Source organism: Coptis chinensis, chromosome 8 (genome assembly GCF_015680905.1).
Source record: "Coptis chinensis isolate HL-2020 chromosome 8, ASM1568090v1, whole genome shotgun sequence".
Taxonomy (NCBI): Eukaryota; Viridiplantae; Streptophyta; class Magnoliopsida; order Ranunculales; family Ranunculaceae; genus Coptis; species Coptis chinensis.
Genome location: NC_141463.1, coordinates 1,650,801 through 1,708,917, shown reverse-complemented (window position 1 = coordinate 1,708,917; position 58,117 = coordinate 1,650,801). Strand labels below are relative to the sequence as shown.

General features: G+C 36.5%; 5 protein-coding genes and 2 pseudogenes across 9 annotated transcripts; 5 read left to right on the top strand and 2 right to left on the bottom strand.

Annotated features, from left to right (window-relative positions):
• Positions 1–11,035: 11,035 nt before the first annotated feature.
• LOC147479252 (protein FAR1-RELATED SEQUENCE 5-like) lies at positions 11,036–11,491 on the top strand. Its single transcript, XM_086576458.1, has one exon. It carries the CDS (start codon positions 11,036–11,038, stop codon positions 11,489–11,491), a length of 456 nt encoding a protein of 151 aa, XP_086432584.1.
• A 48-nt stretch (positions 11,492–11,539) lies between these two features.
• Positions 11,540–11,926, top strand: LOC147479251 (protein FAR-RED IMPAIRED RESPONSE 1-like). The gene has a single exon (XM_086576456.1). It carries the CDS (start codon positions 11,540–11,542, stop codon positions 11,924–11,926), a length of 387 nt encoding a protein of 128 aa, XP_086432582.1.
• A 6,051-nt stretch (positions 11,927–17,977) lies between these two features.
• On the bottom strand, positions 17,978–18,586 carry LOC147479250 (uncharacterized). Its single transcript, XM_086576455.1, has 2 exons — positions 18,461–18,586; positions 17,978–18,352 (listed from the first exon to the last, which is right to left on the bottom strand). Exons 1-2 carry the CDS (start codon positions 18,584–18,586, stop codon positions 17,978–17,980), a joined length of 501 nt encoding a protein of 166 aa, XP_086432581.1.
• A 657-nt stretch (positions 18,587–19,243) lies between these two features.
• LOC147479249 (uncharacterized) lies at positions 19,244–22,027 on the top strand. Its single transcript, XM_086580789.1, has 6 exons — positions 19,244–19,491; positions 19,717–19,773; positions 20,063–20,262; positions 21,266–21,394; positions 21,480–21,545; positions 21,626–22,027. Exons 1-6 carry the CDS (start codon positions 19,308–19,310, stop codon positions 21,707–21,709), a joined length of 720 nt encoding a protein of 239 aa, XP_086436915.1. The 5' UTR covers positions 19,244–19,307; the 3' UTR covers positions 21,710–22,027.
• A 3,453-nt stretch (positions 22,028–25,480) lies between these two features.
• On the bottom strand, positions 25,481–36,964 carry LOC147479248 (Prefoldin chaperone subunit family protein). 3 transcript variants are annotated; one of them, XR_015205857.1, is made up of 11 exons: positions 36,524–36,742; positions 35,982–36,210; positions 35,838–35,897; positions 35,565–35,732; positions 34,649–34,721; positions 30,169–30,359; positions 29,810–29,843; positions 27,427–27,509; positions 26,255–26,485; positions 26,104–26,178; positions 25,481–25,724 (listed from the first exon to the last, which is right to left on the bottom strand). XR_015205857.1 is itself a non-coding variant. In XM_086580300.1 (11 exons), the coding sequence occupies exons 2-11, from the start codon at positions 36,183–36,185 to the stop codon at positions 26,116–26,118; spliced, it is 1,011 nt and encodes a 336-aa protein (XP_086436426.1). In that variant the 5' UTR covers positions 36,186–36,210; positions 36,832–36,964; the 3' UTR covers positions 25,901–26,115. The 3 variants fall into 3 exon arrangements, 2 of the variants coding, with proteins under 2 accessions (XP_086436426.1, XP_086436425.1); XM_086580300.1 differs by lacking the exons at positions 25,481–25,724; positions 36,524–36,742 and adding an exon at positions 36,832–36,964 and having other exon boundaries at positions 25,901–26,178; positions 26,255–26,332; positions 26,429–26,485; XM_086580299.1 differs by lacking the exon at positions 25,481–25,724 and having other exon boundaries at positions 25,901–26,178; positions 26,255–26,332; positions 26,429–26,485; positions 36,524–36,925.
• A 2,883-nt stretch (positions 36,965–39,847) lies between these two features.
• On the top strand, positions 39,848–42,143 carry LOC147479247 (uncharacterized; annotated as a pseudogene). Its single transcript, XR_015203996.1, has 4 exons — positions 39,848–40,158; positions 40,439–40,495; positions 40,897–41,025; positions 42,096–42,143. The product of XR_015203996.1 is annotated as an uncharacterized LOC147479247 (transcript).
• A 17-nt stretch (positions 42,144–42,160) lies between these two features.
• Positions 42,161–50,331, top strand: LOC147479246 (uncharacterized; annotated as a pseudogene). The gene is made up of 9 exons (XR_015203988.1): positions 42,161–42,226; positions 42,316–42,381; positions 46,995–47,243; positions 48,243–48,313; positions 48,823–48,890; positions 48,979–49,128; positions 49,442–49,522; positions 49,598–49,687; positions 49,782–50,331. The product of XR_015203988.1 is annotated as an uncharacterized LOC147479246 (transcript).
• The last annotated feature ends 7,786 nt before the right edge of the window (positions 50,332–58,117 follow it).

The following is a 58,117-nucleotide window of genomic DNA, read 5'->3' as shown; positions in this document are numbered from 1 at the left end:
GAAAAGTATTACAAGAGATCAGTTATTGCCTGTTCAATTTTAGAGAACTTCACAGAAGAGTCCTCAGGAATCGACCAATAAAAGCAGTAAAGATTCTCCATCATCCATGCCTCTTAGGCAGCACACTGTTACCCATTTGGAGTCCCCAACTAAGAGCAATTTGTACAGGAGTCTTCAACAATTTATCTGACACCATACTTAATCTTAGATGCTTACGCACAATACTTTTTAGGCATGCTGAACTAGGGGAACCTAATGGTTAATATCCCTGCAAAGTGAAGGCCACGAGATATGGAAAAAAGCTATGCAAAGAGGGGTATAATATTAAAGTTCGAAGCTTAAGTTCTTTAAAACTTATAACTCACAGATAGATGTACTTTGTTCAATTGGCAAAAGGCACGCAACTGAGGCTGTTGCCAAGATGGGTGGCATTCCACCTGATTGACAACAACAAGGACACTTGAAACTTCCAAAAGCTCTCTGATCCCAACTTTTTTGACAAAAAAATTCTAATACCAATAGCACGAGACTTGCCAAAGTCATAAAGACCCTCCACTGCTTTAGGTTGGAAATTCATGTTAATCTATTATAGTTTTCACACATGGGCAAATTGTATGTGGCGGTTTTAAGAACAACATCTAGATAGGGATTGAGATATATATCTAAATTATTTGGACAATGTAGTTGAATCATTAAAATATGATAATAAGATCTCATTAATGATTTGACCTTATTTTAGATGTAGAAACTGGAGCATGTATACTGATTACTCAAAGCAACATACATGCAAATATACTATGATATACATTAATGTCGTGATACACGTACAATTACACATGACCAAGTATAATAAATATTGGAGAACAAAATTTTCTTTCTTTAGAACAGAAACAACTTATCTAGCCTATTTGTTTAAAAATATCAACAAAAAAAGAATGATGGGCTTCTCAGAACATCCCATAGCAACAGTGTTACTTAAACAATTCAACAACCGAACCGTTACCTATATCACATTACTGTGAACTAAAATACTAGACAGGTTAAAGAGGTGCTGGGGTGGGATGGTCAACGAAGTAGTATATTTCCAAAGAAATAATAAACAATGCAACAATATACTATACATTACTACAGATTTAATCAATTACCAATTCTCTAGAACGAATTTACTCATTGCACTAAAAAATTATTTAAAAATAAATATATCAAATAAATACTTGCAATAACACTGTCAAGAACGAAAAAGAACTGTTGAAGGAGACGAATGCAATTGATGAAGAGCATAAAAGGAATTTAAAAATCCAAAAAGAATATAATAACTTCAAATTAATACATGCCAAAGAGAAATGAAGTAATAACTTCATTCTCAATTTCAAGTTTCAACTAAAAAATTGGACACGGGTTTCACGAAAAAAGGTCGAAATAGGAGACACCATGACACATGCTCTAACTCAAAAGGCACGTACTCTTCACTCTAATAACAACTAAGTTTGGACCAATTATAATAGCCAAGCCTAAAACCCATTAAAGTACTAGCTATTAAATTCAATTTATATGTAAGTCGAATCCGGTATGACTCTCAATAGTCTCAATTTAAACATATGAAACAAGTTGGCAGAACTAAAAAACTGCAATTGGAACAATATATACATGCAATGTTTTTGGGGTTTGGAGGGATGACATATCTAGCTGCAGACTATCTTTAATTTCCAAGCAATGCAAGTCACAAGAATAAGCATAATGGTTTTGAAAGTTTTTTTTTTGTAAACTCTACTTCAACTTGGAAACTTCAAGTGATGATAGTAAAATTAGTAGTTGGTCACTGCCTCATGCCTCATTGGTTGGGTTAGTTGCTTATACTCTTAGGAGTCTTACGCGAAAAAACCATACACATTTTGTGCTTGAATTAGACCATAAATTTTTTAAATATGAAAATTATCATAATAAAGTATTTCTTTTACATCATGAAAGATACCTAAAAGATCACGGGCCTATGCCTGGGTTCAAAATCTAGTCTGCTTCTAAAACAATGCTAATAAACTCTTTTAACTCCACCACCCCTACCAATGACCAATTCAAAATACCAAGAAGTCTTTGAAGGCTTGAAGCATATAGATCTGTTTGGAGCGAGTATTGCAGGTTCCTCTGCCTCTTTCGAGTCACCATACAGAAGTTCTCAATCACATTCTATGAAGGTAGTTTTGCATGCTAATTTTGTTTAAATCTATACTTTATGCTTTAAGAAACAAAATAATTTAACACCGGCAATAGGCAACATGCATTCAAATGGGAATTAACACATAAAATTTGGACGAACTACTAAGGAAGAAGGCTCCACTCTGAATATTTGTCATTTTAGTCTTTTTTTTATTAGCAGTTTCTCTTAATGTGCATTTTCAATAAAGTTTCACTGTACACATACATATCGTTTGATCCACCAACATATTGTTAAGTTTGTGTATTTTCCCATAACTTTTATCGAAAAAAATAATAAAAAAAATACTAATATTTATAATAACTCTCATCATAATTTTATATATTGCATAAACCATCATATCATACATCACACCCAAATAAGTTATTGGAAGAGGAACTATTGTTTAAAGGGAGCTTCAGTTGTAGTTCTTTAATTTTGTACTTTAGACCTTATACATTAGTGATACATTAGTAAGTTCCTGTTAATTAAGGCATGCATGTATGTATTTATGGGCAATAACCACCGTAGTGCATGCAATAGGCTTAATGGATTACATAAACTGTGAAGTTGTCAAAGAGTAAGTATACAGTAAAGCCCAGGGACCATGAGGTATAAAGTAGATCTATATATGCATTGGAATTGTAACCTTAAAAATGCATTGTTCTTAAAAAGGAACATATATTTTAGCCCTTTGAGATTGAATTTCGTTATACAATTTGTAGGGGATTTTTTGAGTATCCCCTTATCTTCCTCTGTGCCTTGTGATTCAGAACCTTTTTCTTGACAGAGAAGGGATGAGATAATTTAGAGTTTAGGGTTAAACCGCCTAGCGGCTGCCTACGTATCTCCTTGTTTATTTAGAAGAATCAAACCCTATTTTAGTGTAGTTCCTAAGAGCGAATTCCTATGGTTTATATAGGAAGAGCTTTGAAAGTCCTAGGGTTAGGGTTAACCTCACCACTTGTGAGTTCCCTTCCATCTTTGGACTCTACCTTCCTATTAGGAACCCTCTTCTTATGGAAGTCTGAATCTAAACCATATCTTATTAGAGGTATGTTTCCTTGTTGATCATAATATCCCATCGTATATGGGAAGATTATATCTAAAAGGTAACTCTTAAAGATATATATGTCATTATGATTCCTTCCTTATCATCAAAGATTGCCCTTTTCAGTTTCCTTCTATTCAGGAACTGTCCATATCAGTTCCTAACGACTTGGAGAACTGTTATGCTTAGAGGCGGTTAGTCACGTGTCTGGCACATTCTTACAGATTCCCCCTCTCGTGCCATCTAGCACGTGGGCGCTTGAAGTGACACTGCTTTTAGCACGAGAATCTTTTTTTTAAATAGTTTTTGGAACTACTTATGGGCTCAACTAATTAAGACTTCTGAAAAGATGGCTCGAATAGACACACCATTTCCCAAAAAAGGTAATGATGGCAGTTCTATCCCGAAAAGACGCAATGCTTGGGCTAATCATAACCATCCATATTATCTGTATATAGAGGATCTGGTGAGAGAGCCCTCATTATCTTTTACGCTATCTTTTCCCTGTATACTGAACCCCTTGATCTCCCGTTAGGGTTTAACCAAAACTCCAAACTTTCTCTCTTTTCTGATCATGAATCTCAACTAGTCACTTATAAACTTCAGGGATCTCTCTTCCCTAAAACTGATCCGAGAGAAATTTCACATCCCTGCTGATATTGGTCTTGAGTGGGGGAGATTGTCCGATGAGTTGGCCTACAAGGAAGTAACACTCATCACAATCGGTCAACTTAGGGCCGAACTCACCCTTCCCCTCCACCCACTGTTGAGAGAATGTCTAATCCACTTCAATCTTGCTCATGGTCAAGCAGCACCCCTGTTCTATAGAACTGTCATGCACTCTGTCATACTGGCAAAGAAACATGGATTCGTTCTAAATCATTGGGTGTTTGGGTATTTTTATAGGGCCACCGTATTTGGGACCAATCTTACTACTACCTCATGACCAGAGACAAGAATTCTTCGATCATCTTTTTCGAGGGGAAGCAGAGTGACGAGGGTTGGGCTGATCACCACCTTTGAGTATTGGGTAATGCGTGGGACATTCGTCCTCCAGATGCTGATGGTGAGCCAGTAGGGATTCCTGTTCCTGAAAAACAAACTCATGCTCCGACCAATAAGTATATTTTCTTATGAATTTTACAATCATCATAAGAGTCTTTCGACTGAGCTCCTTTGCTATTATTCCTTAGATGACTCTTCCCCTTAAACCAATTAACTACAACTGATGCTGCTACGGTAGACTTCATCAAGAAGATCCCCAAGGATCAAATGATGCCTTGGGTGATAATTCTTGACCCCACCTGTCCCTTTAAATATTTCAACATGTCTGCTGAAGAACTGCTGGCACTTGCCCCCGACTTTTCCCCTTTTGGGACAAATACTGTGAATTTCAAGTGCACAGTACTTCCTCCTCCTGTGGATCAGGATGCTGGTATTCTTCCTCCTCCAGTTCAGGATGAATCCACTTTGATTACTAGAAGAAGAGGAAGCCGCAAAGAGAAGAGTTCTGTGGCAACTTCCAGTGATGCTGCGACATCGGGTTCAGTTCAGAGCCTGATGTCAGTGATGATTGTATAATCACTGGTGGGAGGTGCCCTGAATTGCTACCTGAACGTCTGATAGCTAGCAATTTTAAGAGGAAAGTACGCGTGTCCAACCGCTCAAAGTTAAAGAGAATTGATTCTACTCTTGCTCCTGGTGCTGCACCCTAGCTAAAGTAAGATAACCAAATTTTGACTTCTATCTGTGGATGAAGAGATATCTTTTAAGGTTCCTGTGAATGTTCCAAGTATGTTTTCTGAAAAAGTTACTGTACCACTACTAGTTCCAAACCCTATCCTAGGTTTTGAACAAGCTGGTGACCATGTACCGTTGACTGTTAATCTTTCCCTCCCCGATGACCGAAAGGGGAAAGGTGTCATTGAGAAGGCTGCCGCAATTGTTGTTCTCCTTCCTCCTTGAGCTAATAGGAGGAGGAAGGTAGATGATATGCCCTTCTCGCCAGAATCCCCAGACTCTCCTAAAAGGGAGATGATCATGGAGATGAGGTGTTAGGGTCGACTTGATGAGATTCATGTTACCAATAAGCACTCCGTTAATGATGTTGACATCGCGCTTGGAGTTCTAGAAGCTGTGCAACTTCCTGTTGATAGAGCTGAAGCTAGTATGGTTGGTAGTTTGGATTTGTCATTTCACAGATCTGTCGTTTATCTTGCCAAGGTAAAACTTCCTTCTCTGTACAACATTCTATTTTTCTCATTGTGTTACTTACACACCTTGTATTATTTTTCAATTAGTGAATAACTTCTTGGCCATGAAAGAACTAATCTTTGTGACCTCCATCGCATCTGTTGCCATGACATGACCATCGGGCGAAATGACCGGGCAAGAGAGGCTACTGAGAAAAGGGATGAGGAACTGCAAACCCAAGTAGACCAACTTTTGGCCAGAGAGAAAAAGTCAGATGCTGGTTTCAGGAACATGAGAGAGACAGTTGCCAACCTCCAAAACTCTCTAGATAAGGCCCAAAAGGGAGATGCCGAGGCTGCTTCTTGGAAAGTGAAATTCTTGGAACTGCGCTCCCAATTCACCACCCTGCAAGCAAAGCATGACTAGGTCCAGGAGGAGCTTCACCATAGGAATACCGAGATGAGAACCCTTGGCTAAGTCATTGCTCATGCAAATGAAGTCATGACAGGCTATAAGAGGGCTCTCAAAGAGAAGCGTCTATGTTCTGAAAAGAAGGCTGGTGATCTCTTAGAGGAGACCTCTGAGTTCTATTCCAAGGTGGTGTAGGAGGTAAAGAAGAGGTCAGCTGAGAATGCTATTCGTTTTTCTCTGAGAGTACTTGATGTTTCTGAAGACTCCTTCAATGCAACCAGACAAGTTAAGTTTGAGGAGGCAATTGAGGCTACTGGGTATGTTTCTCAGGTGGATGATCAGGGGTGGATAACCAACCCTTTCATCTTATTTCCTGACCTGAATACCAGTATCTCAGCAATTCAGAATGAACTTATGCCCGATGCCTCCTTATATTCTAAAAAAGACACCGATGATGGCATGCCTCCTATTCAGCTTCCTTTTTTGCCTGTGCCCATTTCAGGTGAATGTTCTGTTTAGCCTTCAATCATCCCAGTCAGTCCAACCACACAGTCAGTTCCTGAGAGTGGTCTAGGAGTTCTTGATACTGGTGCAGCAGTAAGTACTGATGTTGAACCGAAGTTCGATTCTACCCCTGCTCAACAGGCTAAGTAAAGACTTAGCTATTCAGTTCATGATTTAGAAAACATTTATTTTGAAACAATTTTTTTTATGGGTCTGTAATATTGAGCTATGTTGCTCATATACTATTTACTTATTGAGCTCTGCAGCTCTTTTAGTTTATGCATGCATTTAAAATATTCTATGTTATATAGCATATAATGACATGAACTACTATGCATATTCTACCCCTGATGCCCCCAAATTCATTTGGAACAACAATAGGTGACCCTAATAGGATAAATAGGTTAAAATGAGGCATAACCAGAATCTGATCAGGATATCATGGGAGCCATCCAAGTTTAACCGTAACTAAAAGTTCGATCGTAATAGAGAAACAGCGCCACAGAGGAGCCATGTGTCTATGCGAAGGTAACTGGGTGCCTTGAGCACAACACTGTGTTTAATAACGACAGGTCCTGTCTATTTAAAAAATAAATAGGTTATAACCAGAACAACAGTGGGGGAGTTGATAAACTAGAAATAGTTTTTTTACTCATACTTAGCTAACTAAACTTGGAAGAAGTAAAAGCTATTCTCTTAGGCTTAGATAAAAGTTTCTACTCTCGTTTATCATGTAATATGTGGAGTAAAGATTTCGTTCCACTCCTAGTTGTTTAGACGTAACAGTTTAAATAGTTTTAACAATTCTACGTATATCAATGAGAGAAATGGATTGTAATTATACTAATATGATAAAAATAACTGATTACGAAGATTTTAATAGGAAGAAGGGATTAGGGGGATTTGATATTCACCTAGATAAATTCATAATATGCTAGTATAGATTATTACAACCCTAACCAATAAAGATTAAGTATTTGATCCCTAACTATTCATGGCATCTCTAACCAAATAATAATTAGCATGAGAGGAAGTTTAACCCATTCTCATGGTGAATAAAATAACCTCTAGATTGAAACTCTTAAATAAGCAATAATTCTAACTAACACATCAAGTCTTCATCAAAGTTTCATCAAACCCCTTTAATGAAAGTTTAGCTAAGATTCATTAGACTATCATTAATAGAAGAAGAATAAGACATAATGAAGACAATAACAATAACTTGGTTTTATTAATGGAGGCTAGGTTTTAGAAACAATAATTAGGTTATACTAAAGAGAGAGAGAGAGAGAGAGCTAATTTAATTAAGAGAGTTCTAATTAATGGGAAGGAGAGAGAGAGAGAGAGAGAGAGAGAGAGAGAGAGAGAACCCCTAATTTACAACTAAACTAAATAGGAGAGTAGCCTAGCTTCGTTTAGCCTTAACCCTCTTTATATAGGAGACGGTTAGGTTTACAATTTCTTGCATGGGCTTTGGAGCTATGTTTTGGGCCATTAAATCAAGCCCAAAACCTAATTACTTAAGTCCAAAAAGGGTTTATCTTCTGGAAATTACTACAACAGCCTTTTCGTCTGTTTTTACTCCTCTGATTGGATCAAGGCCTAGAACATTAGAAATCTCTTTCCAAGTCGGTAGTTTTGCAATATAGTAGGCCCAATTCCGAGGTTTGGGTCTAAAGATACGGCCTACAGAAGTTCTATTGACTTTTATGTTCTATTTATGCCCGCGTTGACTTTGACTTTTAAACTTTGACTGGGCTTTAAAAAGGCTTTTTATCTTTGAAACTTGGGCTTTAACCATAGAACTTCTTAGCAACCAACCTTTACTAATTTCTCTTGCAAAAGTGACATATTTCTTCTCATATTTGACTCCAAGACCTGAAATACACAAAAGCACGTAAACAGTACTAACTCTTATTTATTATAAACATAATTGGTCTAAATGTAATATTATTAAGGGGTTAAAACTGCAGTTTTGGGCTCTTATCAAACCACCCCCAAACAGCATTTTGCTTGCCCTCAAGCAAATATGAGAAATTAAAATAAGTGACCAAAAATGGAGTTCTAACTAATCTCGTTTCGCCGAGTGTGATTGCATTGACTATATGCAATAAGGCCTTAAACCACTAGGGATTCCCTAGTGGACGAGTTATAGCCTCGTGGGAGTTTTCTAGAGAAGATACTCGCAAACTTCATTTATACTACAACGACTAAGAAATAAAATGTATGTTTCCTTATTCATTCTCAGATATCTATACATCTCACTAGCAATCAATAAAGAATAATAAATTCGAAACCTAAGCTAATATGTGCATAATAATCAATCATCTACGAATAAACATACATATAATGAACTATGTTATGAAATGTAATAACAGATACATTTATGAAACTTTGGAATAACGTCCTTAAGTAGGTTCTCACAAATATATCAAGACAAAAATATTCTGATTTTTTCCCTCAATTTTCGCTCACTCCAGTGTGTAGTGGGCACACTTTCCCTTACAATCTCAATGACATACAAGGGAACCGAAGTTGATCAAACACATCTGCTACTTACTATCACACTAACCTATTCTTAATTGAGCTAGATGTCTTTATTAGGTGTTGCGGGGATTAGGTGATGGTTTAAGAAGGAAGGAAATGAATATTCAAAAGGACAAGTCTGAGATAATAGAGTCTTCAAAATATGTAACTAGAGAAAACCTTGTTCTTACTTTGCTTCTACACTTTGTTTCCATCTTTAGCCATTTTTTTTCTTTTTCTTTTGGCTTTTGACTCCTTTGATTCTATTTTTGGAGTTCTAACTTTTTATTTTATTTATTTATTTTTCTTTTCTTTGGATGGAAACTTTCTTTTCTTTTCTTTTTTGAAGCAACTAACAAATTCTTGGTTTTCCACAAGTCTTTCTCTTTTCTTTTCTTCATTTCATCCTACTTTTCATACTCATTCAAAAATGGGTAGGCTGATTTTTATTTTTGTTTTGTTTCTTATAAAAAGGGTAAAGGATTTGTGGTTTATGAAAAGGCTAAAGAAAGGCTCATAGGGGCAACTAGCGAAAAATAATTTTATATAGGTTTGAATTTCTGACTATATCTAACCAAAAATGGCCTAAATTCTCGCTTAGGATATGGTATAGTAATCAAGCAAGTGAACGTGTGATTTCTCTATTTGGAATTTACTTCTCCCTTGTATCATTACTCAGATATTTCATTCATATAAGGCTTTTAGGCTATATTCTCACAAGATTTGTAAAATAAGTATACTAGCCTAGATTTCAGAAACTTAATGCCAATACAAACATAGATGCTCATGCAATATATTTATGGAAAGATGTAATGATTATTACCCTATATTAACCTAAGTTTCTAAAAACTATTCTAATTCAAGAGTTACGTGAAACTTCTAGACTATTATCATCACAGAAACAGAAACAGAAACAATACCAATATTCCTAAGTGCATAGCATATAGGGGTGGGATAGAGGCACATTCACTGTAGCCACATTCTAGCCACAGTGAATCCTCACCACTGATCTCCTTCCAATCCTACGGACCATCTCGACCATATGACAGCAAAACGAAATTAACGAAATTTCGGAAAAAACATTTTGGCGAAACAAAAAAACCCGAAATTTTCAAAATTAACATCAATTGTTTTCTCTGAAACTCCTCCTCCAAACTAAGATCGATCTTAGTGAAAAGTAAATCGACCATTTCTCATTCACCGAAATTTCTCAACCATTTCTCTTTCTAATCGACCATATCTAGTAAATATTATTGAAATCTCCATCCAAAAAAGTTAATCTTGCTGAAATCTCCATCCAAAAAAAGTTAATCCTTTTCCTCATTCACCGAAATTCATTTTCATTAATTTGAGGTAAACCTTTATTTTCATTTTCATTCATTCACCGAAATGGATTTTACAGCATTGTTTTTTTGAATTGGGCTTTTATATGGGCTTTTATATGATATGGGAATTTGGTGTTAATTTTGAATTTTGAAGAACTGCATGTTATGGAGTTTTTAATTGGGTAATTTTATTGATTGTGGTTGGCTAATGGAACATTCTACATGAGTTATTTGTAGGAATGGACGACTCCATATTGATTGATGAAGTTGGAGAGCAGGAAAAATATAGTTCAGGTGAGCTAATGTTTCAACGAATTCAATACTGTATTATTGTAGCGTGTTAGTTTTTATGTTTTTTTTTTACGTGGACACATTTATTTGCAGTACCCGAACCCGAGCCTTCTGCAGCACCTTCTGCGGCATTTTCTTCCTCTGTTCAACCTCCGGAGTTTGAAGTGGAAGTGGAAATTGTGAAGCCACCATGTTTGGGAATGTGTTTTGAAACTCTTGAGGCTGCAAAACAATTCTATATAGATTACGGAAAATCGTTTGGATTTAGTCCCGTAATTCGAAGCTCTCAAAAATCATTTTCTCGTTCGGATGAAGTTAGTAGTTGTGAAATGACTTGCTCGCGATTTGGGGTTTATAGAGATCGAGGAGGCAAAAATAAGAATGTGGATGGAACTGAGAAAGAAGTGAGAAAAAGAAATACAAATACAGTTAAATGTGGGTGCCTTGCTTCAATGAGGGTGACAAAGCAAAATAGTGGAATCTGGAAAGTGGTGAAATTTAGTTCTTGAGCACAATCACAATCTGGTTAGTCCGGCAAAAAGAATGCGTATGCCTGTTAATAGAAATATGCCTGCTGCAGCTAAGATGTTGATTGACTCATTTCATGATGGTGGTGTACCTGTGAATAAAGTTGTTGATATACTTGATGGAGTACAAATTGGTTTTGATGATAGGGATTGTTGGAACCATTTGGGCCCCTCAAAAGAATACAAGAAACCGGTGAGAGGTGATGCTGCCGCGGTGCTTCATTTTTTCAAGAAGAAAAGTATAGAGGATCCTAATTTCTTTTATGCAATACAGATAGATCATGAAGCAAGGGCCATTAATTTTTTCTGGGTAGATGGTCGGTCGCGTACACAGTTTCAATATTTTGGTGACGTGGTTTTCTTTGACACCACATATCGTAAGAATGTATATGAAATGTCATTCGCCCCATTTACTGGAGTTAACCACCATATGCAATCAATCCAATTTGGTTGTGCGGTTGCTTTTGGATGAAACAGAAGATTCTTTTTCGATTGGGTGTTTGAGACTTGGCTTGGAGCTATGGGTGGACGTGCCCCATCTGCAATTATCACAGATCAAGATAGAGCTATGACTCTAGCTGTGGGTACAGTATTCCCTAATACTCGACACAGATTCTGCCTATGGCACATTATGAAGAAGTTCCCTGAAAAACTTCCAAATTATTATTACAGGAGGGCGAAATTCAAAAAAGTATTCAAACACTGTATTCGACAAAAATTTATTCCTGATGTGTTTGAAAGGAGGTGGGCAGAATTGATGTCTAGTTTTAAGTTGGAGGAGAATGAATGGCTTCAAGAGATGTACAAGATTCGACACAAATGGGCTCCAGTTTATCACTTGGATACTTTTTATGCGACGCACTTCCACTCACTGGGCGTTCGAAAGCATGAATTTTGTTTACAATAACTTTTTCACATCTACGACAACTCTTAGAGAGTTTGTAGTGAAGAATGATAAGTGTTTGATGAGGATTGTTGAAAGAGAAAAAAAAGAAGATTATATTACTTGAACACTCGAATCGGATTGTAGTGGCGGTAATTCCTTTCTCTTGAAGAGTCACGACAAGTGTATATACAAGGAATGCGTATGATAGGTTCAAGCAAGAATTCGAAGTTAGCTGGCGAGTATGTCTGCATGATGATGATGAAAAAGGTACTGACGGCAACAGAACCTACACTTATAAGTCGTGAGTTAAAGGTGACGAGCGTGAATGGAAGGTGAAGTTCAACCCAGCGACAAAAGAAGGTAATTGTGAATGCAAAACTTTTGAGTTTCTAGGGATACCTTGTGGACACCTCATAAAGGTATTTCAGAGTCGTGATATTGAGATTCCCAAGCACTTTATTCTTAAGAGGTGGATGAAAGGGGCAAATAAGTATAGAGCTGAGTATGACCGTGGACTGGTAAGTGGCCATGAGAACTCTGAGGTACTGAGAACTACTCGACTTCAAATGGTTGCTAATCAGTTGGTTTATGAAGCTGCGGAAACTGATTCGGCTTACCAATTAATGCTGCAAAGACTACAAGAACTGTCAATGGAGCTCAAGAAACAGAAGGAAGTTTACCCTGGTATTTCTGTTGTTAATTCATGCACCATTGCTGATAGTTCAAAGACCGCAGCCTTGATGACCCATCCCAAGTTTTACTTTTTGAATCCTATCATCTCTCAAACAAAAGGAAGAAAAAAGTCATTGAAGATTTATAAGAAAACTAAGGACAAGTGGTAGAATAAAATGGGGTCTTGAATAAGCATCTATAAAAAAGCCAAAGCAAAGACAGAGAGGAGATGTACATGTTGTAACAAAGTTGGTGTTAACCATGACAGACGAAATTGTCCTGAAAATCCAAACAGAAAGAAGGGCCCAAGTAAGTATAATATTGCTTCCTTAAGCTTAATTCATAGCATCCTGCCATCCTATCTTACGCAATTGCCTTTAAAACTTGACGTTCCATTCTTTTTGCTTTACAGTATTGGATGTAGAGTTAGAGGACGAAGACGACGAAGACGAGGAGGAGAAGGAAGGTGAGGATGGGGAGGAGAATGAAGACGAGGACACAAATGATGACGAATATGATTGAGCTTCTTGGGGTTAAGGTGTGTTTTATTTTCATGCTAAATCAATATCAAATTTGTAATCTTGGTATTTTCATGATATGTAATCTTGGTCAAAGTGTTTGCTTGGTCAGTATGCCTAGTAAGTAAGCATTGTACCACTCAAAGTGTACTCTAACATTTTGATGTTGTTTTTGGTGTTTATCTGTGCATGTACTCTAACATTTTTCCCTCTCCCCTGTTTCAGGAACTCGACTATCTCGATCGTTGGAGATGTGTCTAATCCAAAAAGGTCGTTTGCTACTATTGTAGGAGGCTCAAAAGTCTCATCCAAGATTGGTGTGAGTGATACAAGATTGGTTGGAAAGTGAAAGTTCGGTGCCTTGTAACTAAATCTTCTTTAGAATGAAGAATTATTTGTTTATGTTTCTTGAAGTTGTAGTTGAAGATTGGTTGAATTGTACCATCTCTTTTGGTAGTTAAATCTTCTTTAGAATACCCAAAACTTGTTTATGTTTCGGTAGTTGAAGACTTAAGTGAAGAAGATTTGTTTATGTTTGGGACCAAAACTTGTTTCTCGACGGCTTGTTCTCTCGATAGTTCATTCTTTATGTTTCTCGGCGGCTTGTTCACGATAGTTCATTCTTTTTATGTTTCGACAAACAAAACTATTTAAGTTGTAGGAACTCGGCGGCTTTTATTTCTCGGCGGGAACTATTAGAACAAACTACCAATCAAACTTATTCATTGTTATTAGAACAAATTACCAATCAATCTTATTCATTGTTACATCAACATAAGATTCTGTAGCAAATAAAACTAGCACAGAATCCAGGATCCAATAGACAACAAACCAAATAGACCAAACAGACAACAGAGTGCGACCATCTTCAAGTTGCTTCCTAGCAAAGATCAACCTCTACTGAGCAGGCGGAATCCCTTCCTTGTCTTGAATCTCAGCTAGGACACCACATTTACAAGTAAATCCTATATTATTTTTTAGCTATTCTCACAATACAGTTGTTCTGACAATAGAACGTATCTTCTAATCTTCCCAGGAACTACGCTATTAACCATCCAACCCATCAACTTCGGCAATGGCACTTAACACTAATATATGGTAAATTGCTCCATTAGTCGTCAACATCTTTATATCATTTGTCATCTTGATACCACCCCAACCAAAACTATGGGGGATAGCTTGTGAACCTTTCACTTGCATACTTGCATCTAGTAGATAAGCACATGAAAATCTGCCAAGTGAAGATATACAAACCATTAAAATAAGAAAAAATCATTAAGAAAAAGGATCTAAAAATAGAGCGGGAACTACTAATACCTTAGAATTGAGGATCAAAATTTACAAGAACTTCCATGAAGGGGCCTTTGCATTGGCATTCGAAATCCCTAACCGATGGACTTACATTAAAAATCTGCATGCGCCATGTAGACAAAGGACAAGATGTAAAGTGGACTCCTCTTGGATGTTTTGAATACAAATAGGACAAAGAATGGTAATAGAATATGACAAAGACTGAGCGACACATAAACCATGGCTCAAATTACAAACTATGGTGAAAGCGTGAGAATCAAGCCGATTTCACAATGCGCCCACACAAACAAATACCTTATTATCATTGCTAAAAGAACAAGTTAACAAAAGAGAAATATATAAGAGCAAAAGGGAAGAAGTGAAAACAAAAATTTTAGAAAACAAAGCTATAAAACTAACTATGCAACTCGTTTTGAAAAACTTTTAGGCATTGTCTTCCTTTTGGTTAGGGGCTCCCCGCAAGCCAACCCCAAACATCACCGAACTCTGTCTCTCCTCGCGCGTGACTTAAAGCAACTTGTTGGGGAAGCGAGCTTTTTTGTCGTAGAAGCTCGAGTTCTTTTTGTAAGGTTTCCATCATTTGCTTCAAGTAGCTCTGCAACATCAACCTGAATTGTTCGAAAAAATTATTAGCCCTTCTCGATCTTTCCTTTCTATAAATGGAAGACTTGAAAGAATTCCACCGGCGTAAACACTTGGAAATCAAAGTTCATTGGTTTAGTGTTTAACAACATAAATTGAATTGGACGAACTGCACTACCCCATCTAAAATTGGCGTAAATTAGGTACTCCACAAACATTAGGTTGTTGGTAACTTGGTCTTGATGTCACTAATTGTGTTTATCAATCAAATTCAGGACAATAAGGTTGCTTTTCATTGACATAACACATTCTAGCTGCCACTGCGACAAAAGAAAGATAAATGGGTGAGAATAGTGTATTTCAAACCGCATATAAAATGCAAAACCCATCAAACTAGAACAAGAAAAGGAGCCAATTATCGTTTTGGGGTTCACCAGCTAAGACCCATTTATATCCAACAATTCATACTAAAGCTTGCAGATGAAAGAATATGTGGCTTACTTAACTAATAGAATACATTAAAGTGTGAAAGAACAACAATATAAAAAAGGGAATATAAATCCAAATGAAGCACATAAGATGAACAAAGGGAATACCAACCTGTAATTTGATGGTGATACCTCTTTCTCTCTCTAGATCCATGTTATCTAGAAATTGCTCCTTCATTTCCCTTTTCTCTATTGTACCAGACACCTGTAGCAACTTATCTGCTAAAGTTGACTTCCCATGGTCAACATGCACAATGACGGAGAAATTTATGATATTAGAGGTAGGAACCTGTGATTCAGCAAAGAAAGCAGCTTTCTATTCAATGTAAAAATCTCTTAACAAGTTCACCACAAGTTCATAACCAGAGTCATAGTTACATCAGAGTCATAACCACAAGTTCACCACAAGTTGTTACCAAGATAAGCAAAATGGATTAACCAGCATAATTACATTCACCACAAGTTCACAAAAAAACGCAATACAAAGAACTTGAAATCAACCACGCACTCATCTAATTTTACAATGAAACTCGAATTCTTTCGACAAACCATCGTCGTCAATTTCAACTGTAATTTTGACTTTTTTCTCTTTTTTTGAAGACGAGGAAGAGGTGATTGTGGAAGAGCTTGAACTCGCTGCCAACTCAATGTTGCTCCTTAACAAAGCTAACAACGTATCCAACCATTCAAAATCCTTCCCACACTCGGTGCAATTCAAGAATTTTCTTCCTTCATTTTCATTTTTCTTCATTGTTGTGTTAACCTTTCTGAATCCCGCGCAATTCAGCTGTCTGCATCTTAGATTCTCTAGAGGTACTAATGACGTTGCTCTCGCGTCTTCCAACCATTGGAAGTCTCCGCAAGCGCGACAGGTCAAAAAAATTTTCCCAAGAGATTGGATTTGGCTCGACTGTTTCAGGATCCTACTTCCACGACATTTTCGAATGCAACAAGGCGTGGACAACTAGCAACATTTCTCTGATGAATGAGTGTTATCACCACACCTATTGCACAGAGTTCTTTCCATCTACAGTAACAAAAATCCAAACAAACAAACATCTATTTAGCTACACTTGTCCAACAAACCAATAAAAAGTTGAGTTTTCTAATTTTATATAGAAAGTTAGGCTAAACTGAGAGATCTAAGAACAACTTAAAACCTAACTGCACAATGCAGATGCATCTAAAAGCTCGTTGTAGCTCATAGGCAGACACACTAGAGACAAAGAGAAAAAAATATACATATTTCGAGGGTGGCTCCTAACTCACTTCATTTCAAATGAGCCAATTATGTTGTGTTATGTGTTAGCCATAAACATATTTGCTAAACATAAAAACAAAATTAAAACAACAATATAATCAACCAATCATCAATATTCAATAAAATTCCTCAACTATAATGACGACAAAAAAATAAATAAGGAAAAAGAAAATGAAATAAGGGTTACTTGGTTTACTTTTTCGGTGAATGAAAATGAAAATAAAGGTTTACCTAAAGAGAAATGGTTGAGAAATTTCGGTGAATGAGAAATGGTCGATTTACTTTTCACTAAGATCGATCTTAGTTTGGAGGAGGAGTTTCAGAGAAAACAATCGATGTTAATTTTGAAAATTGCGTGTTTTTTTGTTTCGCCAAAATGTTTTTTTCGAAATTTCGTTAATTTCGTTTTGCTGTGAGATGGTCGAGATGGTCCGTAGGATTGGAAGGAGATCAGTGGTGAGGATTCACTGTGGCTAGAATGTGGCTACAGTGAATGTGCCTCTATCCCACCCCATATATATAATAGAAATTGATTAACATTGTTTATTGATGATTAAGAATAAACATGCATCTACGAAATTAAATTAAATTACAATAATCAACATCGGTCACCCCTAATGCTCCATAGATGCTCGACAAGATCGTTTTTAAGTCTATCATGCATAGTATTAATTTGAACTCCTAGAGTCCTCTCAATGTAGTGTTCCCGAGTAGGTGGGATCTGTGGTTGCCCTTTTAGATTAGGAATGTACCTCCTCATTTCATAATTTTTATTTTTAGCTCTGATTATCATATTGTGTAATATGATACATGCTCTTATAACAATACCCATTGTCTCCACATGCCATAATTTGCAAGATTTTGTCAAAATCCCAAATTTAGATTGCAAAACCCCAAAAGCACTTTCAATATCTTTCCTTGCAGCTTCTTGCATCGTTGCAAACCACTTTGTCTTTAGAGCATTAGGTTTTGAAATTGTTTGTATAAATACTGCATAGTCAGGATAGATACCATCAGCTAAATAATAACCCATATTATAGTTATGATGATTTACATCAAAATAAACAAATGGAGAAGTAACATTGATCAAGTGCTCAAATACCGGCGAGCTGTCCAACACGTTGATGTCATTGTGTGACCCTGGCATCCCAAAGAAAGAATGCAATATCCACAGGTTTTCGGTTGCAACAGCTTCGAGAATAACATATGGTTTTTCAGAACGACCATTGTAAGCACCTTGTCATCCACGTTTGGCAGAATGTGCAAGCAAGCGTTCTGTATCTGCAATATTTAGCCTTCGCAAGTAGACTGAACCGTACAATTTGATAATTGCATCACAAAAATGCATCAACGCTTGGTTTCCAGTTTGCTCAGAAATGTATAATTGATCATCAATTTGATCAGCCACCGTATCATAACCAAGAATATGCAAAGTTGCAGCCACCTTGATCAAAGGAACTATACCAAGTTTACCAGCATTGTTAAATTTAGGATAAAAGTACTTAAAATGAGTCTGAATATCGTTGAAGATATGAAGGAATAAAGATTTTTTCATACAAAAGCGCCGTTTGAAATCCTCTTTCGGAAAAACAAGACGATCGACGAAGTAGTTGGCCTTTAAGATTTCCAAAGTCAAAGCATAGTTTCTATGTTTCACTTTTCGACCCTTCTTTGAACCACCATGTGGTACCTTCGGAGCATGTACTTATGTTTGTGCAAGTACAACCAAATGGTGCTTCATAAGGGGAATGACGTTAACAAATTCTTCATCAAGACTATCTGCCGAGTCTTCTGCCGACGATGAAGATGAAGATTGAAGGGGAAAAATCTCATACACTTCATGATTCATTTGTTGGCAATGTGTGTGTGTTGTTTGTTGAGGATTGATGTGAAATGGTTGAGTTGTTTGATAATAATGTTTGGGTTGAGTGTATATAAAATGAATAAAAAAATGAGTACGTGTAGATATATAAATGTAGAATTCCAGCTGTTTTTTGCCCGTTTTTTTTCCGTTGGAGCACGCGACATTAGTAATGGCGCGCTACAGTACCACTGGCGCAGTGGGTCAAAGTAAAAAAAATGGGACGACATTTGCAATGGCGCGCAATATTACCACTGTCGCTCCACATCCGCATCCGAAATCTCAAATTTGAGAACAAGGATACGGCTAGACAGGTGATGCGACTGAATTTGCTTCCACCTAAAGTTGGATTTCTGCGAAATTCCGAGTTTTGGAAGCAAATTTGAAGAATTTGAGAGGTGATACTACCACTAGAAATGCTATTACCACACGTACATTTTACAAGGAATTGCTAACCTCATTTCCATTAGTGATCAAATGTCCATTAACGCTCCTACTTGACCTGGTAATTTTAAAAAGTCACTTGATTTAAGTTCACTCAACGTCTCAACCAACAACCGAACTTCAAATGGTTCTTGTCCGAACCCGGCCCAGCCCAGTCCAAGTAAGGCCCATATTGAAAACCTAAAGTTTATTTTACCCGACACACAAACAAACGTGAATAATAGACCGGAGCTCAAAACACAAACTTTCTTCGAGAAAACCAAAAATGATAAAGAGACGTTTTTATAAGCTTGAACACAATGATAAAGATGAAGGTTCTGATTCTTCATCATCTTCGTCTTCTGATTCAGAACCAGAAGCAGAAGCAGAAGAAGAAGAAGTAGTAGGACCTCATGCTGAAGAAGAAGTTCTAGAAGCCAATGAAGAGAAACATTCTTCTCCATCATCTGGTTTGTGTTTTTGTTGCTTAAATGCTTGCTCTGATTCGCTACTATCATTTTCTGTTCCTGTCCTTATAGTGATTTGGGTATTTCAAGTGTTTACTGTGTAACACTTATTGGCAATGTTTGTTTTTTCTGATATCAAGATTATTAATTTCAGCTAAGTTTCAATATGGAATGCAGAAGAGTGATCATGATTTTGTAGTTTATTTATCCTTGTGTTTACCTCTGTAGGTTCTGGATATGAAAGTGAGGATAGTTCAGAGAAGGAGCTTGAATACGACTCATCAGGTTGAATTTTTGGATTCATTCAGTAACTATTCCAAGATTTAGTTTTTCAATTCTGTATTCATATTTTAACTGGTGTAACGTAATGTTAGTAGTGGGATGGATATTCTATTGCATGATTAGGGAAGATCATTCTAGGATGCAATGTATCTGGGTGTATTTTGTAGTATAAAAGCGTCCATTTCATACTAAGTTGGGAATCTTCACATTTTCTATTTGCTTTTTTCTTGGTCTGAGAAGAAGTTGCCTCTTTAGATCTGTGATATATTGATATTGCCAATTTTGCTAATAGATGATGATGATGAAGGAACTAGAAGTAGTGGTAGAGGCAATGCTGAAACCCTGAAAACGCGATCTAAAAAACTGGCAAAAGAAAATTCTTTTGAAGCTGATTATTTTATCTTGAAATGCAAATCCGTGTACAAGTGTAGAATCTGTCCAAGAATAGTCTGTTTGACGGAGGAAAGTTTGAGGTCGCATTTAAATTCCAAGGTAAGACATCAGTCATTTGTGTTAACTTAGGATCATGAATTGGAATCAGTACATTTTTTGTTGTGTGTGTCTGTGTGTGCTGGGTTCCCAGGTTTTTGTTAGGTAGTGTTTTGGTACATTCATTCCGATTTAGTCGATTCGGCTCATTTTTACTGGAACTCCTTGTTCCCATCCGATTGTTCTGGATACAGTGTTCTACTTTAATCAGAGTTCCAAGATATTCTGTATATAGCTGCGAGAGAGTCATCAACATATTATGCGTCATTGGAGGTTGTATTCCACCGTTTATGGTGACCGAATCTTCTGGAGTTTAGGAAGACAAATGCCTATTTCAAATGATTGTAAGACTTCTAATAGTATAGGAAATGGCTAAAGCATGTGTGCCCTGACATGGGTTGGTATTTTAAACAGTGGTTCACGGGCTAGTGTATAAAGAGGTGTTCAGGGTCCATGCTCCACTTACTAGAGTCATTCTTCTAGCCAAGACCCTTGACATTTTGAAAACATGGCGTTGAGCAAGTGCTTATATATGTTATCCAGACTATCTGTGTCAAGTAAAACTAATGCGCTTTGTACACTTAACTACCCAAGAGATGCGTGAAAATCTGTTTTATTCTCCCCATTTTTCATTTCTGTTCTATTACTATTGTGTGTTTGAAGTACTGATCTCTATCATTTGAAATACCAGTATTAGTGGATAACCTACGGAGCATTTAGCCATTTAACTTGCTGTAGTGGGACCTTTTTCCTTCTTAACATAGGATTCTAAACATGTTTAGATATTTTTGTTATTTAAAATATTAGCTTGGGAGTGTGTCTTTGTTCCTGTGCTTCATTTCCCTTTAACTTATATCTTACTTGAAGATAATAAATAGAATGATGACTGGATTTTATGCCCCTTTGAGTCGTTTATTTTGTGCGTGTATTTTTTTTGTTCCTAAGTCATAAATCATGCCAGATATGGCATGAATAAATAAATAATGTGTTTACTTGTTTATTTTAGAGACATGCGCGATCTGAGAAGTTACTGAAGGAAGGAAGACTTAAGTTCATGCTTAACAGTGATGGAGAGATTGAGGAAGATCAAGAGACTCATGCTGAGAGATATGCTCGAACTATGACTATAGCACAGGTTGGTAAACAGTCAAATGTGACTAAAGTAGGAAGCTGGCCTTCTGTCCATATTCCTAAGTGTGGTTAGCTCTAATTACTTTCAGGATTCAAGTGATAAAAAGAAGAAAAACAAAGGGCGGCAGAGGCAGAAGCATAGGCTAAAGAGGAAGGTAATATAGCTAGAAAAGTTTCCTAATAGAGATTGCATAAACCTTTTTCAGATGCAAAATGAGTTCATCTAAAATTGCAGAAAACGGGGGAGGCTCCTGATAAGGCAAAAGCAAAAGATCCGGCCAAAAACCCAAGTAAGAAGAGGCGTAAAGATAGGGACTGATGAATGTGACAATTGCATTCAGCACAAGTAAGACATTAGCAAATTTGTCTATTTTGATTCCTGAGGGAGCTACGTGGGTGCTGCTAAATCTTGGCTGTTCATGTCGGGTCGATTTGGTTAGCATGAAAAATGATCAGTGAGAACACAAAGTACCTTTCCGGCTTGAATTGTCTAAAGCGAATACTATCTAGACTCTGTGAACTGCAATTTTGAGAGCATATTTTTGTACTTTAAATCCTTTAATCACTTCATAGTGAAGCTTCTTGTATCTGATTGAAGCTTCTGTTTACTACAGAATGGAAGGGAATCTTTGCTTCACTTGCAAATGTTTTCGGATAGGTACTATTATTGTATTATGTGATATATCAAATATCTGGTCATTCAGGAGTAAAACTATCTGATTAATGTGACTACCATCAGGCATGTTAGAAAGAGTTTATTGGTCAGTACTTCACATGTAGTAGGGATGGAAAATATATTGTTTAGTTATCTTGGTTTTAGTTTGGTGCATTCTTAGTAGGTTGCATTTTCAGTTTTGTTGGCATAAAGTTTTACTCGGTGACTCAGTGTAAAAGTGTTTTGAGTCTATGACGACCTAATAGACTTGCACGTAACAGCAGCCATTAATCTTTTATCATCTTCTTCTTCTTCCTTTTTGATCTGATAAAACCAAGGATATAAGCGTTTATGAAGTTTGGAAAGGAAATAATGTAAGTATAATCCTCCTTTATAGACTTTTTCGCTTTGAATCAAAATATGAAGTGACGGGCTGGGGTTTGATTATTTTAGTGATAGTTGATGTATTTGGATGGTTTTAGGACTCGGGTTTGTTTTGAATTTGTTTGTTTTGCTTTGGAATTGGTGGAATTGCTTTGGTGAATACGAAGATAAGTGAAGAAAGTGGATTCTGGAACAAAACCAGACGTGCTTTCTAACAAAGAGAGGGCAACTAAAGCAAAAGACCCCAAGTACTTGGGGGATTAGTTTACTCTATTTGTGGTTTTTGTTCTTTTCGAATGGTCTTATATTTGGAATTATTCTTTCAGTACGAATATCTGTTGAAGGATGTTACGGGTGTTATATGCAACGCCCAAGCTGTTCTCGCAGATCAAAGTGAATAAGGGGCCTTCATGGTATGGTATAATGCTCTTTATTATCACTTCAAGATACTAGGTTTAATGTTTTCAAAATGTCTCCCGTGGAAATCGAGTATGTATCAATTAACAAAAAAAAGCTCTTGACTAGCTTATTCAAAACTGGCAACACTATTTTCTATAAGGTTTGTTTTCTGAAGTGGTTTTGATGTGGCGGTAATGTTTTATGGCTACATTCCCTTTAAGATCTGTTTTATATAAGCGGTTTCTATGCTAGATGGTAATAATTTTTTCAGACATTAGCATTGTTGTTTGAACAAAAAAAATTAGACCATAGTTTATCTTAAGAAGTAAACATCCTGTGTGGCTATAGTCTAATCTACACTCTATCTTATTGATTATTCTAGAACTGGCTTTGTATACTGATTAATATTAACTAGCGTCATGCACGTGCGTTGCATGTCAAAACCAAGTCCTGAATGCACATACGCATAATAGACTTCGCTTACTCCTGTGTTTTTTTTACAGTACTAACTACTAACCATATACAAACGAAGTGAATGATCTTAAATCTCAGCAATAAGAACTGCAAAGTGGAATATCATGTAGAAGATTATCCATCAAAGAAACTAATAAATTAGTTAATGAAACAAAAAGTAGTAAATGAAGAAAGAGCAAGAGAGTGCTATATAGAGTTAAAAAAAAAGGCAATAAAGAAAGCAAGATGCTAACAAACTTAAAATCCTTGCATCAACAAAACAAATAACTATTAGAGATATCACCGAAGCACGTGGCCATGTGGGAAACTCAAGAAGATGTTTACATTGACCTTAACTCCACGACAATGTGATAGCCAAGGGAAAATTGTGGCTGCAGGTACAGCCACAAGCTGGTCAACAAGTGCATAGGAATCAAAATGTCGCAGACTACTCAGAGCCATCAGATGGTGCTCAAACTATCACTCCGATAATCTATTAGTGGAAATGGATGCAAAAGCAACAATAGATTACTTGGAAAACAAGCCCTGCAAAATAGCATGGCCAGCACAGCTAATGCTCTCGGATGCCGCTAGTCTTTTTGTACTTTTTAACTCTGTAAAAATTTCCTATGTTAAAAGAAGTGGTAATACAGTTAGGACTGTCAATGGATCGGTTTGGTTCGGATCGGTTATCGAAACTCATTGACAGCCCTAAATACAATAGCACACAAGCTAGCCTAGTAGCTTATGCTTCATGTAACCCACAGTCTAATGTCTAGACAAATGACTCTCCAACTTGGCTTATAAAGGCTCTGGAGGAGGATTTTCAGTATGTACTACCAACCGATATAGCTCCAATATGGATGAAACAAATCCTGGAGCAAGGAAATGCTAATGTAACCTCTTAATATTGCAAATGAAAAAAAAAAAAAAAAAAAACAAAAAAAACTCCACGACAATGTGATAGCCCAACAATAATATGCTAAAACTACGTGAACTTATCTTACTGGACGCCAAGATGCTAATAAAAAACTATGTGAAACTATTTTACTGGACACCAAGATGCTAAAAACAAACATGTATATAGAAATCCATAAGATATGATTGCTTGCTTATAGATTGACCATGAATGCTTTTCTTTTCTTTTCTTTTTCTGCCATTTGCAGGAGCTTAGTGATATGATGGTCGTGAAAACTGAGGATAGGTTCACGTCAGTTAAAAGCTCAAAATTCACACGAACAGATGGGCTGAAAACCAATTTAGATCAAGATCCATTATCCGTTATCCGTTAGAATCCGTAAGATCTATTTATCCGACTTGGAAACGAATATTTATCTACATTTATCCAACATGTCATGGACTCATTTCATCCTGTCCAACAATTCCTCAACATGCCAACCCCACAGGAAATTCAATGGCATGTGGATGTGGTTGCGCTTTTGTAACGTTACATTGGCATATACCCTCATCAAGACAAAATAGTTGTTGGATTTGGATTCTTGGTTGTAATAAAATTTGATGTTCAAACGTTGATGTGTGCTAAAAGTTTGATAAAGAAATTCTTAGCGCAGTTTCGTAGTTCTTGGCTGCCTTGTTTACTGTTTTACTGTTTATAGTAAAATTACACAAAAACATCTTGAAATATATGTGTGCATGGTCAACCTGAATCTGGTTCAGCTTCTTCGGCATGTAAACCTTAACCAACACCAAAGTTTAAAAACTCGACCAAATGTAACTAAAATGCCTAACATAATATCATTGATATATTGACAATTGCGTGGGCAGAATGGCAGATTACAAAGACCAGATACTCTCGGAGCTTTGACTGGTAGATTGTTTTCGTATTCACAAAAGTAAATTCCAGAACCTTTATTTTTTCAAAATCTTTACGCCTTTTAAATAAGTTAACGAGTTAGCCATATTGAAATCACATGACACTTAAAACTCGTGTGGTGTGGTTGGAAGATGAAACGTGAAAAATGGTCAGCTATATGCCTATATGTGTAGTATCTTGATGACCTAAATCATGTCCAAACTTTAATTAACTTGTTGTCCGCACTGAAATTATAGGTTTAAGTGTTTAACTACCAGGTGTTTCACGCTTCTATAGAGATGTATTCCAGAACATGTTTATAACATTTACTCATTAAGTAATTGGTCCTGTTGAAATTTAGGGTACCGACAAAGTCTACAGCTAGATACTCAAAACTTCTATGGCTGGAAAATGAAATTTGAACAGTGGTGATGTACATATACAGAATGCTCAGAGTGTTCCCTCCCGACAATTTGTGTTTCTTAAGTAGCACACACCTATTGACAACTGATGTAAATCGAGATAATACACTAAGGGTAGAAATTTGACGCCATAAACAAACCCCAGCCAGAATTTTGTGACGTTGACCACCGTACAATATTTCCCAAAAAGTTTGTTATACTGAGTGTCCTGCAAAAACCCTAAAACTTGTTATTTCTTTTAGATTCTCATCTTAAAATGTGCACACAAACAGTCTTTCTTTTCGTAATTTATAATTTGTTAATGAAGGCATGTGAGGAAAACAGGATGAAGAAAGACCAAGACCTAAAGGATAGCCACCAATTCAGAGCATGATACACCAAGCATAACAGTCAATCCGTTTCCCTTGATATGTTATAAATTTCTGGTAGATATGCTAAATAAACAAGCAAAAACACTTATAATTCATATTCCCTGGTCCCTTAGTTTACCCGTTTCTCTAGATGGGATAAGCAGTTAAACTGAAACATTCACACTGGTATACGGCGAATGGTAAAATATTAACAAGGAAGCAGCGAACAAGATGTACCGTGGCTTGGTATCAGCGTCCGCCTTTCTGCATCTTGAATCTTGAGACTGGCTTCGAAGGAGCTGACTCGGTGGACTATGAAAGCAAGAAATAGGATGAGTATATGGAGTTGACAAATGGAAGATGAGAAGCAACGACACAGGAGCAGAACCTGAGATGATGACGACATATGGCTTGATGGATTGGTCTGGATGCCATGAGCATGCTCAACTATGGAGCCTGTAAAAGCCTGCACAAGACACTAGACTTAGATCCACAGCTCTCGGGATGTGACTTCCTTCAATTTTCTAACAAGTAATAAAGTGTTTAGGACCAAGATACATGCCCTGAAACTATCAGCCCTTGTTCTCGATGAATATTCACTAGCTGTATCACAAGGAACCTGAAAACAAAGAACAGATACCATTGTCAAGTCTTAAAGCTCATTTCGGCACACTAGAACATCAACAAATTGAAATCCAAATGACCTTCTCTGAATCAGCAATAGCCTTTGGAGTAGCACCAAAAGGATGCAATAGTTGAAAAGGCAGACAATCAGACAGGCAAAGACACTCCCTATTTGTATAACAATTTATATATTTAAGGTTTTGATAGAAACAAGATTTATAAATCCATACTAGACCTTGTAAGGTCTAAGAATCCTGGTTCTAACTGTTGTGTCAGGAATCATATCAGCCACAACTAGCGTGGCACTAAAATCGAAGTACTTCCAAATTTCGTACTTAATTTAGACACTTTGCATCAACATACCAAATAGTCAAATGACGTAAAGTAATTCAATTTGTTCTAGATGACCAGCTTAATGTAAATAGAATAGGGCTTTCCAGTTCGGTCCAATATTAAGTATGGGTGTATCTTATTCGAATAAATTCTTCAAACCAAATTCAGATCTATCCAGAGCCATATTATACATACTTCTCTACAATTAATAAGACCATACCAATCTTGAGCCAAAGTGATTCATACCATGCAACTCAGTAGTTTCCATACAGACAAAATTTTCAAACAAATAAAACATACAGTCGAACACTTTAACTCTAACTAACAAAGTAGGTTTTATTTAGGAAAAGTAAGTGATGCAGTTCGAACATTAACCAAGAACCAAACCAGTAACAAGCCAGCCCGCTACCAACTTCAAGTTTGTTATTTCTTCAGTTGGCACGAAACGTTTGAGAAAACCTCACCCAAGAAGAACACTATCCTTGACTAAAAGAATAAGTGTAATCTATCACGCCAACAACGCTGAATGGACCTGGTGTTGAAAGTTGAAACTGTTCTTGTGTACCCAACGAAAATTTTCAAATGACAATGATTCTTGCGTACCTTTTCTCTAGATTCAGTATGTAACAACACCTTCTCTGTAACACTTGACTTCTCCACTAGTTGTTTTTCCAGAAACATTCCACCTGAAAATAAGAATACAGTAAAGAAAGCACGTCATTAAAGATTAATTTGAATTGGAAAACAGTCTTAAACTTTGGAACATCCAACTTAAAACCAATTGGCAATTACTGGAGCGGCCCCAGGAACTTATATAATGATTAACTACTTTTAAACTCTCGAGATGGGACTTTTATCTCATCACATAGCCACCAAAAACTTCCAGATTACAGATATAGATTGGCATACGGATATTGCTACTGGGAACTATATTACGACTCTCGCATAGAAGAGAACTAAACATAACCTTGGTTTTAAGATAAGTTAGACAGTGTGCAATACAGGAAAAGTAACAAAAAAATAAGATAGCCAGAAAGATTAATCCTATAAGAATATGCTAAATTTCAAGCCTCTTGCATTTATAACTGTAACCTCCAATTTGTTGGCTACATGTCACCATGTTAAATATTTACTTATCATGTTTATTTCCAGTATTCCATTTTTATTTCAAAAAGAAAATAGCTGCAAGAATGTAATTCATTACTAGACATTATTATAAATGGCATTCTCCGGTCACAAAATGAATACTTAAACCAAGGTAGATACCCATGTAATTCCAGTTAAACACTCCTTTTGCCCTAGATATTGCTACATATTTCTTGCTCTAGATCTGGTATACCAGAAACTTTCCTTGAAGGACATATGGAGAGACGTTGAATCAGAATGGGTAAGGATGCAAGGCATAATTCAAACACTATATGGGCTGCATTTTGGGTGATGAAGACAGGTGGAAGAATGGTAGGGAAGGGATTACATTTTATCTACTGAAAAAATTCTCTGAGAACAAATGTTGGAAAAGCCCTACTTAGCCATGTGATTTCCACTGTTGCACCACTGTATAAGAGTGGCAATAACTTTTAAAGCCAGAATCCACTTCTCAACAGTATAATGTCCTACGACTAAACAAATCAAGTACTTGAGTAAAGCTACAATGTAAATATTATTAAAAGCTACAATATTAATATAATTGAGGTTTACATCTACTAGATTGAAAAGCATCTCCAAGATGTACACAAAATTACAAACCCTAATTAAAACCTCAAACAAACCATACCATCTAAAAAGAAAGATATAGACAAATTTCTTTCTTCAAGTTCTAGGGTTCTACGGTTCTACCGTCTGCACTTCATTTTCTGCAGAATTTTTCTGAGGACCTAAAGTATTTGTTTTACATTTCTAGATGACCTCTCGAAAGCATATATCCACTTCTAAGTGGATGATTCTGGAACAAAAGTTATGCTTTTGAAAAAAAAAGTGGACTATGGCCCTTTCAAAGATGCTTCTTCTGTTGGTAAACAGTCTCAAGACTGCCATTACTATAACAATTTGTGGAAAATTATTAGAAGTTTTGTGTAAATTTTCCCTTTGTGTATGCCTAATACTGAGAGTCTACTACACTCTCCTTCCGTGCCCCATCACATTAGGTGTTTGGATCTCTTCTCCATCCATTTTCCATATCTGCAGATTATGCTGAAAAATGGTAAAGACCTCTTAGCTTGTTGTCAATCAAGGAATTTCTCTTCAAATGAGAACCAGTTGTAGAATTTTTCAGTCACCATTTTTTTAGTGAGTGTGGCCAGAGAGGAATGGTGTAATTGCAATGGGAAGGCCTAGCAGGACAAAGAGGATCTATTAAGGGACACTGGTTCTTGTGATCCATGATTACTAGAAACCTCTATGGTATTCCTTGTCGAGTATTTCATTATTAAGATGGCTCATGATTATTTTTTGAGGGAATTTGGTTTTTGTGTACTCTCTCCCTCTCTCTCTCTGAAAAATCCTATTTCACGGAGCAAGAAACGCTTGTACGAACATTGTAATTGAGATGTTAAACCAATTTCCAGTACATATTGTCATGATTTTCACAGAAAACTGATCAGCTGTATTTTATAGCATTATCATATGGCAAATACAAGTAAGCATTTACAATAACCTCTGCTTAAACATGCAATTAAATAGTTATGATAAACCACAAATGTAATAAATAAAACAAGCAAGAACAAGCATGTGCACCACGAAGCTCGTGTTGTATTATGTTTTATATCCTTGTGATGATTTTCCATTTAAAATAGGAAAAAAGTGCAGAAGAGATAACAATAATATAGACGAACTTTCTCTTCATTATTATATACAAGCAGACTAAAAAGCTGTACAATTGTAAGTAGGTTATATGAATCTATACAAAGTAATTATTTTGACATTGCTTGAGAGAGAGAGAGAGAGAGAGAGAGAGAGAGAGAGAGAGAGAGAGAGAGATGAACTTAACCTTTGGGTATATGCTGAGTCTTTAAAGCTTTGAACTGCATTGAAATAATCCATCAGATAAAAAGAAAGTCAAGATGGTCATTGCAGACATGCTCAAATGGGAAAAAAGAAAGATCTTACAGTCGTGCAAAGAAAAGGAGATAAAGTATAAGTTGCTCACAGTAGATTCATCAGAACGATTCTGCTTTAAACAATCTTTAGCTGTGGCATTATGCTATGAGGTTTTTAGTGCATATTGGAGTTGTTTTTCCCTACTCAGCCAGAAATTTTAACAAAATGCATATATTATGGATGTTTGCACCAGTTTATCTATTTTTATGTTTAGGAAATGGGAACAGGACAAGATTTATAAGGCACTACCTCAGAAGGTTTGGGGATCTTATCAAAATAATCCTGACTTGTAGAACAACTAGTATCAGTTTCCGAATTATCATCTTCATTAATCTCATCAAAACCTTCAGCTGCAAGTTCCTCTTTCTCAAGCTCGTCTAATTTGGCCATAATTCGAGCATATTCTTCATCATCAGAATCAGCTTCCTTGTTTGCATCTTCTGAAAAAACCAGGAAATACAAAATAGTGAGTTTGAAACATATTTAACAACTTTAGATGTGTTGTAAAATAATCAAGTTCCAATGTGTATATGTGAAGAAGGAAACACAGATAATCAGTCACATTTTTGTTTGCATTGTTTAGAGACAAGTGGTTCAAAACTATGAAATAAGATGAAAGTCATTATCGTTCATACACTCACTATCCCAAAGACCCGATAATGCCATTGTTTCCTGCCTTTTTCAAATTGTCAGTAGAAATCAAAATTCTGATTTGGAAAAATTCGTGGACTTTTTCATTTCGTAAGGATTAGGAAAGAATGATAGAGCACTATAAGAACATGATCATAGGATTCACTAGAAAGCACAACAAAGAGGTAAAATTTCACAATGATTTAAACCCTTTTGGAGATCATTACTGGTAAAAAATGTGTCAATAATAGAACAAATAATCAACAAAACACATAAATACAGAGATAGATACACTAATTAATTAATTAAGGAGAGTACTGTGCCACAAAATATTTCCCAACGTAAGCAGGATTAGAGAGGCCTGGCCGCCTGGGTACTGAGAAGGTATGGAAACCTACCTGAGATGATACCTTTGGGATCATGGGCCAAGTTTGCTTATCTTGCTGATTTGGCACAGAGACCAATCCAATCATTTACAGCAACAAGCAACCCAGGACATAATCCTCCCCAGTCAAAGACTGTTTAATATAAGCTTCCATTCTATTCCCACCAACAAAAAAAATCTGAATAGCACCACCAAAAAAATTCTGAATAGCATCATTTTTTCATCTATCATGTTGAGATGTTTAATCCCACAGGGGTATCTTAAGCCTCGCATTCAAATATGTAAAACATGGGACCTCTCCATTTATCACCAATTGGTTTTAAGTTGGATGCCCATCTTCAATAAAGCATCACAGTGGGCTATTGTTGTTGGCCCAAAGGGCCGGTTGTTTACTCCACGTAACCCAAGTATGTTTGTCCACGTGTAAGGCACAAGAAATGTCACACGCAAGGGGGCTTGTTGAGATGTTTAATCCCACAAGGGATATGTTAAGCCACGCATAAACATATATAAGTATTGGGGCCTCTCCACTTATCACCAATTGGGCAATTGGTTTTAAGTTGGATGCTCATCTTCAATATCACACACATAATTCTAAAGGTCCTTAAAAAACCTTAGCCTGCATTGTTTCAGACAACCCTCCCAAAATATAACCCTCTACATCACCAGCCCATCCATATTATTCCTAGAACCCTAAACCTCCATCATAAATCATAAACCTTCCAAACACCACACCCTTAGGTAAAGCTCACAAAGTGACCGTTCCACTGAAGGAGGCGACCTAGGTTTGGAAGAGCAGAAAAGTATGATATGTCTCCAAAGGCTATTCATATTCACGCCGAATTTCCAAAAACATTTTCTTAGAAGAACCCTATTCATGGTTTAGTTTCAAGCCTAGGTTATCTTAACTTGGATAGTTGGTAGCAAATACTATAACAATTGAGAAGGTGACACGGATGGTCTTCCCCAGGCTCCATGGCAACCCTGTAAAAAGTCTCTCATGATAATGGCGAACCTATCAGTGACACTTTAAAGTTTAAACCCATTCAGCACACATTATTCCACATTTTATTCTAAAAATTATGTTCTTAGTAAACTAATTAGGTTTAACTTATTTCAAGGACAATTAGATTTAGTGTGGTCAATACTCAATAGTTTTGGCTGCAGCAACAAATTAAATAGTTCGCAAGCCGTGAATGGATATATTATTATCAAGACATGGGATTGAGCTGGAGAGGTGTCCTACCCCACCTATCTATCCAACTATCCTTTAGATCAATAGATGAGCACCCAACTGCCCATCCTTTTTAAACAAATAGAATCCATTATCTTTTTTTCTTTCTTCAATGCCTAATATCTCATCCACCTTCTCATCTCTATTCCACCAGAGAATGTTTTAATGTGTAGGCCATGGACCTATTAGTTCTCTTTGGCCTCTCGGGTCCAGTGGTGGAGCCACATGGTAGTTATATGGGGCACGTGCCCCAGGTGAACTTGACAGAAAATCTTAAGTATACATACTAACATACCATGTTACAAATATCTGCTACGTAGGGAAATGAATTCCTATAATATAAAGGTAGTGACCACCATTTAAATAAGAAATATATATTCACACCACAATGGCACAATCACTATATGACTAAATAAAGTGAAATGGACAAAGGGTACCCAATGGACAATTTATCTTGTATTCCAAATCAGCAAATGTGTAAGTTTATTAATTCTTGACAGCCAATATTACATATTTACATATATCTGACTTTGCACAATTATTGATATACAAATTAAGTGATATGGGGTATCTCAAACGTGTCCACAGTTAAGCTATAGATGATAATTTTGTGGTACGTAAGTCTCACAAGTCAAGCCTGAGTTTCTATACGAATACTTAATATTTATGTAACTTTTATGTAGAATTCCCCAGGCAGGGTGTTGTAGAATATGTGATGTATATATACCATGTCAAATATCAAGACATTTGGGAATCTCAAACTATATTGATACCTAATATCTTCAAGTGAGGTGGCCGGTATATTTCTAACTTTACAAAATGTGGTTTAGCCTAAACTGCCCAGTGCCCGATGTGGAGGGGATTCCTAGCTCCGCCAATGTTCGGGTCTATGTTCAAGATATCACCACTTTCCTTCCCAATGGATTGAAGAAAGTGTAGGGAAAATCATTTCACATTTTCAAAAAGTCTCCTCAAAAGACAAAGCATTAATTGTTGCCGCCGACGAGGTTCTTGATATGGACATAAAAGGTGGCCATAATGAAAGTTTTCAACTACGTTATTTTTTGAACTTCTAGAATTTTGTATTGGAGATGATGAATTTCGGGGATATGGAGAAATGGCTTAGAGAGTGCATCTCTGAAGCTCACTTTTAGTTTGAAGGGGTTAATTAGGGCCTTTTTTAAAACACAAGTGGCATAAGGCAAAGTAATCCTCTTTCTCCGGTGTTGTTTATTAGTAAAACGGCTTGTGCAGGACGGAGTACTTGAAATATTCAAGGATTCTCCTAGAGATGACACAATCTAGATCTCCTGTATTCAGTTTTTGGATGATGCAATGTTCTTCCTTGTGCCTCTTTCTATGGATCCTTAATCTCTCAAGTACTTACCAGGATAGTTTCAAATGATCCCTAATCTTTGCAAAGACATATCAAAGTCTAGGTCAAAAGGGGTTGGCTACGGCAATGATAACATTCAAGAAAATGGGGTGTGGTATCTGGTATGGAGTCGTATGTAATCACTTAATTGGGGATTTAATTGGTTGCTAAATGAAAATCCAAAATCCTCTGGAACAAGGCGTGAGAATATCTATACATCTAAGAATTTAAACCGGTATCAGTCACCGAGTACTCGCTAGTTGTCCTAGGACTGAGCCAATCCTCAAACTAATTGGTAAAACTGAACGTCGCAACTAAATCAGCAATTAATTGGCCAAGTTAGCCAACTCAAGCCAAATCCGAATGGCCAAAAACTCATTGTACAATAACCTTTTTTTTTCGATTCATAGCAGTTTGCAGACACAAGGCCTCTGCCTCTTCCCCCTTTCCACCTCACCGATTTTTCTCCTCTCCACCAAAACAACTTCTCTTGTTCTCCACCACACATGTACCCTTACTCATCCATTCATAACTTATTATGTAGTGTCTATTGACAACAACCTCCCTTACTACATTTTATCACCTACACATCACTATGATTTGTATTAGGAACTAAGACACAGGCCTTCCACGTGGAAATGTCATTTGTTCCCAACAGCTCTGGATTCACATTCATTTTGCCTTGTGAATCACTAAATTCAAACGTCAATCTAAACTAAAAGGTGCATTAAAATTGCAATGCAACATCCATTTTGCATTGAAATGTTGTTCAGCCACAAGACTGAAGGCCGCTGCCAGGTGGCAGAATGCGTTTTGAAGTTGCACAACTCACCGTAAAAAGACCAAACACCCCCTAATGAGCTCACAACGGTCAAAATCCTTCTCACCACTCCCCGCAGATTCACACAGATGGACACCACGCCAACCAAACAAGGAACATAGGGTCTAGATTCTCAAAGTTGGTCAGCTATGGCATGTGAGTGCAACCGAACTAAAAAGGGGGATGCGTGCCCCATTCCTTTTATATGTGCATATAACTGATTAAGCGAAACTCAATCAACTGCCTTAAAAAATATAATTTTTCATAATTTTCATAATCACATACCTAAAAGATCATAAACCCTTTGAGAAGTATGTTCGTCACTGTAATCCTCTTCTCTTATTTCCACAAGTCCTTCCTGTTTTATCAGACAACTTAAGCATTTAAGAGAAGAAAAGAAGTAAACATGATTCTGCATGTACAACTATTGCAGCAACATTACAGGACAATCGATCAAAAAGCAAAAAAAAATAATAGACGTTTCTTGTACATGACATACATATAGTGGTGAAATCTCAACTCCAGAACAAAAAATAAAATATAGTTTTTGTATAGGACGTACATAAAGTCAGCAAAACCCAATTCCTAGAGGGACACGATGAAGATTTTTAGGGATGTTTTTAAGTGAGTTATACTCAATACACCAATCCTATCATCAGAACGTTAAAAGTTCTAACCCTTTTTCATATATCACCTATAGAATTTGTTTCTATATCTTTCACTTAGAAATTATAATAAAGGTCCTATCAACAATGTATACATAGAAATCATTTTTTACAACGTGCTTTAGTTAAATCCCCTTAGTCCATGCAAATATATTTAGTAGCACTATCACCTTTATTGAACAACAATTATTTGAAAAGTAATAAATGCAGACTAATTCCGATAAAAATGAAAAAGTGAATTATTCAAGCTCAGCTCAAATTGCAACAAGAACAACCTTGAGGGAGCTAGGAACGAGTAGAACCTAGAATAGGTCAAAGTTCACGGATACTTTGTCAGGAAGTCAAATTTTCAGTACGTTCAGACTAGCTCATATTACAGCACGAATGAGTTTGCACAAGCCTAAAACGACCCAACTAACATGAGGGGGGCAAGTCGGTGTGCCTCCAATTTGAACACAGCAAGTTTAATAGCTAAACGACCAAGTGTTACAACTAAGTGAAGTAATACATTAAAATTAAGTCGGAATGAAACTTACTGCAGCTTCAGCAGCTGTAGTGCCAAAAAATGAAGCCTCAGTTTTAAGGTCCAACATTACAGCCTTCAGGGAATCAACTTGAGAATCCAAAGCCTTTCCTCTTCTTTGTAATATATCAACAGTTTGCTTGGATGTTCGTTCAGCATAATACCCTTCTCCTAACAGAACCTTCAGAGACATATTATAAGATTATATATATATAACGTTAGAATACACCGAACAGTCTAAAAGGAATAATTGCACCAAGCGAATATGGTGAAACGAATGAATTACCAAAAACTCATTTGTGTGTATTAGCTGACCAGGAAAGAACGCTGCTTTGCCAAAGGGAACCTGCAAAGTGATAAATAATAAAATAGCAGAAGATGCATAACATATTATTTTCATATATTGCATATGTTAAATAAAATGTCTTACCATTACATCATGAAATAATTCATCTGGTAACTTTTTAACAAGTTTGACTAAGTTATTGTTGTCGGCGATAAAATTATGGAGTTGGTCAAGCTCCTGTTGCTTCTGGGCAATGGCTTCTTCCACACGCTTAGCTGCCTTTTCAGCTTCTTCAACTGGGAATAAAGATGCAAGGGATGTTACTGTACCCTTCACTCCTTCCTCCATCTTCACTATCTCTCTATTTAAGTGTCTGTTGCACAGCATGGCAGATTCCTTAAACACAATATCAAACAAACCCCAACTCAAAAACCCCTCTTAAAGAAATCAACCAAACACATGTTAATACTTCTTTGGGGAATATGATACATTGGATAAAGAAAAAACAAAAAAAATAAACAAATGGGCATCTATAATTAGAACGTAATGAGTGATAGTATCATTGACTCATTGAGGCATTTCGTCAAACAAGCTCTAAATAAATATATGTATTTGAAAACATACACTATACTCAAAACATAATAAACTTGAACACCAAGTAATCAGTTAAGTTATTCAAAATAAACCTTTTTTCGGGAAGGAGAGGAGACCAACAATGAGTCGAGCTATTTACTTAATTTTCAGTGCTTTGATTTCCTTTGTAAGACTTTGACAAGATCAGCACATGGGAGTAGTTTTATTGATTAAAGATTTGCCTAGGTGATTGTATAAATTGAAAAGTTGTAATCTTTCAATCAATTCAGTGGAACTAAGAACGTTTTTATGATGATATTTAGTTATTTAGCATGTTCGGTTTCGAATACGAATATTCATTGCCAAGTGTCCTAGTATGTATGATATATGTATGATGTATGGGCATTACTATCTTCACAACCTTTTTCTCAAGAGAGCACACTCAACATTGAATTAAGAAGGGAAATGATAGAGACTGTGATATCTGGGTCAAGGGCTATTTGTTTTTTTGGGTTAAGTCTTATATTATACGTAGTTTGTTTTTCATTTTAAGTTCATCTTATAACTAGTATACTGCATGGCAGTGGAGAGTGAGCGGAGCTGCGGTGGAGAGAAAGAGATGGGTGAAGGAAAAAGGGCATTGGGGCGAAGAAAAAATGAGAGAGAAGGTGAGGACAGATTGTCCGCATAACCCCCCTTCTGCCAAGATCGTTCGCTCCGCTCACTTGATAAATACTTGTAAAAATAGAAAAAACAAATATACAACATCACGGAGGTTATTTGACAAATATAATCTCGTTTTACATCACATTTAACTTAAATAGATTAATTTGAAACAAGTGTATAATTTGATTTTCGGTTTCAATCAAATTTGATAATTATAATATCGATTTTAAGAAATTATCTTAATAGTAAAGTGGTGGTGGCGGTGGTGATAGTGGTCTTAATAGCACGATGGTGGTAGTGAAGGTGATAATATTGGTCTGAATAGCACGGTGGTAGTGACGGTGATGGTCTTTAGAGCACGATGATGGTGGTCTTATAGTACGGTGGTGGTGGTGATGGTGGTTAGGACAATGGAGTTATTTAGATAATAAGATATTTAGAAGAGAATAATAGATAAATAGGGCTGGGGTATTTAGACAAGGGTGTTTGAGTCATTTTTTTAAGTTATAAAGACATAGAATTGAAATATATCCAATTTTAATAGTTATAGAATTTGAGCCTCTTATAAGACATTTATAGTATAATGCCTAAGGAGTAGAAAACAAACAAAAAAAATGTCCAAAATCACTAGTCCATATCTTATAAAAGATTATAAGACCTCAACATGTATGAAATCAAGGTTATAAGAGGCAAAAACAAATGGCTCCTAAATCAAAGCCCAAAATATCGCCGAGATATATCGTTTTTTTGGTACACCGAGATAGAAATATTTGATATATCTCAACCGAATATTGAATATATTTTTTCCGATATATTTTGAAATTTTCGATATAACAATATATATCGACTGATATATATGATATATCCTATATAAATTGTTGATTTTGACCGATGTTGTTGACTTTGACCGATATATTAATGATATTTCTTATATAATCGACGATATTTCTGATATATCGACATACAAAATAAATTTTTGATTGGTCAACAAAAAAAATAGATAACTCCGATATTTCCAATATATCCGATATATATCGGTTTTTAAGTGCATCGAGATATTCACCGAATTTGATATTTTGGTCCTTGCCCTAAATCACCCATTAACATGTATGAAATCAACCCTCTAACAAAATCTGTTGAACCCCTTTTGAAGTAAAATATCGATATTAATCTAATGATTTTCAAATCCAATTATTAAATGATAATAAAACAATTGAAGCACATACGACCGAAAAAAAAACATACATGCAAATTCTTGCTTAAATGAAATGATAAAGCTAGCTAGACATATTATGTTGTACTATTTCTATTTTCTTATTTTGTTGGAGCCAAAACCAAAACCATACATATAATCCATAACTAACTTTCATTACCACTAGTTTACTACCACTTTCTACGAGCCTTTAATTTTAAAACACACAAAGCCTAAGGGTCAACCAATTAAGCCTAAAATATAGATAAAAAAACCCAAGTTCTACCAATCCAAAAAAGTCTCAAGCAATCAAACAACATGCAACTTGTGTTTCCTTTCCACCTAAAGTAACTAGACAATAATGCTAGGGAGAAAATAAGATATTGACAAAATGTGGCACTCCCATATTCTTGAAATGATGTAGGATGTAGGATCACGAATTAGCACAATCATTGTGAGAGGAAGTAGACAAAATCATTCAACTAGAGGGTTTTCAAGGTTTGATTATTACTAGCCAAATACAATATATACTTACATCTCTATCATATCACTAGTGGTGAAGAATTGTGAAATTCATATGTTAATGGTGAAAGAAAATCTCTCTCTCTCTAAAACTTTATAATTAGGATAAGAGAAAAAAAAAATATTATTGAGTCGAGAGTTTTATTGAGATTATAATTCAACAAGAGATGGTTGAGGGGATAAATAAAGGAAAACAATTTTTTTTTTTTTTTTTGTTTAAATCTAATGAAGTTTTATTTTTAAAATTTGATGAAGTTTTAAAAATATGTTAACGCGTTTAGCCGAGCGTTCCTCTTTTATGTAACTCTCTCTCTCTCCCTCTTATATCTTCTTCTTTGTTAATAGGGAGAACCGTGAAATCAAAATCCTATTGTTATTTTATTTGTTTTTTGGTTTTTTGGAAATCATATTGTTATTTGTTAATGGTAAAAGAAAATTTCTTAAAAAAAAACTAGGCAAATATAAAGTATAGTAGAAGAGAAAAAGAAAAATCGTTATTCAATCGAGAGATGCTAGCAAGACCATAGTCACAAATTTGGAATTTGTTGTTAATTCGGCAAGGATGAAATCGTTAATTCGTACAAATTCGTTTAAAAAATTGAAAAAGTCATAAATAATTAAAACATAAAACAGTATGTAGTGTGTGATTATGCATCATGTCAAGGTTATTTTGAGCATGTATCAAATTTAAAATTTGCAAATATATATGTAAAGTCTTGTTATATCCTATTATATCCTACAAATATTTGCAATTCATAAAATAAAATATTAAAATAAATGAATCAAAAACTATTCATCGATCATTAAAAAAAATGGAAAAAATTGCTAAAATCGGTAAACATCAAGAATTAGGCGACTTTTATCGTTTTTACTGTTTATTCGTTTAGAAATTCGGTAACCAATCAATTCGGAGAATTAATGGTAAACTCAATCTCTTGCCTTGAAAAAACAAACAATCTCGGTTGATGAACAAACTTTTCAATCGACCTTGAGATATTTCTTTTCCTAATAGGCCAGTCCAAGGCCCATATGATGGATGCTGAAAAACCTAAAGTTAGCTTAGGTTTTTGAACTGGAAAACGCGACACAGAAATAAACGTTAACAAGGCAAGAGCTTAAAACACTCCTGACTTTCTTGTTCAATTGTCCAAAAAGAAAGCAAAAATGATGAAGAGACAATTTTATAAGCTCGAACACAACGACAAAAAAGAAGGGACTGATTCTTCATCGTCTTCCCAAGAAGAAGAAGAAGTTGACATTGACCAAGTGAAACAAAAGAATGAAGAGAAACCTGCATCTCTATCATTTGGTTTGTTCTTCTCTATTTTCACACTAAGCATTGTGATTTTTTTCATTTATTTCTTGTTTAATTGAAATGGTGGGTGGTGTCTCTTTTTTAAGTGCTTCTTTGATTAATTTCATTGCTACTCTCATTGTCTGTTCAAATTTTATCTTATATGTTTCTATCCTTAAAGTGATTTGGGTATATTTGAAGTGTGTACTGTACTACTGTGTAACATTTATTGGCAATGCTTTTTCTGATATCAAGATTATTAATTTCACTAATTTATAAGCTAAGCTTCAATATGGAATGCAGAAGAGTGATCATGATTTTGTAGTTTGTTTATCCTTGTGTTTACCTCTGTAGGTTATGGATATGAAAGTGAGGATAGCTCAGAGAAAGAGCTTGAATACGACTCATCAGGTTGGATTTTTGAATTCATTCAGTAACTATTCCAAGATTTAGTTTTTCAATTCTGTATTCATATTTTAACTGGTGTAACGTAATGTTAGTAGTGGGATGGATATTTTGTTGCATGATTAAGGAAGATCATTCTAGGATGCAATGTATCTGGGTGTATTTTCGTAAGGGCGTAAGGCGTCCATTGTGATTCATACTAGCTTATATTGGGGGCCATTTCATCATAAGTTGGGAATCTTCAGATTTACTGTTTGCTTTTTTCTTGGTCTGAGAAGAAGTTGCCTCTTTGGATTTGTGAATGATATTGCCAGTTTAACCCAGTTTTGCTAATAGGCGATGATGAAGAAGGAACTAGAAGTAGTGGTAGAGGTAATGCTGAAACCCTGAAAGCGTGATCGAAAAAGCTGGCAAAAGAAAATTCTTCTGAAGCTGATTATTTTATCTTGAAATGCAAATCCGTGTACAGGTGTAGAATCTGTCCAAGAATAGTCTGTTTGACGCAGGAAAGTTTGAGGTCGCATTTAAATTCCAAGGTAAGAGTGTAAGACATTAGTCATTTGTGTTAACTGAGGATCATGAATTGGAATCAGTACTTTTTGTTGTGTGTGTGTGTGTGTGTGTCTGCGCGCGCTGGGTTCACAACTTTTAGTTAGGTAGTGTTTTGGTATATTTATTCCGATTTAGTCGATTCGGCTCATTGTTACTGGAACTTCTTGTTCCCATCCGATTGTTCTGGATACAGTGGTCTACTTTAATCACAGTCCCAAGATATATTGTGAAATTCTGTATATAGCTGTGAGAGAGTCATGTACACATTATGAGTTATTGGAAAGTTGTATTCCACTGTTAATGGTGACCGAATCTTCTGGAGTTTAGGAAGACAAGATGCCTCTTTAATGATTGCAAGACTTCTAATAGTATAGGAAATGGCTAAAGCATGTGCGCCCTGACATGGGTTGGTATTTTAAACAGTGGTTCACAGGTTAGTGTATAAAGAGGTGTTCAGGACTTCAGGGTCCATTTTTTTTTTTTTTTTGTTGATAATAGGACTGCAGGGTCCATGCTGCACTTCCTAGAGTCGTTCTCCTAGCCAAGACCCTTGACGTTTCGAAAACATGGCTTGAGCAGTTGAGCAAGTGCTTTTATATGTTATCTAGACTATCCATGTCGAGTAACACTAATGTGCTTTATACACTTAACTGCCCAAGAGATGCGTGAAGATCTGTTTTATTCTCCACATTTTTCATTGCTCTTCTATTACTATTGTGTGTTTGAAGTACTGATCTCTATCATTTGAAGTACCAGTATTAGTGGATAACCTACGGGGCATTTAGCCATTTAACTTGCTGTAGTGAGCCCTTCTTAACATGTTCAGATATTTCTGTTATTTAAAATATTAGCTTGGGAGTGTGTCTTTGTTCCTGTGACTATGCTTCATTTCCCTTTAACTTATCTCTTACTTGAAGATAATGAATAGAATGGTGACTGGATTTTATGCCCCTTTGAGTCGTTTATTTTGTGTGTACTTTTTTTGTTCCTAAGTCATAAATCATGCTGGATATGGCATGAATAAATAAATAATGTGTTTACTTGTTTATTTTAGAGACATGCGCTATCTGAGTAGTTACTGAAGGAAGGAAGGAAGACTTAAGTTAATGCTTAATAGTGATGGAGATTGAAGAAGATCAAGAGACTCATGCTGAGAGATATGCTCGAACTATGACTATTGCACAAGTTGGTAAACAGTCAAATGTGACTAAAGTAGGAAGCTGTCTGGCCTCCTGTCCATATTACTAAGTGTGTTTAGCTCTAATTACTTTTAGGATTCAAGTGATAAAAAGAAGAAAAACAAAGGCCGGCAGAAGCAGAGGCTTAAGCCAAAGAGGAAGGTAATATAGCTAGAAACGTTTCCTAATAGAGATTGCATAAACCTTTTTCGGATGCAAAATGAGTTCATCTAAAATTGCAGAAAATGGGGTATGCTCCTGATAAGGCAAAAGCAAAATAACTGGCAAAAAAACCACTAAGAAGAGGCGTGATTACCAAAAAAAAAAACTAAGAAGAGGCGTAAAGATAGGGACTGATGAATGTGACTTACATTTAGCACAAGTAAGACATTAGCAAATCTATCTATTCTGATTCCTGAGGGAACTACATGGGTCATGGGTGCTGCTAAATCTTGGCTGTTCAGGTTGGTCAATTTGGTTAGCATGAAAAATAATCAGTGAGAACACGAAGTACCTTTCCGGCTTGAATTGTCTAAAGCGAATACTATCTATCTAGACTGTGTGAACTGCAATTTTGAGAGCATATTTTACTTTAAATCCTTTAATCACTTCATAGTCAAGCTTCTTGTATCTGATTGAGCCTTATTTTTACTCCAGAATGAAAGGGAATCTTTTGCTTCACTTACAAATGTTTTCTGATAGGTACTATTACGTGATATATCAAATATCTGAACTTTTATGCAAGAGCAACAACCACTCAGGAGTAAAACTATCTGATTGCTTGCCCAGTGATCTGTTCTTCAGTTTTGCCCTCAGGATGGGATTGGCAAAACTTCAAACATATTTTGTTAACGATGCCCATCATTCCAGTGCATTTATAGACGCGACTCATGACTTCATGAGGCATCCCTTCGTGAACTTGAGCCAAATGCTGGTGTTTGACAAAATCGTTCTCATTTTCATTGGACAAGCTAAAGCATTTCAAAACATTTTCATTTTTCACCCATATATCTCAATGGCTGGTCTTTGAAAATCAGGCTACATGCTGTTTTGAGTAATTCTCGAGTTATACACAATAAACATGTTAACATTGAATCGGCTTGCTGCTAATTTTTACCATGCCCAATTTCTTGGCTCAGCCCCAACACTTCACCTACTTGTTGGCTCAGATAGTGACATAATGACTCCCTTCCTATACATGTGGCATGTGATGTACGCCTATACCTCAATCTTAGCACATTCCTCAGCTTAACACTTCACACAGAATTGCTGCATTGGCCAAACAAGCCGTGAGCCATGGCTAATTGGTTATTACTGGAGCGGAAATTCACAGGTTTTCCCTACAAAAGTATTTCAATACTTTATTTGACAATCAATCAATATGTGACAATGAACGCTGACGAGCTTTTATTTCTAAATATACGAATTAGAACAAATAACAGATCGGTGCAGAATATAATAGTGTCATTGCTCTTTAAACTTCAAGTTGTCTATCACGGTAGATTGTCTACCAATTCATTTTTCTTCTTAAACAAGAGAGTGTGAAAGAGAAAGCTAGGACATCTGTTGATTTTAATAAGACTCTGTAAGTGGTGATTCATGTAAAATAGTCGCTTCTATAAAGATCCTAGCAAAACTAGCTAAAAGAATTAGAGTTTAGTTTAAAGCCAACAATAACCAAACACCATTGATCATCAATTCACCTACTTAATGATGGTTTTATGCATGTAATCTATTTGGTTTTATAATTCCTATTATCATGTAAACTTAGATCACCCACACTAAAAATAATCCATGCTCCCATCACGGGTATAAATAAAGTTGTTCAACCATTCCATATAATTTATGCATGAAAGAATCTAATATCTACCAAGTCAAACCATGGGACGTATTCTATGTTAATTTGTTCAACCATACAGTATCCATAAAGATTGATTAACCAATTGTTCTATAAGTAATTGGTTTGACAATATGAACACGACTAATGCATCTACTTTTTGGGCTCTCATCTAGTCAAAATTAACTTATTAGACCTTCTTGACCAGTTGATTAAAGAGTCTTTCATATTGATAGATACTATGTTCATTCTGATACATTATATTTGTGTATGTATATCCTGAAGCATGAGAATTGAGAAGTAACAATAATAAAGTAGGCCCCTTTTGATAAGGGAATCTGTTCAAATTTCTCCATTGTGGTTCAACAAACTATAGAATCATGTAGGAATATGTTGAGGCAATTCAAGTCACAATCAAAAGATTTCATTTATATTTGTTCTTGACATTGCAAACTACTTTTGGTAATATGGTTCGATCTAAACCATTTAAAATATGACATTTAGTTAGTACATTTGTATAATTAAATTTAGGCATAGTTTAATACTAAATTCCCTTTCCTTTCTGGCTAGCCATCTTACCTCTGAGTCAAACTATTTGTAGCCACATTGTCCATATCAAACGAAAACTCTGGTGTAGGACTTGTGCTTACCTACCTAGAGAAAAAGGGTCCATAGACAAAGGGTATTCGGTTCTTAGTTAAGGGGTACGCGACAATAGAGTGTACGAGAAAATAAAGCTTAACCCGACGAAGGTGTTGGTTTTGTCGTAATATATATCGTGAAAAAAAGACGAGACGTAAGTGGGTCACCAAAGCGCGGGACTTTTAACGGCAAAACCGGTAAATATATGAAGTGGAAAAGGAGTTGTGGGCTCGTGGCCATCGTGCGTTTGCAGTTTGAGTCCAACGCTTTCCTCGTAAAAAAGAGTAACTTAATGGTTATTTGCAATCAGCTGCTCCCACTTAGAATTAATTACCAGTACGACCCTCTCATATGGAATGGACCTCCCATAATGACTGGTGGTCAAATTTGGTAGATAACATTTTTCTTTATAGACCTCATCAAAACATCCAAAAAAGTTCATTTGTGAATATCGTCACAATTTGATCCTTGGCTATAATAACACGTTGAAGGGATTTGGTAGTTTAATAGTTTTTCCGATGAGTCCGAATTTGTAGACAGATTTGTCTACAAACAACACATTTCTATTTGTCAAATCCATTTTCGAGCAGTTACCAGTTTTTTAGGGCAAAAAAGCTTGAGGTTTTGTGGATAGCAAATAGTTGCATGTCCACAAATTTATTATGTTTTTCGATCCTAATAAGTTTCACTATATCGTGGCAAACAAAAAACCTTGATAACGATTAACGAACAATTAACTTCAAATGGGATGGAAACTCTTAAGGGCAAATTTGTTATCACATCTCCCTAACATAGATTTTGATCATGTTTGAAGCACTAGACTATGATGTTAAAACTCGAAATATACTGTTTTTCTTGGTACCATTAAAAAAGTGTTGATATTTTACTAGTCAACTGGTTGAACCCTGCGTAACACAAACAAGAAAACAAAAGCTTAACTAACTCCAAAATGGAGGGGAGGAATTTCAAATAAAGCCATTAAACGCATGCCTGTTATGAAATATATAAATTTGTTGAATGCTGAAACCATTTTTCAGATTTCAGAGTAGTAGTACCAATAAGGACGACACTCCATCTCTTGCTTCCTTCCAAAACACCAAAAAAATTTCAAATGAACTTTCTTCCTTCCAAGATATCCGATTCTCTTCTTCTAAGTCTCCCCTTAAACTCCTTCTTTCATTGACTCTTCAATAAAGGTACCTTCTTTTTTCCCACTTCTATATATGAAAGTGTTTTCTTCTTTCTTGTCTTTCTATGTCTCACTTTGTTGGTATGGTATGGTGCTTTTTCTAACTTGGGTCTCTTGGGGCTGTTTTTTGAGTTTTTAGATGTTTTTTTGTCATTTATGACTTGTTTAAATTGTTTACTAAGTTGGGCTTGTCTCATTTCCTTCTGTTTAGTGTTGGGCTGTTAACATTTTTCTATATTTAGAAGTATACTTAGTCATCAATGTTTTTATATGATGTTGATAAGGTTAGCTGTTTTTAATTGCCAGTAAAATTTATCTAATCTTTGGATTGTGCTTTTATTTGCAGATTAAAGGGTGATCTTTGACAGGTAATATACCTCCTCCTTTATTAAGGCTTTCATGTTTTGGTATGCTTGTTGTATCTTTATTTTCTTGTGCTTTTAATCTTATAAGGTTGTTTATTATTGTTCCTATCTTTCCAGTAAAGGTTTCTACTTTTCTTTTGGAAATATTGATTTTTAGTCCATTTTGGACATTATCATTCCTTCTTTCTTTTTTATGAAACACACTTTGTATGTTTCTACAAATTGAGGTTGCAATAGAGAGGAACTTTTCTTTTTTGATCGATAAAGTATTTGGACCATTTTCGATTTAGGGGTAGTGAGGAGTTAAGAGGTTCAAAACTCTTATCCATTGCAGCTGGTGCGGTAGGAAGGACGGGGTGGGGACAAGGTGGGGAAACTCTTGATTTCTGCAGCTACTTTGGTTGCTGCAAAATACGTATGAAAATTTTTGAATTTGCCTTGCAAGATTTAACAAAAATACCTTTTCTTGCTTTGTGGAAATATCTGGTATATGATAAGCAATGATTTAATTTTTAGTTTTCATCTTTATGTTCTGATTCATTTGCTTAAGTAGGAGATCATCTCTTAGCTGCATTTCATTAGTTTATTTTGGTTGCTAGTGTTCTTATTGTAATTGCATTGTAAAGGGTAATTTCAATGGTGTTGTTTGCAGGATTTCTGGTGAAAGGAAAGAACTTCGTACAAAGCATTGTGAATTAGTAAAACCTATCTCATATAGAAGTTGTTTCTGAGTAGCATTTGAGATGGGGATCATTTTGTGTTGTTAGTGGATCGGTTGCTCACTGAATCTACACTGGAAGCCACGATAGAGAGAAGCCGGTCTCAGCATGTAACACCATCAGCCGTTGAAGCTGAAAAAACGCAGTTCTTTTCCCATAAAATGGATTTTGGAGATGGATCCCCAGTAAAAATGGTGGAGTGTCGGATTTGCCAGGATGAAGATGAAGATTTCAAAATGGAAACGCCCTGTTCCTGCTGTGGTAGCTTGAAGGTTAGTTCAGTTTTACTTCATCAGCATATCATTTGTGTCTTGTAGGAAGCATCATGAATCCTTTATCCTCACCCATGATTAAATTCTATATTGTGCCTTAGCATCACCCATTTACTTTCTGCTGATTAGTCATGTCTCCATAGTGATTTTGTAACCACCTTCCCCAGCTTCCAGGTGATGTCTCAAATGTGAAAATACACAATTGTCAAATTGAGTCCCCTGAATAATTGGCGACATATGGGACACTTAAATTATTTGCTGTGCATGCATAGTATCCTTGCAAATTTTGCAAAACTTAAATGTTCAGAATAGAACTAAAACTTAGGGGTTCAAAGGCTTTGTGCATCTTGGTAGGTGGTCTCTACCAAAATCTGTCTCAGAAAAGCTAATATATACCTTCAAATATCTAATTTTAAAGTGGCAACAAAGTCTTGTTTAATTCTTTGCATGTTCTTGGTAAGAGATTTTGGTGGTGAGACTACCTACCAAGACAACCATAAATTTTGAATTTAGTTAAGATATCTTGTAGACAGGAAAGCGGTGCAAAATTTTGAACAGATACCAAGCACATCTATACAGCATAGTAGCATTTCTTTCCAAAAATGGAGGAAACTCTTTGAACCTCGTTATTTCCTTGCCAATATTTTTGAACTAATTCAGTGTTGAGTAAATTGGAAGTGTTAAAATCCTTTTGCACTCTTTCCATACCTAGTCAAATTAAAATCCCTAACAGTTTTTTTTTTTTGTTTTTTTTTTATTTACTTATTTTCTGAATTAACAAACACAACTGTTAGTGAAAAAGAGGTTAACTACTCCTAAGAGTCTTTGTTCCCTTTATTATACGGTTTTTTTGGCTGATACATGGTTCCAGCACATTTTCTGTGCTATTTAAACTTGTGCATTCATTCAGTTGAGACTCATTGTTTAGAATTATCTGATTACTGTTGGTAACTAATGAGTTTGTGTGTGTGTGTTTGTCTGTTTTGGTTGTTGTTACAGTATGCTCATCGAAGATCGTGCAGAAGTGGTGCAATGAGAAGGGTGACACCATATGTGAGATATGCCACCAGGTGGGCCAGAGGAGATTTTATGGCTTTGATTTGCTTCCGATTTGGTCCATGTTTTTATTATAAGTATAGTACCTGTGCTATTTTTTCGCGATGGTACTAAATACCTAAGCTCTTACTCTTTTTCCCACCAAAAAAAAAAAATAAATGTTTTGCTCATATAATTTTCAGTCAATAATATAAGGACATGGTAACAATGTCCTAGAGCATGACACTGAGCCTCAAGGTGCAATATATATGCCTTATCAGCACTTTATATAAGTTTGTGATTAACCAAAAAAGAAACCTTACATATGAATGTTCAATTAGATCAGTGGGGAAGGTAATGGCCATATATTTGAACTTCCCTAATGCAACCTGCTGTGACCAACATGAGCACACAAGGTCCAGATTTATTTAACATAATACAAGACTTAAGCTATCAGCATAAACAAATCCTAAGATTTTTTTATGGATCCATTTTAAAATAGGGAAGTACATGTTTAACAGTTGTGTTTCTGTTTGATGTGCAGCAATTTAAGCCAGGCTATACAGCACCTCCTAAATTGTTCCACTACGGGGGTGTTCCAATGAATTTCAGGTATCTTGAGCTTTGCAAACTTCATATCTTTTCCTATTTTCTTTGTTTCAGTGAGATGACCATTATGCCCTTTTATGGTGTTTCATCAGGGCAACTGGGAAATCTCTAGAAGGATCTGCATAATCCTCGATTTATAGCAATGGTTTCAACTGATCGTAATTTTCTGGATCCCGACTATGATGAGTACTCAATGCACCACGACAAGAAGCCTTCTCTGTTGTCGACAGTTGCAATAATTGTAACTCTCTCTCTCTCTCTTGATCTATTATCAACATATACCGTGACAGTAGTGGTCTTTCGATTTGGAGATGATATCAGCATGGAGATCATTTTAGAAAGATCAGTTGGTTCTGAAACTTCTAACTTTCAAATAATATAAATAGGCTGCCCTTAAATGGGAAAACTCCAAAAGTTAGTAGAGAAAGAAAACGGAGAGGCATGTTTATCATCTATTTGAAAATTCACGTTAAGTTTTGGGTGAATTAACGTGTTCTCTTCTTTGCCTTGAGTTTGTTCTACATTCTCCACTCTTATTTGATTTTCTTTTTCAGTTCATGGTTCTCCTGATCCTACGCCACACTCTGCCGATCATAATAAGTGGGCCTGAAGAGTATTCATTAACCTTGTTCATGGTAAGGTTCTATAATTACCATCTCTGAGTAGAGCCACAGATAGATAATGACACTATTATTAAATTTCACGTACAGCTGTTACTTTTAAGAACAGCTGGGATTCTGCTTCCGGTTTATATAATGGTGAGAGCAGTGACTGCTATCCAACATCGTCGTAGCCAGCAGGTAACCAACCAACTTAAAGTGGCCTCTTTCAAACATTAGAGTTTCAAGCCTAACATACAACCTTCACTAAATAACACAAATGTCTAATTTATAGGATCGAGAAAGCCTCCCCCTTAGTTCATCTGAAGGCGAAGATGAGCAGTTGCATTTGCAACCACAGCCACATGTTATCCGTGTACACTAAGCTACTGCCATCGGCATTAAATCTATAAACGAAGAAGACTGACGTTCAATGGACTTCAATAAATTACGCAGGCTTTTCCATTAACAGAATTTGCTAACAGTTGGCCAGATTATTATACAAGCTCCTTGTCACCTGCAACAGGTTACAAGATTTAAAAGAGTAGATGATTGTGAAGAGATGCTCTTATTCAACTCTTGTTATTATATGTTTATTCTGGTGCACAAAAAAAGTCCTCCTCCGCCCTCAGATTACGCCTGCAGGAATCCTCATCTTGATGAACAGTTGATCCCATACACAAGTTCCTTGGAGTACCTTTTGAGGTTTCAGATGCATCTGCAAATTGTGGCTTCTGAAATCCATGAACATATAAGTGTATGTAATATGTTCTCAGTAAATATTAATTTAAGCTCTGTATATATAACTCTCATTATGTAGATGTCTATCACAAGTTCCAGGCAAAGGCATTGTTGTATATAGAACTTTCACATGAAAAGATAAAACGTATTTTACATAAGTCGAGGTGTTCAATTGAAAAGCGACAAAGAACCGCACTCATTACTCAGTACTCACAACCTTGGTTACCTTGGTTCTATTTAAGTTCAGGTGGGAATTCATCCCACAACCTTGGGCGCAAACTCACTCAGCTGCTTGGTTTGGACCTTGGATGCGTAGTATACTCTTTTCAGCCTTTGGGAAGTGCGTACGGATTATTTAAAAGTCCTATATTTCTCGTTCCACTGGCTTACTAAGATCTACTCGCCGGCCAAGTTGTTCCCGTGGTTGCTGAAAATATTCCAACTTAAAATAAAAGAAGCATTGCAACCGTTATATATCCAGCAGACTACCTTATGTGATATACTAGTAGGCTAGTAGCAATTGTTAAGGCATACAGTATTCAGTCCACTACGACCCAAACGAAGTTTTGGAAAATTACTTAGGGGTGGAACTTTTCGAATTTCTATAAGAGCATTTGCAATGCAGGTGATAGTTTCCCCCCCTCTATCGCCACCTCATCACTTTTCACCTCCCTTTTCACCAACCCGGTGAAAAACAAGGTGAAGTTATTGCAATGCAAAGGTGATAAAAATATTTCGGACGGGATGTTAGATTCCGTGCGGAGGTTTTGATCACGGAATGTAACATCCGTCGATATTTTTATAACATCGGGATGTAACATCGATGGCTCAATATGAATGAACGGAGCAAAGGCTCCATTTTCACTTCCTTTCCGGCCCAAAATTCGATTTTGTAGCCTCCATTAACAACCTTTTGACACAAATTTCCATTCATAATGACTTCTCCACCCCAACCCATCCCCACCAACCTCACCACATGAAGAGCATTCCGATGGTTTGGAAATGTTAAAATTTCAAAAAAGGGCAAAAGGATCATCGTCGAGAACGCCGTAATGTGGCGAGGAGGATGAAAGTGAACTTGGGTTCAATTTTCCACAGCGTTAATGAAATCGAGGAACACCCACCATTAAGCGTCAACATCGGTCCGGCATGTAGCAAATCGAAAGTGGCGGAGTCTCAAGTAAGTTTTTGATTTTTTTTATGTTAATTATTATTATTTATGTTAGTTTTATATCAAGTTTGTTGTTTCAGGTAATTAGTTTGAATTTGTAGCATTGTTTTGAAAAAAAAAAAAATAGTTGTAATTATATCGTATTGCGTGTTTGTTGAATGTAGGAAGTACACTTATGGAAAGTCGTTGTGCACTTTCAAATGTTAATGTCGTGGTGGCGTTGTATGAAATAAAAAAACGGATCCTAATTTTGTCACGATTCTGGATATTATATCCCACACCATTTTGGGAGTTTTGAATTCTAATTTGGGACAAAATGACAAAAGCGTTATTTATTTGGGATAGTTGGCGGTGGTGGCAAACTACCCACACATTCCATTTCCATGGGGTGAGCTTGGGATTACCCTCTTGATTTCTAATGCTCCACGGGTATCCCAATTGGTTATGGAGATGTCGTTCCTTTTGATGAAACTTTAGAGGTTTTACTACGGTGATGAGTTTCTTTGAAGGTTTGATTTGGTTGAAGATGATGAGCAAGGCGAGTTTTTGAGATTATCGGTGAGGCGGTTTAAAGGGAGGAGCTATAAATATGAGTTGGTTTACTTGAGATATTTGAATAGACTCAAGGAGAAGCCGAAGACTATCATATTGGTGAGGAGTCGATCCACGAGTATGTGCGATGCCTTCCTCTTCTACTTTGTTAGTGCGGTATTATTTGGATATCGATAGTTATTTACGATCGGTGGATGGCGGTATCCCCGGGCGATAGAGAGGATGTGGGATTATATTTAGGGTCAATCCATCTTGGCATACCTTTGCTTTGGCTAGACCTCATGATTGACTAAAGCCGCTAAAAGGCAATTTGTGCTGGCTTTGTTTGGATTATACCGGTAAGTCTTATTTATTAAGTTATTGTTTCATTTCATTTATTTATCTAATTATTAATGTTGAGATGTGTTTATATATATATATATATTGATATTGTATTTTATCTATTGATGGCGGTATTGGTGGTACGAACATTTTAGGTGTGATGCATCCTGTGTTGAAGAGGTTGGAAGAGGATGAGACTCATGACCGATTCCATATTCAAGCATGGGGGCTTCATCGTGCGAGGGGGTATGGGGACCTATCGCATAATATTCATAACACTTTCGCGGCCAGATTGAGCTTTAGGAGCTAGTCAACCGAAAGTGGCAACCACGGCCGAAGTCCTTCATCTTTTCGGACCCTTATCGCGGATATTCGGATGTTCGAGAAACCGAGTCGCCGTAGACTATCATATATGTGTCATAGAGCAAAGGTTTCTTTTTCCGCGAATGATAATTATATGTCGATCGGCCATCAGCATGGTACCTTAGGGGACGGATGTTGGCGGCAAGTATCCGGAGAGATTGTTATACCTTACCCACCACCTATAGATATGATGACCTCGATATTCTTCTCTTTGTTCTTTCACTTATAGAGCAAACCCGAATGAGTGGGCGGGCGATCGGCTTTTCATTTTCACGAGGCGACTATGACTTATATTGGAAGAGGGTTGGTCGAGGTCTCTTTGCTAGGTGCGTTATACGGGGCACCAATTTTGAAGGGTTATACGGAGCATTGAGGCCCGACATTCATTTCAGGGAGGTGGAGTTGCCACCGATCCCGCGGCGTGAGGGTGTTTCATGATATTCGGATGCCGAAAGAACTCCACGGATATTTGATGATGATGACCTTTGGCATTGGAGCATGATTACTTCTCGGCAAGATATGAGAATACTATTCCACTTTAGATGCCACGGTGGTAGCATATTTGTCGATCTGATTGAAGCGATTAGCGAGGTTAGTATGATTTGAATTTATTCATGATTTGTTATTATTAGTATTCACTATAACCCCTAACATGCATTTGTTTTGTTAAGCGGGATGAAGTAAGGTGGGAGCTCCTTAACTCTGACTCTCTACGGTTATGCCATCGTGGAGTCCTTCATGGAGTCCTCGTGCAGTTTTGAGTACTTACAAGAAGAAGCGTGTCGAACTTTGCAGTAAAATTTGACACGTGCAAGAGTTGGAGAATCTTTGGAAGTGGAGTACCTCAAGCTCAACTCGGCTTGAGGACAACAACGTAGGGGAACTTGCGAGCCTTCCTAAAGGGGAGGAGGTCTCAGTAGATATTTTTTGTAGTTTGTAATAACCGTGCGCCATTACTTGTCTTATGGCGTTTGGGATTATTTGTTTGGAATTTTTTGATTAGCGGGTTTTTCTTTGATGAGTTTGGATATGAATATGTCATTAAACAAAGGAGGGGTTATGTCTAATTTTTTTAGAAATTATAAGTTAGTTTTTTACCGAAGACGTGGACTTGGGTGTTGTTCATGATTGTTGTTTGTCTTATTTATTATTTTTCAAAAGTATATTACTTGAGTTTGGATATGAATATGTCAATAAAACAAATGAGGTTATAAAAAAATTAAAATTTATAAGTTCAGTATGTTTCAAAAATGGAACATTACCGTTTCAATCATTTCACTCTTTGTTTCACATTTTCAGTTTTTCACTCATTTTTAGTGGTTTGGTTAGCCTTTGGGAATAGTGTATGGGGATACTAGAGGCGGAATGTAACATCCGTTGGTTTGGTTTTTAAAGTCGGTTTTAAAGTCCTCTCCACACCTTTTACTATTCCGACCAATGGAATTATGGATGGGGATGGTGGCCCATTTGGAGATTATTGAGAATTTACATTTGGATAGACATTTGGATATAATGTGTTGTCACTTGGAGAGTGAACAAAAATCTAATAAAATTTGTTGTCAATTGGTAAAGTGTGGACCAAAATCGACGTATCATGTGACCTTATCATATGTGACCTTTACGCTTTTAATATTTCGGTTTTACTCTTCTTTCTTTTTTTAGATCAAACAAACAACGACCATATGCTTCCCCACAACCAAGCTAAAAAATAGGAAAAATGTCAGAGAAGAAAAAATTGCATATAACCAAAGGTTATGGGGAGGATCTAGGGGTAATAGTTAGATCTTACGGTTTCCCTTAGATTTTCCGTACCTGGAAGATGACTACATGGAAAAGAGTAAAGAGATGACATAATGATGATATGATGAAGTGAAGGAGGAGGAGAGGTTGCAGTTATTATCCCTTTGGCGGGGCATTATTGACCTACAACCATTGAAAATTGAAGATGGATGCCAGGACAAACGCTGTGGATCTCAGCGGCAAAAGAGTACACGCTTTAGAGATGGTGGTGTATATGTTGCATATTGTTGCATCATTCGACGATTACTTTAAAACAAGGTGGATGGATTGATTGGAAGCAATTTAACGGGTTACAAAAGGGACTAGCTGCGGTTACTGATTAGCAACCGGTTGTTCTTTAATTCAACGGATGAGTATTTACAAATTGGAGATTCCACAGCAAATGTATCTATGAAGCGTTGGTGCAAGGCAATTATCCGCGGCGTTTGAGGAAGAGTACTTGAGGCGACCAAGGAAGGGAACCTTTGCTAGGATATTAGCTGAAAATCGCAAGGGTTTTCGAGGAATGCTTGGATCAATCGATGTATGCACTAGGTGTGGAAGAATTGTCAAGTGGATGGGTCTGGAACACATGTAGGTACAAGAAGGAACCAACTTTGATACTTGAAGCCGTTGCATACAAACATTGTTGGATCTGGCATTGCTTCCCGGCCTATCGAGGGTTATGTGAATGACATGCGTGCTTCATCGTTCTCATCATTGTTGGAGGACACTTATCGGTCGCTAAAATCTTAGCTTCATATTGCATCTTTTGAAGCCGATTTTTCCATTGAACCTTATTTTTTACCTTGAATCGATTTTTCTTCTCTTGCCATCAAGTTCTTTGACCATATGCAAGTTCCCTTTCCCTAAGTTTTAAACATTTTATTTCATCAACATTCTTAAAGAAAGAATTGTTCTCTGAAAACTGTAGACAATCAAATACGATGCCGATAATCAACCAAAGGAACTCAAGGTTCCAATGAATCTATTTCTAATAATGAACCTACGGAGGATTCCCCCGCATCCAACAAAGTCAACAACCAATGTAGGAAACAAGCAAGTAGACCCCTGCCAAATTCAGCCCTAAAGGCAATCGTTTGCATCGACGCTTAAGGCAAAGAATAAACCCTCGATGAGAATTTTGCTTTGAAATTCGAAAGACTTTTCAAAAATTTGACAATCAACCTACCTTTCTCGATGCCTTAAAACTATTACCAAAACATTCAAAAATTTCAAAGATATGCACCACAAAAGGAGAACTAATGTTCCTCAACAAGCGTTCCTCACCAACGCTTTCCATCCATCACCAACACAATGGTATAGTCAAATACAAGGACCCCGGGTAGAAAGCAACGGTTCCATGCACCTTAGGTGACAAATATACGGCCATCGCGCTTACTAGACCTAGGAGCTAGTGTGAACTTACTTCCATATTACTTATTTAAACAACTAGGTCTTCATGAGCTCAAACCTACCACCATGACTCTACAAGTTAGCCGATCGCTCCATAAAGTATCCAAAAGGAATTGTGGAAAACGCCCTGTAAAAGTCCAAGACTTCTTCTATCCCCAGACTTTGTTATTTTGGATACGTAAGTTGCATGTGATTCCATTCCTATCATCTTAGGGACGTCCGTTCCTAGCAAATCCAATGTTATTATTAACTGTAGGATGGTTCTATGACCATGTCCTTCGGAAATCTGTCGGTCGAGGTGAATGTGTTCAAGTTGATGAAACAACTTCCGCAGCCCCATTGATGGTGAGGTCAATAGGGTTCACAAAGATTACGCAAAAGTATTTAACAAACTCTTTCCGTAAGATGAAGTGTACCAATTTCTTTCCTTTAGCTTAATCCGAAGTTTGAGGACGATGATTATACACAAGAAGTAAATGAGTTATTATAGTCAATACCATTATTTGACCCTACGACTGTGATATCCAGTAACTTGGATGAACATCAATCTGTTTATTGCATAGATGATAACTTTCCTCAAGAATCTTTAATACCCACTCCACCCACCCCTGATTTAAAACCTTTTCCTTCGGAATTAAAATACGCATACTTTGATCCGATGGTCGCCACCCAGCTATCATTTCTTCACAATTGATCGACGATCGAAGCTCATATTTAATTAATGTCATTCAACAACATCGCTCGCTATTGATGGTCCCTAGATGACATTAAAGGCATTGAACCTATCGGTGGTGCACCCATCGCATACACCTTCAAGAAAAATGCTAAGACGCCGCTGCGGAACCGCAACGCCGACTAAAACCCTACCATGAAAGATGTGGTACGAGAAGAAGTTTTAAAATTACCGGACGCGGTATTATTTACCCTATTTTTATAGTGTTTGGGTGAGTCCTGTACACGGTTCCCCAAGAAATCGCATTACAAATTGTGTGAAATGATAAAGATGAATGCATTTCCGCCAGATCCCAAAGAAATGGCTTAATATGCATTAACTATCGCAAACTTAATGCCGCCACCGTAGAAGGATCACTTTCCACTTCCATTCATCGATTAGATGCTCGAACGCTTTTTAGCCGGTCATGCATATTACTATTTTCTTGATGGTTATTCAGTTATTTTCAGATAGTCATAGACCCCCGCTGATCAAGAAAAGACCACGCTCACCCATCCATTTGGTACATTTGCATATATAGATCTAATGTCTTTCACCCTTTGCAATGCACCCGGTACTTTCCAACGCCGCATGCTTCATATTTTTCAGTGATATGGTTGAACGCTTTATGTAAGTATTCATGGACGACTTCTCAATATATGGAGATTCTTTCGATAGTTGTCTATCAAATCTTGAAAAGGTCTTTACACGCCAGAAGAGAAAAATCTTGTTCTCAATTGGGAAAAATGTCATTTCATGGTTACAAAAGGAATAGTTTTATGACATATCGCTTCAAAGGACTAAAATCAAGCTCGATTAAAGCTAAGATAGAAAAATTGCTTCACTTCCTATACCAAAATCAGTTCGACATTCACGATTCTTAGGACACGCAGTTTCTATAGGAGATTTATTCAAGATTTCAAAGTTGCTCGACCTTTAACCAATCTCCCGCTTAAAGATGCCGCTTTTTACTTCGCCCAACCACCGGATTGGTCTAAACCTTTTGAATTAATGTGTGACGCGAAATTTACTATGCTATTGAGTCGTATTTTAGCAACGCCGGTGAAGATAAGCCGCTTGTCATTTACTATGCGAAAGTAAAACCTTTAATGAAGCTCAATGTAACTATACCACCACCGAGAAAAAGTTTCTCGCCAGTATATGCTTTGGATAAGTTTCGGTCTTACCTAGTGGGGTTCTTCAACTATTATCTACACCGACCATGTGGCACTTCGTTATCTATTAGCTTAAAAAGATGCAAAACAAAGGTTGATCCAATGGATTTTCCTTTTGTAAGAGTTTACTCTAGAAATTATAGATAAAAAGGTTGCAAAAATGTGGTTGCAAACCATTTATCACTTAATTTGTCGCTGATGTTGATAATCGATACCAAACCTATCTCGTGATTCCTTTCCGCATGAACACTTGTACTTCTATTTTTTCGGCCCCTTGGTACCGACATAGTAAATTACTTAGTTACCAAAGAAGTCCCTTCATCTTGGTCTCAGAATGACCGAAAAAAAGTTCTTATCCACTGCGGAAATTTTATTTCCGATGATCCCTATCTTTCAAGTAT

What these genes read in the sequence shown, in the direction of transcription:
- LOC147479252 (XM_086576458.1), top strand. Translation starts at nt 11,036, where the DNA reads ATGCGTATGCCTGTTAATAGAAATATGCCTGCTGCAGCTAAGATGTTG.
- LOC147479251 (XM_086576456.1), top strand. Translation starts at nt 11,540, where the DNA reads ATGGGTGGACGTGCCCCATCTGCAATTATCACAGATCAAGATAGAGCT.
- LOC147479250 (XM_086576455.1), bottom strand. Translation starts at nt 18,586, where the DNA reads ATGAATCATGAAGTGTATGAGATTTTTCCCCTTCAATCTTCATCTTCA. An exon ending in TTATGAAGCACCATTTGGTT is followed by an intron (nt 18,353 to 18,460) that starts GTACTTGCACAA and finishes GAAATCTTAAAG; the next exon opens with GCCAACTACTTCGTCGATCG.
- LOC147479249 (XM_086580789.1), top strand. Translation starts at nt 19,308, where the DNA reads ATGATAAAGAGACGTTTTTATAAGCTTGAACACAATGATAAAGATGAA. An exon ending in ACATTCTTCTCCATCATCTG is followed by an intron (nt 19,492 to 19,716) that starts GTTTGTGTTTTT and finishes TTACCTCTGTAG; the next exon opens with GTTCTGGATATGAAAGTGAG. An exon ending in GAACTATGACTATAGCACAG is followed by an intron (nt 21,395 to 21,479) that starts GTTGGTAAACAG and finishes AATTACTTTCAG; the next exon opens with GATTCAAGTGATAAAAAGAA.
- LOC147479248 (XM_086580300.1), bottom strand. Translation starts at nt 36,185, where the DNA reads ATGGAGGAAGGAGTGAAGGGTACAGTAACATCCCTTGCATCTTTATTC. An exon ending in CTACAGCTGCTGAAGCTGCA is followed by an intron (nt 34,722 to 35,564) that starts GTAAGTTTCATT and finishes CTGATAAAACAG; the next exon opens with GAAGGACTTGTGGAAATAAG. An exon ending in AGATCCCCAAACCTTCTGAG is followed by an intron (nt 29,844 to 30,168) that starts GTAGTGCCTTAT and finishes ATTTCAATGCAG; the next exon opens with TTCAAAGCTTTAAAGACTCA.